Source organism: Mytilus californianus, unplaced genomic scaffold (genome assembly GCF_021869535.1).
Source record: "Mytilus californianus isolate M0D057914Y unplaced genomic scaffold, xbMytCali1.0.p SCAF_1, whole genome shotgun sequence".
NCBI lineage: Eukaryota > Metazoa > Mollusca > Bivalvia > Mytilida > Mytilidae > Mytilus > Mytilus californianus.
In genome coordinates, this window is record NW_026262581.1 from 10,206,790 (window position 1) to 10,278,878 (window position 72,089).

Genomic DNA, 72,089 nt, shown 5'->3' on the forward strand with positions numbered 1-72,089 from the left:
TCGAGACATTTCTGACATCTACCTTTGATATATGTCAAAATCCTACAAAGAAAAAGTTGGCTGTAGAGCGCTTACAATGCAATTTTCCATATAATTTATATTTCCTAGGGGCATAATCTTCTTTAAAAACTTTTAATCAGCACTTTTTTTTTGCATTCGTCTAAGACATTGCTATGTAAACCTCTTATGTAATTTACATAAACATATAGAAAAAGTTGTTCGCGTGAGAGCGCTTACAAGACCGGACGGGTGGAGGCTTGGTATTTCTATGTCCCCGCACCGCGTTGCTGCAAGGAATAATATGCATCGGGTGCTCCGTGTTTAAAACAGTATACATAATAGAGGCAAAGTACGGAAGCCGATAAGGGTCATTCGAAAAAAATAATTTATGTCGTAATTACGACAAAGCATGTCGTAATAACGACATAACTATGTCGTAATTTCGACATAGCATGTCGTAAATACGACATCACTGTGTCGTAATAACGACATCGCTATGTCGTAATAACGACATCCTTATGTCGTTATAACGACATAGCTATATATATAAACAAAGAGTATGTTTTATGATTGCCAAGAGACTAAATAACACAGAAATTAACAACTATAGGTCATTATAATGCCTTCATTAATGAGCAAAGCCCCCGCATAGTCAGCTATAAAAGGCCCCGAAATGACAAATGTTAAACAATTTAATTCAAACGAGAAAACTAACGGCTTTATTAATGTACAGCGTGAGAGCGCTTACAAGACCGGACGGGTGGAGGCTTGGTATTTCTATGTCCCGCACCGCGTTGCTGCAAGGGATAATATGCATCGGGTGCTCCGTGTTTAAAACAGTATACATTATAGAGGCAAAGTACGGAAGCCGATAAGGGTCATTCGAAAAAAATAATTAATGTCGTAATTACGACATAGCATGTCGTAATAACGACATAACTATGTCGTAATTTCGACATAGCATGTCGTAAAAACGACTTCACTGTGTCGTAATAACGACATCGCTATGTCATAATAACGACATCGCTATGTCGTAATAACGACATCCTTATGTCGTTATAACGACATAGCTATATATATAAACAAAGAGTATGTTTTATGATTACCAAGAGACTAAATGACACAGAAATTAACAACTATAGGTCATCATAATGCCTTCAATAATGAGCAAAGCCCCCGCATAGTCAGCTATAAAAGGCCCCGAAATGACAAATGTTAAACAATTTAATTCAAACGAGAAAACTAACGGCTTTATTAATGTACAAAAAATGAACAAAAAACAAATATGTAACACAGCAACAAACGTCAACCACTGAATTACAGGCTCCTGATCGCTATGTCATAATTACGACAACCTTAGCGTTGTCACTTTTTGAGGCGATAGAAAATTCAAAATGGTCGTCAGTGAGGGCAAAGTTTGTAGCGTAAACATATTCATCTTTTTTTTGGAGAATAATGAACACTAAATGCAATCAAGCTTAATTAAAGTTATTTACTTGCACATACTAGAACTTTATTTTATAATCAAGTCAAATGAGACCCAGTTGACCAGGGGAGCAATTCAGGCTCCTTGGAGCCTCTAGTTATGTTTGGCATGTACAGATTTGTGTAAAATATGACTGCATTTCCATTGCAGATTCTGAATAAAGATGAATATTAAGCTTTTCCAAATAAAGACTATGTTAAACTTTGTACTCCTAGTGCTCAGACCCATGAACCTATGTACCTTCATTTGTACACAATTGCATCTTAATAGCCTACTGATGCTTGATGCAAATTATAACTGCATTGCTACTGTTAGTTCTTAATGAGATTCTTACAGCGTCCTCTCCATTGAAGCCTGTATTAAACTTTGGACCCAAAGTTCTTTAAACCAATGTTCCCCAGGACAACTATTCCTACAAATTTCTGTATGTATGTGCCTGTCCCAAGTCAGGAGCCTGTAATTCAGTGGTTGTTGCTTGTTGATGTGTTACTTATTTGTTTTTCGTTTATTTTTTGTACATTTGTTATTTCGGAGCCTTTTATAGCTGACTATGTGGTATGGGCTTTGCTCATTGTTGAAGGCTGTACGGTGACCTATAGTTGTTAATTTCTGTGTCATTTTGGTTTCTTGTGGCAATCATACCACATCTTCTTTTTTTATATTTAATCCTCATCATATAAGGATCATCCATTCTCTAAGATTGATCCAATATGGCCTGGTAGTTTTTTAGGAGATTTTCAAAGCTTTTTCCATTGGGGCCTATGTTAAACTTTGGACCCCTAATAATCGAGCCTAATGGATCCCCTGACCTTCACCTATCACCTAAGGAAGTTTTGTCTCGTACTCGAAGTGGTATGCGAGCGATTGCCATCGTTTGTTGTCCGTCGTCGTCTGTCGTAAGCGTGTTTTAAAAATCTCCTTTGAAACTAATGTGCAAAATTCTTTAAAAGTTAGTTTGATTTTTCCTTGTTAAATGTTTCCTTCACAAAAGGCGTGCTTTGATTTTCGACTCCTTAAAAACACAGCCGCTGTTACTAACTTGAAAAAATAGGACATAATGGTCACACATTAGTTTTTTGATAATGTCTCGAATATCGTTACATTTATCTCAAATCTGTTGAGGGTTCATCATGACAAAATGGACCTATGCCGAAAATTTCAGAAAAAACAGTTTGACCCATACCTGAGTTGTGTCCTCTAAAACATGTTTTGGGATAGCTACATGTATTGTCATCACTTGAAGTCCGTCGATTTTGACCGGCAACCAACAGCATGGACACTGTTACTAATTAAAGGCAACAGTAGTATACCGGTGTTCAAAGGTCATAAATCGATTGAGAGAAAACAAATCCAGGTTACAAACTAAAACCGAGAGAAACATATAAACTGTAAAAGGAAAATAAACGAACAACAGGAACACTAAAATGAACAAAAATAAACCCTTAACATACATAGAACGAACTATTTGATAACAACTGTCATATTCCTGAATTGGTACAGGAAATTTTAAGAACAAATGGTGGGTTGAACTTGTTTAATGGCTAGCCAAACCTCCCGCTTTATGACAATGTTAAAAATGTCGCTGAAATGATAACACTACGTGACAGAAATACAGATCAAACACACGCAAGAACATTCATCACAGAGAAACGCACAAACAAATAATATACTACAGTGTAGTAATAGTCGCAAAACATGTAAACTGCAGAACAACAACGAACATATTTCATCAACGACAAACACCACAGGATATAAAAAACAGTTACGCGCTTACGTAACTCACATGCAATCTCGAACTTTATGCAATTATTTCCACAATACTATACAAATAGACCACATAGCGAAATAACAGATTTTTGCCTCGCCTGCGATGAACATCAAAAATAACAAAACAAAGGAATTGATTTTTCGGCGACGGCGGCTAAACTTTTATCAACATTTTGTGATTTTTGTAATCTTTAATAAAAGTTTAACGGTAACTACAGACGACGACGGACGACAAGCGATTGCAATAGCACACATAGACCTTCGGGTACTAAACACATCTTCTTGATGTGATCTACATACATGCAAAATATAAATAGAGGCTCCAAGGAGCCTGAATCGTTCACCATTTCAATGGGTTCCATTAGACTTGATCATGAAATAAAGTTCTATTATGTGCAGACATATGGAGTAACTAACTTTAATATTAATTAAGCTTGATTAAATTCAGTGGTTATCATTCTCAAAAATGAATATGTTTACGATAGGGTTTTGATACAAACTTTGCCCTCACTGGTGGCCATTTTTAACTTCGGATCAGCTCAAAACGTAAAAACTCTTTTTAAGGACCTGGATACTAGGTACACATTGTATATTTATACTAAGTTTAAAATCAGTCATTTCAGAGATCTTGAGAAGAAGATTTTGAACATTGATTTTTTTCAAAGTCCCTTGGCGGTCACGTGTTTTAACCAATGGGTAACTAAGAAGCAACACTTGAATAGGACCTTATAGTGCACACGTATATCAAGTTTGATTCAATTCTGATAAGTGATTCTTAAAATAAAGATGCAAATGTTGTTTCCCATAGTGTGTCGATGCTCACAAAGCAGCAATTCTAAGGTTGTCGTTATAGATGATATAGCGATGTCGTAATTACGATATAGATATCGTTATTTCCACATAATATGTCGTTATAACGACATAGCGATGTCGTTATTTTCACATAATATGTCGTTATTACGACATAGCGATGTCGTTATTTCCACATAATATGTCGTTATAACGACATAGCGATGTCGTTATTATCACATTATATGTCGTAATTACGACATAGCGATGTCGTTATTTCCACATAATATGTCGTTATTACGACATAGCCATGTCGTTATTACGACATACTATGTCGTAATTACGACATAAATTAATTTTTTTGAATGACCCTTATCGACTTCCGTAGCAAAGCATTTGTCATTGAAAGTATTATAAATAAATCTGCATGATCTTCAGAAGGAACATCTACAAACTATCTGGTTAAATGTATACATATATAGTAGAAAAGAAAGGATATGGGGTAAATTTCCATGACACAAAATCAGTACATGCACAGCAAAAAACACAAAAAGCAAAGGAAAATGTTTTTTTGTTGTTCTTTATCGCAAAGTCACAGTGAGGCCTTCAATACGGAGTAATACCTCTCCTCTCACTGCAAGTTTAAGACGCTCCTAGCACCGGTTTAGCGGAATTCTTTGCAAACTGAATATAGGTTTCTGTTTGTATCCCTTTTGGTCATATAGTTCCTTGCATATATAAGTTATACCTCAGGATCACACCGGTTATCCCGATCCGAAATCCCGGTGGAGGGATCTGATTAACGAGGACCAATTAATGAAATTGTTCCTCGGGATACCCGGTGTGAAGGTGTGATCGCTCGGGTCATGTAAAAAAATTCTCATTTTTTATACTAGTTTTAGATCTATAAAAATGTTTAAGCGATTTCTTATTTCATAACTCCGTTCACCAAATACTGAATACTTCCTGCATCCAACTAGTCTGACTAAAGCCATCCACCACCATCCATTTGCGTTTGTATGCAAGTGGATAGTAGGGGTTGGCTTTAGTCTGGCAGACATCCAACCTCCATAGTTTCACTTTTCACTTTTTACCTATTTTACTTTCCAAAACCAATAACTGCAGCTATTATAATAGTTTATCCAGAGCCTGTAATTCAGTAGTTGTCGTTTAATTCTGTACATCATATTTGTTTTTCGTTTATTTGTTGTTGTTTTTTTTTACATTTTAAAAATCATGGAAGTATTATATTGACGTAAATCAAGCCGTTATTTTTCTCGTTTGAATTGTTACATTTGTTATGTCGGGGCCTTTTATGCGGTTTTTTACTGATCGTTGTTGACCGTGCGGTGACCTCTAGTTACTTACTTCTACGTCATTTGGTCTCTAGTGGAGAGTTGTCTCCATGCTTATCATATCACATTTTCTTATTTCTATATTACTTTAAATATATTCATGTTAGGATTTATTAGTTTTGTATGTGCAGGCTCAATTTAATGTTATATTATTCATGAGAAGATTTTAAATAAAACTATCATTAAACTCACGTATTCAATTATTGTAGATCCTTGCTTTCAAAATTTTGGGTTTTCAATTTTGGGTTAAACTGATAAAGGTAAATACAGAAAAGCGTTTCGGACGGACAAAATTTATTAAGTGTTGTTTTCATTTTCAATATTATATATATGACATATATTATATGTATATGTATTTGGTCTGAAAATAAGCCTACAATGTTTGATCAGCAAATTTGTAATAACTAATATTTATTCTTCCCTAGGCAGGCTTTGGCATCGAAACACAACAACCTACAATATGTCCAGAGATAAAACTCTACCAGCTAGGCTACACCATAATAGCTTTCGTTAGTCGAGTGATGTATTTCAAGGTTGGCTTCATCTAGGATGTAACACAGTACATGATGAATAGTGGCATATAGATGGGATACTTTGCAGACCAGATATTTTTTTTTCTGTCGTAAAGGTTGATAATATATATACTTACATACAGTAGCTTCAATATGTTTTTATTTTGTTATGTATAAATATGAGACAACTCTACGACAGACATTCTCCATCGTATAACCTAGGATTATACATGGCTAATCACACATGATGTAAATATACTTCGACGGAAATTTGACCAAGCAATGTTAGGTCTACAAATTTTCAGTACTAGTCTATTAAGTATAATTTTATTCTTTCTTCAATGGGAGTTGAACCCATGCTTCTGTGACATCGTGGCAATTCTGCCTGCTCTGTGTCCTGCGCTCTAGAACCACTCGGCGTGACATCGTGGCAATTCCGCCTGCTCTGTGTCCTGCGCTCTAGAACCACTCGGCCATATATGTATTAAAGGAGGATATAAAATGGATTGGTAGAATAGATAAAATGGGCTAAGAAAAGAGAAAAATTGTAAAAATTAAAGAAACAGATATGAAGATACTGTTACAGACACTCGTATATCTTTCGTTAGTCAAGTAATGTCTTTATCCTCATCTATAGGATTGTAAACACAGTAAAGATGAATGGTGGTATGTAGATGGAATAAGTGCAGATCAGCCTTTTCTTTTCTTTTTTATTTCGTATAGGATAAAATAAACTGAGACGATAATTGACTGAGGTAGCAGCACGGTCAAGTACTTCTACATGGCTAGTTCACCTTTTTATAAAAAGAAATTGTATATGGTTTGAAATTTAGAAAATATAATAACAAAAAAAAACATTGGGTACTTGATATACTTTCGGAGTTGCAGCCATTAGAAAAGGTAAGGAAAACACCGTATAAAGTACATATAAAAATACCGTTTGGGTAAGAAAGGTCCAATTAAGATTTAGCGTCAATATGGCTAGTGGTTTAAAAGACAATAAAAACTGAACTTTTAGTATGGTGAATTAAATAACATATAGCTGAGAGAATGAAAGAGCAGCAATCTGATTAAAATAAATTCAGATCTATCACAACCGATCAAAGCTTGCGTGCTCGAATTTTCATGTGAGGATAGCGAAATCAGAGATTTCAGAATACATTAAAACCCCTCGGTAACAATCTGCTCTATCACCCTAGCTCAGCTATGTGTTTTTTATGAACAATGCAGTTTCATCAATATTTTTTTTATATCATACATCTTGTAATATGTGACAACTCAGTATATTACAAAACTGTGTCCATCTTATAACCTAGGGTTATAGACAGGGCTAAAAAAGTGGCACAAATTCCATGACATGAGTTCGTTTGAAAATTAGACCAAAACTGTTAGATCTGCAAATTTGCAATAGTATTTTTTTTATTCTCCCCTCAGCAGTATTTGAACCCATGCTTCTGTGATGTTATGGTAACCACCCCCTCCCCCCCCCCCCTGTGCTGTCACTGTCCGGCGCCTTTAACCACTCGGACAACTAGGCTATAAAATATAAGAGGATCTGCATGTGTTTACAGAATAAAGAAAATGGTCCAAAATATAAATAATAGATAATAAGGATGTGTAAAATATAAAGAATAGATAAATGGCCTAAAACATTACAGAAATGAAGACCCTTCCCACAACCTCGCATGTAGCTTTCGCCAGTCGAGAAATGCCTTTATCCTCGTCGGCTTCATATTGGGTTGTAATACAGTCTATGGCGATGGTGGCATGTAGATGGTAGATGGAATACCTTGCACATTATATGTTGTTTGTCTACCGTATTGGATGATAATAGTAACCATGCAGTCCTGCAGGCGCTTGGGGGCATGTATACCTATTTTCTTTTCATTTTTTTTTTAGGTTTTAGGGTTTTATTTTTTGTAAATATTCTTTTTTTTTTAACTTATTGAATGTGTTTTTGCTTTCATTCATACGATATTACAATAACAGTGGTTTATATATGCTCTCCTTTATCATTCTTATTTTCCAAGACTGATTCGTTGATTAATAGTATTGTATTTATATTTGACAGACGGATATTGACACCTAGAAGAAGGCTATTTTTCAGCTGAAATATTTGTCCATCCTCTTCGTATATTACCATCTTAAATTAGAATCGTTGCGCAAATCTTAAGACTTTTACATATGTATATATCTAACCAGATCCTGAGACTTTAGTCGTTCCAATCGGAACCAGTCATCAACATCGTCGGGCTAGATATTTCAATATTTTTTTTTACCAACATAGATCATATATCCATTCTTTAATCTTTTATTCTATGCGTGTTACCAGATTTCTAACCATTTCTTGTCACGGTCGGTTAAAAGTTCTATAAAGCTTTGTTTTAAAAACCATGCTAACTCTAAATAAAGCTTTGTTAGTACATTATAGTCATGCTTACTTTACTTTTTTATTTGCTTTTTTGTTTTTATACATATAGCTTGCATGCTTATAAATTCTGCTTACTGTTACCTTGCTAATTTATAGTATTTCATTTGTGGTCTACTTTCACTTATCGTAGTGCTTTCTCGCTGGGACATAGCATATGTCGGTCAAAAGCTTAACAGGGCTTATGTTCTGCTTTGTTTGGTAAACTAAACCGACTCTAAATAAAGCTTTCTTTCTTATTTTATTTATTATTGTTGAGACTTCTATGACACAGTTTAATAATGAGGGTCTAATTTGGGGGTCCTTCATTTCTTTATTCTTAAACGTTTTAGATCATATTTCTCTATGCATTACTTTTTTTTACCCTTATTCATTTCTGCACCCGCAATATTATTTTTATTTTTTTACCTATTTTTCCTCTTTTTTATATAAATTTTTTTATCATTATTCTACATTCTGTAAACCCCATCCACACCGACTCAATTATAGCTGGGACATAGCCTATATTGTTATTATACTATTTTCAGGTTATAGCAAATCTTGTTAGAATCAAATCCTTTAATTGCTCCCGTTCTGATATGTTGCGCATCACCTTGGTACGCGACATATGGTCACATATATCAGAACGGGAGCCACATTGGATTGGAAGAACAATAAATATCGATCGTTCATACGTTAAATGATTATTGAAGAACCACAAAGATCGAAAAGAAAATATTGCTTATTGTTATTTGCAAAATATGCTCTACTTCAGACTGAAAATCGTCGTGTGTAAACCGATTTTGTGTCATATTTACTTATCGCTTTCGCGCCAGATAGAGTTACTGTTCCTTATTTTGACCTTCAACTCTATTGTGACCACATGACATATTTGACCAATCAGAAGATTATGTCAATTGCCGCCATCTTATTCTGTCTGGAAAAGTGGCATGGTGTTTCATTCAAATTAAATCTATACATAACTTACAATAATACACTTTCCTTCTGAAGACATCTAAAAATGTCTGAGGAAGCTGGTGGAAAGATAAAAAGTAAACGCCATCATGGTTCTAACAAACCGTATGAACGTAGAAAAGTAAGTAACAAGTGGTACTAAATATCGCAGAAAATAAAAAATTTGGTCGCAGTTTCATTTTCAAATTTTTCGCAGGTAATGTCGGTTGAAAGGGTCTGATAGATTTTGAATATCTTACTTAATAATATTTTATATTAAAACCTTTAAATTTGAATGGTCTATTCCGTGTCGGTCCTATCTTGTCACTTGATCACAAAGTTAATTGTGTAACCGTGTAAAATAAATGCAACATTTTGTAACCATTTCACTATTCATGTTTACTCGTATATAATCTAGACTTGTTGTATATACTGTACACTTCCAACACGAACAGTTGGAGCTGATTTAGATCAAGCAGTGGTGTCCTGGAATTAATAAATTTTCCAAGGGAGGGAACTCAATTTTTTTTTTACCTCAGAGGTCCAAACTCGTGTAGATACACCTTATAGCTATTTATTCTAATCTGGATAAGTTCTGAACTATCACAACTGTTTCATGAGGTCACAAACCAGGTGAAGCTATCTTGGGCCCTGTTGAAACCATGCATTGTTCTTGAAACTTTCAGACATTTTTAAATGATCGTAAACTTCAAACAAAGCATTTATATGACTAAATTTGTGTTTCAAAAAATAAGATAAAAAACTCAAAATGTTCACTGTGTAAACATTTTCCTCCCTCAGCTCATTACTGTCAGACCCTTTGTATTTGCAACACAACCCAAACAGGAAGTTGTCTGTCTGTTTTTAACAGATTGGACTAAATAGTGATAAGGTGCATACAGATGTGGATTAAGGGAAAGGCCAAGTGCATCACCCTTATGGAGCTACATCCATGGTTAATTTATAGACGTTAAATTTTGACATGTGCCGCACCTTATGTTGCCTAGCCTGGGACCACCCTTTTTCAAAATCCTGGATTGGCATCTGGCATATTACTTAAAACAAACCTTAAACTGAGCTCTTAATCTAAAGTTTGTGGATCTTCTAAATAGATAAAGATACACTAAAAAAATTGTTGTCTGAGAATGCCCTGACAGCTGACAGCCTTTTTCAGGACTTGCTGGGGCTATGGAACATACAGAAAACATGGAAATTGTCTCAAAATCATAAATATATCAGCTTTCAAGCAGATAGATTGTAAATTCATTTGATTCCTTATTCATGTTACTCCAAAAATATGTAATTATTATTCAATCAACCCTGAGTAGCACTATGAAAACATTTACCTTTCAACTCTTAAATTTTTTGGCAGTTGTCATGTGACTGTTATACTGTGCACATAGAATGTTGGGAGTTAGTTTATGCCTTGAAATGGATCTTTAAAGATTTGGAGACAAAAAATTGTTGAACAAAGTCTGCTACAACAATTTCCATGTTTTCTGATGTGGACTACTCTCTGACATCCAAGGCCCCAGCAAGTCCAAAATAACGAGAGCAATGATATCTCAGTGATGTTTGAGGAAGATCCTCATAAATGCTAAAATGGGTATTACATGTTTCCCATTAATTAGTATTATACCCCTAAATAGGTATCAATTTACAGTGAAAAAAATGAACTTTGGAATTAAGGATATTTGCTGTCATGTTGCGAACATTCATGTAAAAGGAAAATTTTGCCCAAAGACACCATGACTGAAATATTTGTATTAAAGTTAACTGCCCTTTAAAAAAAAGCAATTTGTTTTTGATTGTGGTTCTGTTTACATATTTTAATTGCATCAATGATTTTGTACAAAATGTAACTGAAACACTGATTTCATAGAAATACAAATACAGTCGATTCCGGTTATTTGCATAGCCTATTTGTCAGACAAAATTATGCAATTAAGCGGAGTATGCTTATATCCGAAATGCCAAATTACGGAGTCAAATAACATCGATAGTACAGATCAGTAAAGGAAATCCCTGAAGAAAGATGAACGTCCATAATCCACTTACAACATATTGAATGCTTATTTATTCTAATAAAAGTTATGTGTCTAGTGTTGTACATGTTATTTTATTTTGTATTCTTTCAATAAAGTTTATAAACACATTTTGTTTTAGTTTATTTGCGTACCGACTTTTCCTTTACCTGAGATACGAAAATAAAACTAATTGTTCTAAAAATAGATTTGTTTCTATGACCCGGATGTACAATGTACATTGTTACGCTTTGATTAAATTAACTGTTTAACAATACTACACAGTTTATAATCATTTTAAACAATAAATGTGTACTAAACTGCCTTTGATATGCAGTATTTACCGCTTGCACAGTGATGTAACACTGTTTCTTTAACCTCGTTAGTTTCGTATATGCAAAGCAGTTAACAGGTAATGGGGCCCTGTACGGGTTATTTGCAGGACACGAGTGTTGAAAGAGAGAAAATATAATAATTAGAAGTTGATTTTCTTTTCAAAAAATATTAAAAATAAAAGATTGATGAATAAAATTCTTCAACCATATATAAATGCCCTGTAATATTTAACATAAGTGTAGATCACCCCAAGCCACAATTACGAGAGTACACATTGGATAATGATCGATATTTAACAGGGGTTATTGTTTTTAAAATTCACCCCAAATGTAATCTATGAACAATGTTTGAAATCCAATCAATAATTAACACCTTTTGAGATAGATTGGACGTGTTTTTACAACAATCACCTGTTTGACATTTTTATGACCTCGAGGCTTAAAATAGAACATGGGAAACTTTACCTGTGTACACATCGAGGCTTATTTTATAATCATATAAACACGAAAGAAACTGTTTTAAAACTTTATTTAGATAACACAAAAGTAAATATGAAATAATAACGAAAATTATGATGCATTCATGAAAAATATACTTACCAAATTGCCGTTTCCGGTCAAAAATCTCGTCAGTTTTAACTAAGCATATCTAGCTGGCGAATATTTTCTATGCAATTAACCGAAAGGCCACTTGTAAGGCTATGCATATAACCGGACAATTTAACATTAGATGAATGGGAAATGGTTTTGTGCAGGAGAAAAGTATGCAATTAACCGAATTATGCTATTAAGCGGTATGCAATTAAGTGGAATCGACTGTATAAACCATCATAACCCATAATATTTTAGCTATTAGTATAAAGCATAGATTTGGCAATTTAATCTGTTAGATATGAGCACACTTTATATTTCTTATCAAAGGATGATAAAAAATAGAGAGAACAATGGACTCTTATTTACTAATTTATGATCCTTTTACAGCTCTATTAACAGTGTAATTTGCACCTTTCGCTTGTATAAATACTTTCACACCTATAGTGAAAACAGTTCTTTGTCACTTTATTAGGGTTTAGCAATGGATTATATAGGCTTGTCAATCAATACTGCCCTTATATTCATTATTTTGCAATGTGGAATGCATTTTTTAAATTTTATCTTATGTTATGTTATTTTATTTTAAATACAAGTACAAGTAGTAAGCAATTAAAACATGACAAAAAAATGTTTGTTTTATTGTAGTCTCTATTAGGTAAAGTGAAAGACCTGATAACACCATCATGGTTGTCAAGCTTTGTCAACAATAAGAAATCTGATGAAACAACTGAGAAGGATGACACAAATTCCAAGGTAAAAAATATTTGAGCATACAACGGAGCGAGATCATGTATGGTCTTATCATTTTATAATTTATCCACTTTATTTTACACTACTATAGTTAATCAGACATGTAACATTTAGGTATTCTATTGTTGATTGATATTGTGATGCGGACTTTTACCTTATATTTGCATAAGTATTATTTGGGTCTGAAATCAAAAGAAAAGAAATCTAGAATCTGCTTAAATTTTGGTAAATGACCTTTTATGAGCTATTGAAGTCTTATATGAAAAGAAGAATGGGTGTTATGGGGCAAAATATTTTACCCTGTATTGTAGGAAAGGAGTCCGAACATTTGACACATATTCCTAAACATGGCCTAAGTACATCCTTAAGAAATTTTAGCCTGTAACACTAGTTGTAATGTTACCGCAAAATAAGCTATAATTGAATGTAATGTAATGAAATTAGTTGAGGCACTGAGGAGAGTAAGCTGTTGCAATTTTTTTTTAAAGTTATAGAAAATTTATATCCTTGAAACTCTTTTTAACTTGTATAAGTGTCCAATTTTTAATTCTCCAAGACAATTAGGGCATTGCTTTTTCATGCTAGCAGGGTAATACCAGCTGACTACAACACACATGGCATTTTTCATGTTTACAATTTAGCTACCCCTTATTCCACACAGAAAAATTTACATGTCTATAATGCCTATGTTGTACATGTATTTCTTGTAGGTTCCTGCATCCTCACCTATACATGGGAGAACTAAACAACAAAATGATACAAAGCCTGCTCCAGTTTTTGTCCCACTTGATAAAAGAAATGGTACACCTAGCCAACTTATGGCTCCTCCGCAATCTACAGTCATAGCACATACCAGGTCAGGGGAAGTTGGTCCTAGTTTTAAAGCTGACCAGTTTCCTCTGCAGGCAGGATTTACATCATCACAACTTCCTTTGATACCAGAGAAAATGTATGAACATCATTATCATCATGTGGACAATGGTATGACTAGAGAATTTTTATTACATTTATGCAGTTCATACTTTTGGGGTTGTGAAATTTTTCAATGTTTTAATTCTTTTTGAAAGGATTTAATGATATTGAAAAACTAGTGATAATTCATCGAACTTGATATAAGTAAGTTGTAGGAGATCAAAATATCTTTTGGGGTTCTTCAATCTAATATCTGACTTAAACAATCTTTAAAAAAAATTACGAATAAACAAAAAAAATCAAGATACTCTTTAAGTGGCGATGACAAAATTAGATCAAATAATAAAATAACTAGAAGAAAAATTTTACTCATACTTTTTTCACAAATTACTTTTTATTGTACATGTTGGTAAAAACAATGTATGTCTATTTCCAAAACTCATTAATGTTTTTTTATTAAGATAAGAAGATGTGGTATGATTGTCAATGAGACAACTGTCCACTAGAGACCAAATGGCATAGCAGTGAACAACTATAGGTCATTGTTCAGTCTTCAACAATGAGCATACTAGTATTTTGTAGAATTGAGTGCATTTATTTAGATATAAATCAAATGAAATATTTATTAAATATTCTAATCAAGAACCCTCAGGGGGCATTCCAAGCAACCATTATAATTAGAAACATTCACAATATAAGAAACCTATGTTTTCAGATGACAACATATCAGACAGGAGTGATCACTCTAAGTCTACCAGTGGATGTTCATCAATGATTCCACATCCACCAAGTACAGTGCTGAAAGATAGAGTTACCTTAGAATTAAATGAAAGTGATATTGACAATATCAAGGACAAACTTCTAGTGGATTCCAATGACAAACTTCCTCCCAGTATGTTTATAGTATAATATTCATATTTTACACCCGTGTTGTAACTGAAAAAAAAGACAAATATCTAATAAACATCTCAAGTTATTTAAGCTAAAATGAATCTTGCTTTGACAAATATAAAAGATTCCAAGGACGTCCATGATTTTATGTAATGGAAGTGACCTTCAATTTTAGCTCACCTGGCTGAAAGGCCAAGTGAGCTTTCTCATCACTTGGCATCTGTCGTTTTTGTCCGTAAACTTTTACAAAAATCTTCTCCTGAAACTACTGGGCCAAATTTTACCAAACTTTGCCACAGTCATAATTGGGGTATCTAGTTTAAAAATTTGTCTGATGACCCTGCCTGCAGGGGTTCAAATTTACTTTAGGCAATGGAAGGTCCAGGACCTTTGACCCAAAATACTGAAAGGTATTACTTTACTATTAGCAAGACAAGATCTACAAATAATTCAACATGGCTCAAATCGTCAGATAACTCCTTATTGGAGTTTTTTATCCTTAATTGACGATTTTTATACGACCGCAAAAAAATTTTGTGGTCGTATATTGGTATGACGTTGGCGTCGGCGTCGTCGACGTCGTCCGAATACACATTGGTTTTCGCACTCTAACTTTAGTTTAAGTGAATGGATCTCTATGAAATTTTACCATAAGGTTCAATACCTCAAAAGGAAGGTGGGGATTGATTTTGGGGGTTATGGTACCAACAGTTAAGGAATTAGGGGCCAAAAAGGGGCCAAAAAAAGGCATTTTTGTAACTTCCAGACATAACTTGTGTGTTAGTGTATGGATCTCTCTGACATTGTACCACAAGGTTCCATATCACAAAGGGAATGCTGGGATAGATTTCGGGGGTAATTGCCTCCAAATTTTAGGAATTAGGGGCCAAAAAGGGGCAAAAAACAAGCATTTTTCTAGTTTCATGACAATAACTTGTGTGTAAGTGTATGGATCTCTCTGACATTGTTCCACAAGGTTCCATATCACAAAGGGAATGCTGGGATTGATTTCGGGGGTAATTGCCTCCAAATTTTAGGAATTAGGGGCCAAAAAGGGGCAAAAAACAAGCATTTTTCTAGTTTCATGACAATAACTTGTGTGTAAGTATATGGATCTTTATGAAATTGTACTACAAGGTTCCATATCACAAAGGGAAAGCTGGAATTGATTTTGGGGGTAATTTCCCACAACGTTCAGGAATAAGGGGCCAAAAAGGGGCCAACAATAAGCATTTTTATACGACCGCAAAAATTAAAAATTTTTTGGTCGTATATTGGTATGACGTTGGCGTCGTCGTCGTCGTCGTTGTCGTCGTCGTCGTCGTCGTCCGGCGTCGTCCGAAGACACATTGGTTTTCGCACTCTAACTTTAGTTTAAGTGAATGGATCTCCATGAAATTTCACCATAAGGTTCAATACCACAAAAGGAAGGTTGGGATTGATTTTGGGGGTTATGGTACCAACAGTTAAGGAATTAGGGGCCAAAAAGGGGCCAAAAATAAGCATTTTTGTAACTTTCAGACAATAACTTGTGTGTAAGTGTATGGATCTCTCTGACATTGCACCACAAGGTTCCATATCACAAAGGGAAGGCTGTAATTGATTTTGGGGGTAATTGCCTCAAAATTTTAGGAATTAGGGGCCAAAAAAGGGGCAAAAAACAAGCATTTTTCTAGTTTCATGACAATAACTTGTGTGTAAGTGTTTGGATATTTCTGAAATTGTACTACAAGGTTACATATCACAAAGGGAAAGCTGGAATTGAGTTTGGGGGTAATTCCCCGAAACGTTTAGGAATTGGGGGCCAAAAAGGGGCCAAAAATAAGCATTTTTCTAGTTTCCAGACAATAACTTGTGTTCAAGTGTATGGATCTCTCTGAAATTGTACTGCAAGGTACCATACCACAAAGGGAAGGCTGGGATTGAGTTTGGGGGTGATGAATCATAAGGGGGTTCAAAAAATTTGGGGGGGGGGATTTTTTTTTTTTTTTTTTTCTTTTTTTCCTTTTTTTTTTCTTTTAAAATTTTCCATTTTAAGTTGGTTATTTCTGATTTATATTTAAAAGCAAATAATAATGATATGGTAGGAGATACACACCAAACAGGATGTGTAAATTATTATATAATAAGTATTGTGCAATAGCAAGAAATTTTCAATTGCACAGTATTGCACAATAGCAAGAAATCTTCAATTGCACAGTATTGCGCAATAGCAAGAAATCTTCAATTTAACAGTATTGCGCAATAGCAAGAAATATCCAATAGCACAATATTGCGCAATAGCAAGAAATTGTCAATTGTACAGTATTGCGCAATAGCAAGAAATATTCAATTGCACAGTATTGTGCAAAAGAAGATACTTCGTATAAATTGCTTATTTCTTGATCAATTTCAATGGGGTTTTATTCTTGAATTCTTGGGGTTCTTTAATATGCTGAATCTAACCGTGTATTAATTTTTTAGATTTTGGGCCCCGTTTTTAAATTGGTCCACATTGAGGTCCAAAGGGTCCAAAATTAAACTTTGTTTGATTTCATCAAAAATTGAATTATTGGGGTTCTTTGATATGCCGAATCTAACCGTGTATTTAGATTTTTAATTTTGGGTCCCTTTTTTAAATTTGTCTACATTAAGGTCCAAAGGGTCCAAAATTAAACTTAGTTTGATTTTAACAAAAATTGAATTCTTAGGGTTCTTTGATATGCTGAATCTAAACATGTGTTTAGATTTTTGATTATGGGCCCAGTTTTCAAGTTGGTCCAAGTTGGGGTCCAAAATTAAACTTTGTTTGATTTCAACAAAAATTGAATATATGGGGTTCTTTGATATGCTGAATCTAAACATGTATTTAGATTTTAGATTTTTGGCCCAGTTTTCAAGTTGGTCCAAATTGGGGTCCAAAATTAAACTTTGTTTGATTTCAACAAAAATTGAATATATGGGGTTCTTTGATATGCTGAATCTTACCATGTATTTAGATTTTTTATTTGTGGGCCCGCTATCAAATTGGTTCATATTGAGGTCAAAAGGGTCCAAAATTAAACTTTGTTTGATTTCATCAAAAATTGAATTATTGGGGTTCTTTGATATGCCAAATCTAACCGTGTATTTAGATTTTTAATTTTGGGTCCTGTTTTTTAAATTGGTCTACATTAAGGTCCAAAGGGTCCAAAATTAAACTTAGTTTGATTTTAACAAAAATAGAAATTTTGGGGTTCTTTGATATGCTGAATCTAAACATGTGTTTAGATTTTTGATTATGGGACCAGTTTTCAAGTTGGTCCAAGTTGGGGTCCAAAATTAAACTTTGTTTGATTTCAACAAAAATTGAATATATGGGGTTCTTTGATATGCTGAATCTAAACATGTATTGAGATTTTAGATTTTTGGCCCAGTTTTCAAGATGGTCCAAATTGGGGTCCAAAATTAAACTTTGTTTGATTTCAACAAAAATTGAATATATGGGGTTCTTTGATATGCTGAATCTTACCATGTATTTAGATTTTTTATTTGTGGGCCCGCTATCAAATTGGTTCATATTGAGGTCAAAAGGGTCCAAAATTAAACTTTGTTTGATTTCATCAAAAATTGAATTATTGGGGTTCTTTGATATGCCAAATCTAACTGTGTTTTTAGATTTTTAATTTAGGGTCCCGTTTTTTAAATTTGTCTACATTAAGGTCCAAAGGGTCCAAAATTAAACTTAGTTTGATTTTAACAAAAATTGAATTCTTCGGGTACTTTGATATGCTGAATCTAAACATGTGTTTAGATTTTTGATTATGGGACCAGTTTTCAAGTTGGTCCAAGTTGGGGTCCAAAATTAAACTTTGTTTGATTTCAACAAAAATTGAATGTATGGGGTTCTTTGATATGCTGATTCTAACCATGTATTTTGATTTTGGACATTGGACCATAATAGGTAAATTAAAAAAATTCAAGTTCTTAGACCACATTCTTTCTGTGTCAGAAACCTATGCTGTGTCAAATATTTAATCACAATCCAAATTCAGAGCTGTATCAAGCTTGAATGTTGTGTCCATACTTGCCCCAACTGTTCAGGGTTCGACCTCTGCGGTCGTATCAAGCTGCGCCCAGCGAAGCATTTTATTCTAGTTTCCAGACAATAACTTGTTCAAGTGTATGGATCTCTCTGAAATTGTACTGCAAGGTACCATACCACAAAGGAAAGGCTGGGATTGATTTTGGGGTTAAATCCCTAGAAATTTGAGGACTTAGGGGCCATAAAGGGGCAAAAAACAAGCAATTTTCTAGTTTCAGGACAATAACTTGTGTGCAAGTGTATGGATCTTTATGAAATTGTACTGCAAGGTTCCATATCACAAAGGGAAAGCTGGGTTTGAGTTTGGGGGTAATTGCCGTAAATGTTTAGGAATTTTGGGCCAAAAAGGGGCCAAAAAATAAGCATTTTTGTCGAGCCTTCGACTTTTGTCGAAAAAGCGAGACATAGCGATCCTACATTCCGTCGTCGGCGGCGGTGTCCACAAATATTCACTCTGTGGTTAAAGTTTTTGAAATTTTAATAACTTTCTTAAACTATCCTGGATTTCTACCAAACTTGGACAGAAGCTTGTTTATGATCATAAGATAATATTCAAAAGTAAATTTTGTAAAAAAAAAATTCCATTTTTTCCGTATTTTACTTATAAATGGACTTAGTTTTTCTGCCAAGAAACATTACATTCACTCTGTGGTTAAAGTTTTTGAAATTTTAATAACTTTCTTAAACTATCCTGGATTTCTACCAAACTTGGAAAGAAGCTTGTTTATGATCATAAGATAGTATCTAGAAGGAAATTTTGTAAAAAAAAAAATCCATTTTTTCCGTATTTTACTTATAAATGGACTTAGTTTTTCTGCCAGTTAACGTTACATTCACTCTGTGGTTAAAGTTTTTAAAATTTTAACAATATTCTTAAGCTATCCTGGATTTGTACCAAACTTGGACAGAAGCTTGTTTATGATTAAAAGCTAGTATCTAGAAGGAATTTTTTTAAAAATTTTGTTCCATTTTTTCCGTATTTTACTTATAAATGGACTTAGTTTTTCTGCCAATTAACGTTACATTCACTCTGTGGTTAAAGTTTTTAAAATTTTAACAACATTCTTAAGCTATCCTGGATTTGTACCAAACTTGGACAGAAGCTTGTTTATGATTAAAAGCTAGTATCTAGAAGGAATTTTTTTAAAAATTTTGTTCCATTTTTTCCGTATTTTACTTATAAATGGACTTAGTTTTTCTTCCAGTTAACATAACATACAGTCTGCATTTTTAGTTTTTAAAACATTTATTAGATTCATAAACTATCCTGGATTTTTACAAAACTTGGACAGAAGCTACTTACAATCAAAAGATAGTATAGAGAGGAATATTTTTATTAATTTTTTTCCTCATTTTTGTTGAGCCTGCGATTAACAGCAAAAGTAGGCGAGACACTGGGTTCTGCGGAACCCTTACGAATTTTTCTAGTTTCCAGACAATAACTTTTGTTCAAGTGTATTGATCTCCCTGAAATTGTACAGTAATCATACATGTGAACCTCCCGAAGGGAATACAATAATCCCGTTTTCAGGGGTCTCCTCCCGACCTCCCGTTGAAGACAAAAAAATCCTGTGTATGAAATATTTCATGAATGAAAAATTTCAGCCCAACATATCTGGTGTAACTGACATTACCTGAAGTTATATTTTACCTGTAAATCAATTAACATGATAATTATATGGCTTCACTTGTCACCTTGGGTGTCAAACATACTGGTAATCAACGATTTTTACATCAGGCTAACTGCCGTTGTGTAATAAAACTTTGTATATTTATAAATGAATGTTGGGTTACTTCCCTTGATTTATCCTGTTTTAAGTTACTTTCCTTTAAATAATGTAAATTTTTAAAAGAATATAAATAAAATATAAATTGAACAAATAATCATAAAAGGATGGTAATTAAATGATTTTAAATGTCTTAGGACAAATAAAAAAATAATAATTTGAAAATTATTTGAGGGTTCTATACTTCCTTTCAAGGCTTAAATTGAAATTTATATATTAACTATGACCCATGTATACAGTTTGAATGTGTTACTTATCATGCATTAAAAATCTACTTGCATAAAGATTAAAATAAAAGAACTACTTGCAGATAGATAAGCAAATATTCTGATTGCAATGAATAATGGAAAAAAAGATATGACCTAAAAAATTTAAAGAACATACTTAAAAAGAAGAATGTTAGATTGAACAAGTTGAAAGTTTAAAAAGATAGAGAAAATTTATAAGTACAAGGGTACTATAAACATAATACATTCGGATGGAAAGTTGAAGAAAGCACACTTTAACAGACAATTTCTACAGCACACGGTTACATTTACGACAGAATTTATGTCGATTAAAAACCTCCTGATCTGAGTCCTAATCTCCTGACCAAAATTTCCCAAACTCCTGATCTTAGTTTCACAGTCCATCATATGTACTGCAAGGTACCATACCACAAAGGAAAGGCTGGGATTGTGTTTGAGGGTGATGAATCATAAGGGGGTTCAAAAAATTTTGGGGGGAGGGGGATTTTTTTTTCCTTTTTTTTCTTTGAAATTTTCCATTTTAAATTGGTTATTTCTGATTTATATATAAAAGCAAATAATAATGATATGGTTTGAATAGATAAATTAAAAATTTTTAAGTTCTTAGACCACATTCATTCTGTGTCAGAAACCTATGCTGTGTCAAATATTTAATTACAATCCAAATTCAGTGCTGTATCAAGCTTGAATGTTGTGTCCATACTTGCCCCAACTGTTCAGGGTTCGACCTCTGCGGTCGTATCAAGCTGCGCCCCAGCGAAGCATTTTATTACCAGTTGAATGCGTTTTGCCTCATATCTTAAAAACTATAATACATGTATATAGAAAGAAACTTTTACAAGACAAAATTTCGCAAGCCAAAATGATCAAGTCATGATTTACAAATAAGTCAACATGACAGAAATCGTCATTTGACTCCTTATTGAAGTTATTGCCCTCTAATGACGATTTTTTCCCACCTTTTTGCATTTTGCATATTATTTTGAAAACTATTATAGATAAAGAAAAACTTTTAATAGCAAAAATTATCAGCAAGACTAGATCTACAAAGAAGCCATCATGGCTGAAATCTTTAGTTGACTCATTATTGGAGTTATTTCCCTTTAAAGATGTTTTTGACTATTTTATTTTGTCTATTACCTTGATAAGTGTAACAGATACAAATATAAAATAAAAACATTAAAAAGCAAAAATGATCAGCAGGACAAGATTCCAAATATGTCAACATGACTGAAATTGTCAGTTAACTCTATAGAGTAATTGCCCTTTCATGACGATTTTTACCAAAAAATGGCTATTGTTGAAGCCTAGGGCTCTCAAGCCTTATGTTAAACAAGTCTGCAGTTCATCTATTGTGACAGCTTATTTACACAAGTGTGCACATGGGGAACATACATAAAAACTATGTTTGCTTGTTCATTAAGTTGACTTTTCGAATAACTTGTTAACAATCTTATTAAAAATGTTAACAATTTTCATTATTTTTGTATTTCTGAAAATGTTTTACAGGATTAGGAAAGTATCTTACTTGGACTGCACAGTACAATACTAAGAGGCCTAAGAAGCCAGCACTTATAGGAAAACCTAGCTTTGATGTTTCCTTGTTTGGGTCCCCAGTACCTGTAAGTATATCTGTATATATTGCTTCATATCTTGTACTACATTTGTACTTGTTTAATATAAGTCTGACCCAAATATGAAAAATAATTGTGATAACCAGTTGTAAAATGCAGACATTGCACTCCAAGATTTGCATATAGCTAGAACACTGATAAGGTTCATTGCTTGGGTAAATGTTTGGTCAATTTGATAATAAATAAACTTTTTACTCTTGAAAAATCATTTTCCATTTGTCTGCAATCTACATATACACTGTATTTAAAAACTTGTTTTTTTCTAATATCTAATTTCCTTTATTTAATTTTTCAGGGAAACAGATCTGCATTATCACATGATAGATTAAATGAATCTGCATTTTATCCTGGAAGAACAACTTTTGGTGGCGCTTCATCACAAAGACGACAAAGTTTAAACACAACTGCTCCTTATGTGGTATGTTTTATTGGTGTTATAACTTGTAATCTGCAAGACGATATGTATAGCTGACCTACTTCTCATTAGTTTTTAAAGCTAGCCAGTTCGTAACAGCCAGTTTTAGCTATTGCTATTACATGGTTAACTTCTATTTTTTAGCTCACATGACTAGGGCCAATGTGAGATGTTCTCATTACTTGGCATCTGTTATCTTTTTACTAGCCTAATTCTTATCCTCTGAAACTACTGGGCCCATTTCAACCAAACTGGGATTGGGTCTTAAACATGTTAATGGCAGCAAGGTATTTACATAAGTTTCCATTGAACCATATGTGAAATCTCAGAAACCTCCCCTAACATTTCTGAACTGAATTTTGCAGAAATAAAGTATTGTATTGAGAGTCCTATTTAAAAAATAGTTTTGCTCTAGTCTACAATTACAGGGTACTCCCAACAACAGCTCTTATAGTTCTGTATTATGATAGATGCATAGATCTTGTTTGGCTATACATATTTTTCTGGCTTGAAGATATTGTCAGAAGAAGGAAAAAATGTTTTTAATGTGTTTTATGAAAAAACATTGGAAAGAAAAACATGTAAATCATTATAAACAGGTGGAGTGGTTTTCTATTGAAAGGTTAGAAGAATGAGTCTACTTTGCCTTGACATTTTTTTTGAGAGTCAGGCAATTTAATTAATTCATTAAGCTTTTTATACGACCGCAAAAATTGAAAATTTTTTGGTCGTATATTGGTATGACGTTGGCGTCGTCGTCGTCGTCGTCGTCGTCGTCGTCTGGCGTCGTCCGGCGTCGTCCGAAGACACATTGGTTTTCGCACTCTAACTTTAGTTTAAGTGAATGGATCTCCATGAAATTTTACCATAAGGTTCAATACCATGAAAGGAAGGTTGGGATTGATTTTGGGGGTTATGGTACCAACAGTTAAGGAATTAGGGGCCCAAAAGGGGCCAAAAATAAGCATTTTTGTAACTTCCAGACAATAACTTGTGTGTAAGTGTATGGATCTCTCTGACATTGTACCACAAGGTTCCATATCACAAAGGGAAGGCTGTAATTGATTTTGGGGGTAATTGCCTCAAAATGTTAGGAATTAGGGGCCAAAAAAGGGGCAAAAAACAAGCATTTTTCTAGTTCCATGACAATAACTTGTGTGTAAGTGTTTGGATATTTCTGAAATTGTACTACAAGGTTCCATATCACAAAGGGAAAGCTGGAATTGAGTTTGTGGGTAATTGCCCGAAACGTTTAGGAATTGGGGGCCAAAAAGGGGCCAAAAATAAGCATTTTTCTAGTTTCCAGACAATAACTTGTGTTCAAGTGTATGGATCTCTCTGAAATTGTACTGCAAGGTACCATACCACAAAGGGAAGGCTGGGATTGAGTTTGGGGGTGATGAATCATAAGGGGGTTCAAAAAATTTGGGGGGGGGGGGATTTTTTTTTTTTCTTTTTTTTTCTTTTTTTCATTTTTTGTTTCTTTTAAAATTTTCCATTTTAAGTTGGTTATCATGGTTATTTCTGATTAATATTTAAAAGCAAATAATAATGATATGGTAGGAGATACACACCAAACAGGATGTGTAAATTATTATATAATAAGTATTGTGCAATAGCAAGAAATTTTCAATTGCACAGTATTGCACAATTGCAAGAAATCTTCAATTGCACAGTATTGCGCAATAGCAAGAAATCTTCAATTGCACAGTATTGCGCAATAGCAAGAAATATCCAATAGCACAATATTGCGCAATAGCAAGAAATTGTCAATTGTACAGTATTGCACAATAGCAAGAAATATTCAATTGCACAGTATTGTGCAAAAGAAGATACTTCGTATAAATTGCTAATTTCTTGATCAATTTCAATGGGGTTTTATTCTTGAATTCTTGGGGTTCTTTAATATGCTGAATCTAACCGTGTATTAAGTTTTTGGATTTTGGGCCCCGTTTTTAAATTGGTCCACATTGAGGTCCAAAGGGTCCAAAATTTAACTTTGTTTGATTTCATCAAAAATTGAATTATTGGGGTTCTTTGATATGCTGAATCTAACCGTGTATTTAGATTCTTAATTTTTGGTTCCGTTTTCAAATTGGTCTACATTAAGGTCAAAAGGGTACAAAATTAAACTTAGTTTGATTTTAACAAAAATTGAATTTTTAGGGTTCTTTGATATGCTGAATCTAAACATGTATTTAGATTTTTGATTATGGGACCAGTTTTCAAGTTGGTCCAAATCGGGGTCCAAAATTAAACTTTGTTTGATTTCAACAAAAATTGAATATATGGGGTTCTTTGATATGCTGAATCTAACCATGTATTTAGATTTTTGATTTTTGGGCCACGTTATCAACTTTGTCCACATTGAGGTCAAAAGGGTCCAAAATTAAACTTTGTTTGATTTCATCAAAAATTGAATTCTTGGGGTTCTTTGATATGCTGAATCTAACCATGTATTTAGATTTTTTATTTGTGGACCCGCTATCAAATTGGTTCATATTGAGGTCAAAAGGGTCCAAAATTAAACTTTGTTTGATTTCATCAAAAATTGAATTATTGGGGTTCTTTGATATGCCAAATCTAACCGTGTATTTAGATTTTTAATTTTGGGTCCCGTTTTTAAATTGGTCTACATTAAGGTCCAAAGGGTCCAAAATTAAACTTAGTTTGATTTTAACAAAAATTGAATTCTTGGGGTTCTTTGATATGCTGAATCTAAACATGTGTTTAGATTTTTGATTATGGGCCCAGTTTTCAAGTTGGTCCAAGTTGGGGTCCAAAATTAAACTTTGTTTGATTTCAACAAAAATTGAATATATGGGGTTCTTTGATATGCTGAATCTAAACATGTATTTAGATTTTAGATTTTTGGCCCAGTTTTCAAGTTGGTCCAAATTGGGGTCCAAAATTAAACTTTGTTTGATTTCAACAAAAATTGAATATATGGGGTTCTTTGATATGCTGAATCTTACCATGTATTTAGATTTTTTATTTGTGGGATCGCTATCAAATTGGTTCATATTGAGGTCAAAAGGGTCCAAAATTAAACTTTATTTGATTTCATCAAAAATTTAATTATTCGGGTTCTTTGATATGCCAAATCTAACCGTGTATTTAGATTTTTAATTTTGGGTCCCGTTTTTTAAATTGGTCTACATTAAGGTCCAAAGGGTCCAAAATTAAACTTAGTTTGATTTTAACAAAAAATGAATTCTTGGGGTACTTTGATATGCTGAATCTAAACATGTGTTTAGATTTTTGATTATGGGACCAGTTTTCAAGTTTGTCCAAGTTGGGGTCCAAAATTAAACTTTGTTCGATTTCAACAAAAATTGAATATATGGGGTTCTTTGATATGCTGAATCTAACCATGTATTTTGATTTTGAACATTGGACCATAATAGGTAAATTAAAAAAATTGAAGTTCTTAGACCACATTCTTTCTGTGTCAGAAACCTATGCTGTGTCAAATATTTAATCACAATCCAAATTCAGAGCTGTATCAAGCTTGAATGTTGTGTCCATACTTGCCCCAACTGTTCAGGATTCGACCTCTGCGGTCGTATCAAGCTGCGCCCAGCGAAGCATTTTATTCAAATTCAAAAGGAGTGAGATGTATCCAGCAATATTTAAAAAGATTTCTTTTTTCTTTACTAAGTCATCACCATTTCCAGTACGCCAGAAAATGAAAGCCAAACCTTTGAACAATTCATTCGCTGGTACTGCTACTACCAGTGGAACAGCTAGAAAGATATTAGAAACATTGGAAAAGATGACAACACCTCTTGGAGTGAGTATTTTTTTAAAAGGCAGCATTTAACATTCTAGTTACTATATTTAAATCTATAGGAATTGGTTTTTATACGCCCGTTTACAGGACGTATTATGGTATACTGTTGACCTTCTGTCCGTCCGTCCGTCGTCAACATGTCGGACATTAATTCAAAAGGGCTTTAACCAATATGCAAGAAATTTTGGTGAATTGTTTATATCTATTGACGTGAGCTCCCTTTCGTTTTTTATAAATTTCAGATTTACCATTTCCGAGTTTTGGGGTTTTATTCATTAAACAAGGGTGATTTTCCAGTTTTCGGACAATAACTCAAAAACAATTTCACCAATTTGCATGAAACTTTTGTGAATTGTTCATATCTATTGACATGAGCTCCCTTTCGTTTTTTATAAATTTCGGATTTACCGTTTCTGAATTTTGGGGTTTTATTCATTAAAAAAGGGGGGATTTTCCAGTTTTCAGACAATAACTCAAAAACAATTTCATCAATTTGCAAGAAACTTTGGTGAATTGTTTATTTCTATCAACATGAGCTCCCTTTGGATTTTTATAAATTTCAGACTATACACTTTTTGATTTATGGGGTTTTATTCATTACAAAAAGGGGGATTTTCCAGTTTTCGGACAATAACTCAAAAATGCTTTCAGCATTTTTTATGAAACTTTGGCGAAGCAGTTTATTAATAAATGAGAACTGAATTTGATAATTTTGATTTACAAAGGTTTGTCAGGTAGCCTATTTAATTTTGAATAGATGATAATTTTCTTCTTTCATTTAGCCCTATAGTAAACTCACATAGGCATGGTGATTTGTTATGGCAAACTTCAGACTAAAACAAAATCAGTGTATAAAATTCAGTCATGTGTCAATATTTCATAAGACTAATACTTGCACTTGTTTACCTTTGTTGTCTGTGCACTACTGATACTTCTTGAATAGTCCTGAACATGCATGAAATATTTGCTACTGGATGTTAAGCAACCTACAATCAATCAATCAATCAATCACATCTTGAAATTTAAAGTTATGTCAATTACATGTCTGGTTTTAATGTTCTACCAAATCACAATGGTATTCTTCATATTTATGTCCATTAGGGTTATTAACCCTATTGAATTTTTTGAAATACAAATATATGGTTTCTTTTCTTGATAGGATGCGAGGAAAATACCAGTTGATGATACAGTAATGCAGAGCTTGAGTTCATCATTTTCCTTTACTGTAAGTTTAAAGAGAATCGCTTATGGCAAACTTTCCATATCAGAAAGTAAGGATATGTTAAAAAAACCAGTATGGGATAGAAACTGACGTATTTTATCTCACAACTATAAAATAAGGAGAAGTGGAATGATTGTCAATGAGATAACTGTCCAGGGTGGTCATAAGAACTGATAGGATGGCCAATAGGCCAGTTGGAATGAATATCTTGTGGTCCTAAGATTTGCCTGCTCCTCTTTATGGAATACTACAAAACTTTTCAAAATGTTAACTAGAAAAAAAACATCCTTTTTTAAAACGACACATGTTCATGATATATATGATTGTTGGTGGGAACTGAGAACATCATAGACCTTTTAACCAGTAATTGAAATAAGAAATATACCTATTGTTGCCTCACAAGACATGAGGGATCAAATTATACATCTTCAGTTGAAACCAGAGGAGAAAAAAGATTTTTTTATATACTCAATTTTGAGATTAACTGATTGAAATTTAAAATTTGTAAGGAATACTACTGGGAGAGAGCATTCTTAATTTTTAAAATCACTTTATTGTTATTTATAAAAAAAATCAGGATATGCCTCATTATCAAAGCTTGTCATTAGTCTTTAGAAATGAGGTAAGGCCCTGTTCAAAAGATAATTTATTTTGCTACAAAATGTATTATACAAAAAGTTAAATGTGAGTCAAATATCTTTTTTGGTAAGGTGTAAAATGGTCATTTCAGGTCAGATATGTCAATTTCAACATGTTTGAAGACTGCACTTAAAAGAACCCTTGCATCAGCTCTCAGTCAGGTGTCCTTTTGCAAGGCCAAATAACTGTCCATATCCAATATATCCTCATTGTTCAAGGGCATTCAAATGTCCTGCCCAGTCTGAAACACCCTTATTGCAGGCCCTACTAATTGTATTAGCTGTTATTTTGTTCTTGTCCTGAACATGCGTGATATATCTTCCAAGCCAAGCATGTTTGCAAACAACACCAATCTATCACAGTGATTACTGACATTTTTGTACCAAAAAGTTGAAGATATATTCATTTTATAAACTGATATTGATAAAACATTATTTTAAAAGAATACAAGAATTTTCCTATTTTTAGAATAGTGTCCGGATATTAACTCTTAACCCTCCTCATCTTCTGTCAAATGAAGGATTCTTCGTTGGGATAAATTATGGGTTGTTTGGATAATATAATGAACTTAAAATTGTTTATCCATAAAATAATGATATACATAATATGCATATTACAGCAGTTATTATGCCCCACCTAGGGGCATTATGTTTTTCGGTCTGTGCATCCATTCGTTCGTCTGTCTGTCCTGCTTCAGGTTAAAGTTTTTGGTCAAGGTAGTTTTTGATGAAGTTGAAGTCCAATCAACACATGTTCCCTATGATATGATCTTTCTAATTTTAATGCCAAATTAGAGTTTTGACCCCAATTTCACAGTCCACTGAACATAGAAAATAATAGTGCGAGTAGGGCATCCGTGTACTATGGACACATTCTTATTTTATAAATGATTTTATATAAGGTTTAAAATTTCAGCCATCAGTATATAGAAGGCCAACAAGACATAGTATAGGAGCTTACATGAATTCATCTAGAGAATTGCAGGTGAATATAGAATATATTTTAATTATAAGGATTTTAAGTTTAAAAATAAACAAATTTATTGAATTGAATATTTTTGCATAGCGTATGTTAAAATGAGAAAGCTTTGACACATTTTAAAATGAAGACTGAATGATGTAGCTTTGTTCAAATAACCCACATTGTTTATAGTATTGAGAAAATATCATAAACTTGCTGTGATGTTGTATAATTCGTAGACACCAAATAGAGGTCCACCATTACAAAGAGTCAGTACTCCAGGATCAGCTTCTATTGCTGCCAATCTCCAGAGATTTGTACCAAACAGAGAAAGCACGGAAACTACAGGCAGTTATCAGTTACCTGGGTAGGTTTAATTTGAATGCTTAGTACCCTTATATTTTAATTTAGAGAAAGCACTGAAACTACAGACAGTTATCAGTTACCTGGGTAGGTTTAATTTAAATGCTTAGTACCCTTACATTTCAATTAGGAGAAAGCACTGAAAATACAGGCAGTTATCAGTTACCTGGGTAGGTTTTATTTAAATGCTTAGTACTCTTACATTTTAATTAGGAGATTTGTGTTAAAAACCAAACAAGAATTATCAATAAATGAAAGACTTTAAAACTGGTAGTTATTTTGATGCATTCAGGGTTTAACAATATCAGTGGTCCTTCGAGTCTGTGTAAATACAATGTAGCTTTCCTGAAAAAACAACAGAATTTTCAAAAAGCTTATCTGTTAATGACCTTTGATAGGTCCAAAGTGAGCAAATTAAATGACTGCTTCAAGAATTTTTTTGCACACAATGTCCAGTAACAAGACCCAGACTACTTACTGAGTTACTAAAAAATCCTGATAGTGTTTCACAAGTCAGTCTAGAGAAGGGATCAATCAGAGATTTAGCATTTTGTGAAAAGAAATTTGGTACAGTGCAAAATAGGATTATATCAGTTTAATACATTCTTGTGTAGAACATGGTTAAAAGATAACTAACAGGCAGATTTTTTACATCAGAGTTTTTAATGCAAGCCTGTCTGATGATCTCTATAGACAAGTAATTTTTTGGCAGGACAGGCTTATTTAGGAATTTTTTATACGACCGCAAAAATTAAAAAATTTTTGGTCGTATATTGATATGACGTTGGCGTCGGCGTCGTCGTCCGAAGACACATTGGTTTTCGCACTCTAACTTTAGTTTAAGTGAATGGATCTCCCTGAAATTTTACCATAAGATTCAATACCACAAAAGGAAGGTTGGGATTGATTTTGGGGGTTATGGTACCAACAGTTAAGGAATTAGGGGCCAAAAATAAGCATTTTTGTAACTTCCATACATAACTTGTGTGTTAGTGTATGGATCTCTCTGACATTGTACCACAAGGTTCCATATCACAAAGGGAATGCTGGGATTGATTTTGGGGGTAATTGCCTCAAAATTTTAGGAATTAGGGGCCAAAAAAGGGGCAAAAAACAAGCATTTTTCTAGTTTCATGATAATAACTTGCGTGTAAGTGTATGGATCTTTCTGAAATTGAACTACAAGGTTCCATATCACAAAGGGAAAGCTGGAATTGATTTTGGGGGTAATTGCCTCAAAATTTTAGGAATTAGGGGCCAAAAAGGGGAAAAAAAACCAGCATTTTTCTAGTTTCAGGACAATAACTTGTGTTCAAGTGTATGGATCTCTCTGAAATTGTACTGCAAGGTTCCATACCACAAAGGGAAGGCTGGGATTGAGTTTGGGGGTGATGAATCATAAGGGGTTTCCAAAAATTTGGGGGGGGGGGGGGGATTTTTTTTTTTTCCTTTTTTTTTTCTTTTAAAATTTTCCATTTTAAGTTGGTTATTTCTGATTTATATTTAAAAGCAAATAATAATGATATGGTAGGAGATACACACCAAACAGGATGTGTAAATTATTATATAATAAGTATTGTGCAATAGCAAGAAATTTTCAATTGCACAGTATTGCATAATAGCAAGAAATCTTCCATTGCACAGTATTGCGCAATAGCAAGAAATCTTCAATTGCACAGTATTGTGCAATAGCAAGAAATATCCAATAGCACAATATTGCGCAATAACAAGAAATTGTCAATTGTACAGTATTGCGCAATAGCAAGAAATATTCAATTGCACAGTATTGTGCAAAAGAAGATACTTCGTATAAATTGCTTATTTCTTGACCAATTTCAATGGGGTTTTATTCTTGAATTCTTGGGGTTCTTTGATATGCTGAATCTAACCATGTATTTAGATTTTTGATTTTTGGGCCCCGTTATCAACTTTGTCCACATTGAGGTCAAAAGGGTCCTAAATTAAACTTTGTTTAATTTCATCAAAAATTGAATTCTTGGGGTTCTTTGATATGCTGAATCTAACCATGTATTTAGATTTTGGATATTGGACCATAATAGGTGAATGTCCAATTTAAAATTTTTAAGTTCTTAGACCACATTCATTCTGTGTCAGTAACCTATGCTGTGTCAAATATTTAATCACAATCCAAATTCAGAGCTGTATCAAGCTTGAATGTTGTGTCCATACTTGCCCCATCTGTTCAGGGTTCGACCTCTGCGGTCGTATCAAGCTGCGCCCTGCGGAGCATTTTATTTTATTAAAGATTTATCATAATTATATATGAAAATCAAAGTTTAGGATAGGCAGACAATCAGCCACATGTTTATACCTCAGGAGAGGAAAAAATGATTATATTGAATTGTTTGAATAACTCAATTTTTATGTAAAAACTTGCAGGAAAATAGTTCTTTTTCTGTTGTCTTTCAGTATAATATTTGTTCTACACTAATTTATGCATAATTTATTTGAAAGTAAATTGTTTATAACATAGATCTTCTCAAAAAGATCCCGGAATGTCCTCAATTAATACTCAGGGAGGTAAAATGAAGAGCAAAAAGTTTACAACACATCATGTTGCCTCTAGAAAAGATGACGAGGAAGATGAGCCTTACGAAATGCCACAATTAAGGACAGAGTTCACACTGCCAGTCAAAGACATGCCTACATTTAATTTCAATATGCCAAAGTCTACACCTCAGCGTACAACAAAAGATTTGTCTAGTCAACAGTACACCTTCTCGTCACCTATACAGAAAATGGCTGTTACACCCACTGATACACCTACAGGTCCACCTAAAATGGTTTGTATAACTCTAAACACACAAGCCTTGTTATTCATGCCAAAATATATTACATTGTATGTGGAAGAAATTCACATTAGATTTATGATTCACTGCTGTTTATTACAATATGAATATCTACCTGAATTCAATTTAAAAATTTCAATGGCATAGTTTTACTTCAAAACATGTGTACATTTTTTTCAATTCAAAATTTGACAATTGTGCAATCTAATCTATCAATATTCTTAAAACACCTTTTTTATTGCATAGACATACAAACTTAACAGACTTTTGTTGAAAATACTGTTATAGAAAAAATCTTTGAATTGCCTTATTGGATCTTGTCCATCAAAATTTAATGTAATCTAATACGCTACCTAAAATGACAACATGACATGGAAAGTTTGATAAATTTAGTTGAAGTTAGTAGGAATGAATCATTAAGTACAAGCTGATATGAATTGTTTTTTTCAAGTTAAGATTTAATTGGTGTTTGCAGTTGTCATTCTTTGAATTTTAAAAGACAGTGATTTAAGGTTGTTGATATTTTTGCATGCACAGTTATTACATGCTACTTTCTGTTTTAAAGGACTTCAAGTTCAGCTCACCAATCCAACAAGGAGATGGATCAGCATCGCCAAGCAAATCAAAAAGTGTAACATTTAATCTTGGTGATGACAATGACATACAGATGAAATACAACTATAAAAGTTCAACTGTCTCAACCAGTAGTCTCACAGCTTCTCCAGTATCACAAGGTACACATTATTTGTTGACAGAGAAGGTTATAAAAATCAGATCAGCTAAGTAAAATGTATTTTGAGTACACAGCCTTTATGACTAGGTATGAACTGAATTTTTTTTTTTAAAGAATCACATTCATAATAATGCGACAGACATGTTTTTCTTAAGAGACTAATATCAATAGCAATATGTATGGTGTTAATTGAAATCATGGTTTGAAAAGATCAATTTCGAGTGATGATATATTAAATTTCCTACATGGGTCCTAATTACTGCCTTTTAATCTTGTTTTAAGGTTTTTCAAAGCCTGTTTCTCAGACAAGTTCAAACAACAGTTCACCTTCCAGTGGTGGCTTCAAAGTGGCATCAGAATTAAAAAGTGGAAGTGTTATGGATATCTTAGGAAAAAGTGGCACGGCACAGAAAAAGTCCCCAGAAGGTAAAAAATGTATATATGCTATTAAACACAGATTACAATCTTTATTCATGGACACTTATAGATGCTACATTGAAATAATATAGTTTCATTCTGTTGCCACATTGATGGAAGGTTTTTTGATGCAATTAAATAAGGAAAAAAATTGAAGTAAAAATTATTTATATTAGACCAGAACTTATGTTATTTTTTTTCTGTGGAAGGTCTAGAAATAGATGTATATAAGTTAGGAGACAAAAGACTATGATAGAATTATGCAAAATGTTCATCAACTATAATTTTCCATTCTCCCGGAAAATTTAGCACTCACATATCCAGAGAAGTTTATGAGCATGTCTGCATTTGATCAAGAAATACTTAATTAGAATTTGAATGCCTTGATGTTTTGTTTAAAAGTTGCATCCACTTAAGACAAAATAAATAAATTGTATGTTTCTGGTTTCCCGACCCTACCTCTATTTACAATGCTGACCCTAAACATTTTATTGACGATTATTAAAAAAAATACAGATTTTTTTTTTGTATTTCCGGATAGTTTTGTTTGATTGAATATTATTGATCTGCAAAGCGTTGATAATTACAACTAAATACGAATAAGAAAAGCGTATCAGGAACCATATTTCAAATAAACAAGCAGCTGCGGATCTGTGACTCATAGGTCCTTGTGATATTTTTTGCCAATTTTGGGACCATAAATCAATGGTCCTCAAATTGTCAAAAACAATTATAAGAACCTAAGAGGTACGGTTCTGCAGCTAGGCTTGTTTGACAACCATGGCAGCATATTAGCTGTCATATATGCGAAATGTGATCACATGAATGCAACAATTATAATGGAAATTAAAAAATGGAATCTGGATAATTAAGGTATGATGAACCTTTTTAAAGAACATCATGATGGACCTATAGACAAAAAAATATATGAAGTTGACATAATTTGCTCAACTTCTTTGGACCTCAGTATCTGTCAGTGAATTGACAAACAGTTTTAAAGTTAGATTTCTTCAATTTATGTCTAAAATAAATCCAGCTTTTGTTGATAGATGCATCAAAAACAGTTTCAATGCCTTTTAAGTTAATGATGGCCTGGGGCAGACAATGTGTAACAAGACAGAGAAAAAGAAGCTTCCCCCCAGCAGGCAGACATGGTGTATGATTCATGTTCATTTAAAAATGAATCTGCCCCGGCACCATGTCAACTTTTATTCTTTTATATTTTCTCTTGCTGGTCCCATAACAATTTATACACGAAAAGGATAACAAATTCATGTCATATTTTATATAACTGCAATTTATTTGAATAGTATATTAACACAAATATTTCACATTTACTCTTCTTGAAACCTGGAATTTTAATATTGTAAGGACCACTCACTCTTCAAGATGACATTTTGTCTTAACATAAAAACTCTCATATTAGATAAAGAGGGTGCAAGGACAGAGTATCACCCTTCTAAATATCATAATCAACCTCTACTTAATAGCACCAGTTTTCAATGTTTTCAAGGAGTAATAATCTGCTCCCACACATATCTGTGTGTCATTTACATTGTAAGGTTGGCTAGGCCTTGCATAATAACATACCATGATTTTTCATTGCCATTTTTGGTTAAAGATAATTCATTTGCAAGAAAATATTCCTATATTAACCCATGAAATGCATAAAATTTGCATTAAAGTTTATTTTCATATTTCTGACTCAGAACTAAAACAGATAATTAAAAAAGCTGTAGATTTAAGTACTATTTTGAATATAAAAGAATCGGGCAGACAAAGGGTGGGACATCAATGATTTGATTTGGAACCTTTTTCTGCTGTCAACAATAAAAAAAAAAAAAAATGTTTTACTAACTACCCTATCTATTTTTTTGAGGGTTGAAATAGGGAACACACAATTTATTTATTTTGGCCTTAATAGTAAAATGTACTTTGCAAGGTGCTGGGGAAGATTATTTTCAGTTTGTTTCAATTCACTTAGTAAATTTTGTTTACTTTTCAGTAGCACCAAAGAATGATAGTCTAGCCAAGTTTGCTGTGAAAGGATGGACATGTGATATATGCCTTTTAAGCAACAAAGATGATTCAGATAAATGTGTAGCCTGCACATCACCTCGACCAGGAGCTAAGCCATGTAAATAATTCTTGTCATTATAAGTAGCAACATGTACCTTAATCGGCTTGTATAGTTCGCACTTGTATATTCTCCGCACCCCCCTTCTCGCCACGAGAATTTTATGAAAAAATAAATACAGTGAGAGTGTATGGAAAATCTGTACCTAATAGATATCACTAGAAAATGACTTTGAAAGTAAAACAGTTCCATCTTTGAGTAAAATAATGTTTAACATATCTATCACATTAGTGTTTGAAGGGTCTTAAGCTAAAACAAACAACATGCGTCAGTATGAAACATCAAAACGAAAAGAATAATCAATTACGTTTTGTAGTTTACACATTGTTATGCATAAGCTGGTTCCCGGTTGACTTATACACTTTTTTCCTTCTGATAAATTCAAGCTGATTCCAGTTTATTTTAAGCAATGCAGTGAAAAGAAATGAGAAATTTGTAGTGAAGCATTTAATTTTGCAATTTAACAGTTTATATTTGATATTGAATAAAAATTACATATTAATATGGATTAGGTAAAATTATTAGTTTTGAAAATGATAAGAGCGCCCTCTACAATATCAATAACGAACATGGCGGAACGTAAACAAACCTCGCGAAATCAAATTTTTTCTCTTATATTTTGCTGATCGTACTCTATAGTCGGCACCCCTGTCTGGCATGTTCAATTTTGGAGCATAAAACCGCTGATTATACAAGCCTGAATTCATTATTATAAGTGTTGCCATCATTTTGAATCTGAATTTTCAATCTCTCGAATTACCTCCTTGATAAAGTGGTATGTGTATAGGGGCATGAAACAAGCCACTTACAGGCCCCTTAATTTTATATGACCGCAAAAATCACATTTTTTTTGGTCGTATATTGGTATCACGTTGTCGTCAGCGTTGTCCAAAGACAGATGGTTTCCGAATAATAACTTTAGTATATAAAGTAAATAGAAATAAAAAAAAATTTAACACAAGGTTTATAACCACTAAAGGAAGGTTGGGATTGATTTAGGGGGTTATGGTCCCAACTGTTTAGGAATTAGGGGTCAAAAAAGGGGCCCAAATAAGCATTTTTGTAGTTTCCAGACAATAACTTGTGTTAAAGTGTATGAATCTCTCTCAAATTATACCACAAGTTTCCATACTACAAAGGGATGGTTAGGATTGACTTTGGGGGGTTATGGCTCAAACCATCTAGGAATTAGGGAAAAAAAAGGGGAAAAACAAGGGTTTTTCTGGTTAAAGGACAATTGAGACAATTTAAAAGCAGTGTAAGGGAGGTAATCCAAATCAAAATCAATTTAAATAACAATGTTTTATTACCTCCCTTACACTGCTTGTAAATTATGTATTAAGAAATGATGAGTGTCTGAGATACTGACCATAACTTGAGGGAAAGAATTATTTTTTGGAATAAGGAAAAGGGGGGAGGTGAAAAAAATTGGAGGGGGACAATTTTTCTCGTTTCAGATTTCAGAAATTTAAAGAAAATTTCTTCAAATATTTTTTTTGGGGGGGTTAATATTCAACAGCATAGTGTATTGCACAAACGCATAAAAACGGGGTAAAATTTTTTTGGGGGGGGGGGGGCAATTCGCATAGTGTATTGCACAAAAGCAAGAAATTGAATATAAATTCAAATCAAATAACCAATTTGAAGTTCTTTGACTACAGTTATTCTGTGTCAGAAACCTATTATGTGTCAAAAATTTAATTACAATCCAAATTCAGACCTGTATCAAGCGTGAATATTGTGTCCATTTTGGCCCCAACTTTTCAGGGTTGGACATCTGCGGTCGTATCCAGCTGCGCTCAGTGAAGCAATTTATTTTTATATAAATAGATTGGCACTTTTCCTACACTAGGCAATCTATCTGGATCAGTAGGGTATATTCACCTCTAACACAATCAAAAGAACCCTTGTCTGGTGAGTCTGGCCACTCAGAAAGGGAAATTGAAACCCAATTTCTATACCCATGTGTACCCTTAAAAGCTCTTGATTTAAGATAGTTTACAAAAATATTACTTAATTAGGTCATTAAACTAATTTTTCAGTAGCATCAAAGAATGATAGTCTAGCCAAGTTTGCTGTGAAAGGATGGACATGTGATATATGCCTTGTTAGCAACAAAGATGATTCAGATAAATGTGTAGCCTGCACATCACCTCGACCAGGAGCTAAGCCATGTAAATAATGCTTATTATAAGTAAAAACATATATTATAAGTGTTGCCATAATTTTGAATCTGCAATTTTTAATTACCTCTGGATAATGTGGTATAATGAAAAGGGCAGAAACTCAGGCTTGCAACAAGTCACCTACAGACCCCTCGAAGAGTTTTTTAATGTGGAGAGAGAGGGGCACTTTTCCTACACAAGGCAATCTGACTGAATCATTCTGTGTATAAAAACATCTAACATAGTCATAAGGATACCCATTACTGGGGAGGCTGGCCCCTCAAAATGGGAAACCAATGTCTATACCTAGGTGTACCCTTGTTGGGTCTTACAAGATTGTTTACAAAAAAAGACATCTCATTTGTCCTTAAAAAGTCGAAAATTAAGAAATGCAAGCTATGCAATACCGTTTAGGTAATATTCTTTATTGATAAAGTTTTTTTGGAAAATGCCTGGATCATTGAAAATATATTTATTTGATGTTTTCCTAGACCTATTTGTAGACTCTTTGACCCAAAAATAAAAAACCTTGTGTTCCAATTTCCAGAATTTTATTTCATTTTGTTTCTTCTTGACTGGTTCATGTTGAAAAAAAAACAGTTGCTCTTGTCAGACTGGTTTAAGTATCTATGTAGCCTATCCTTAGGATTTCATTATCTACCAACTAAGGTAGCTTCTATCATAAAATCCAATAATGATTCAGAATGCTTAGTTATGAAGAACCCTTGCTACAACTCTTCTTGTGAGTCTGTTAAAGGCTTTTTGAAAAGAAGATTTACTAGTATATCTTCAATTTAAGTTTTGACTTACATGTTAAACATTGAAAATATTTAGTTTCCTAGAAAAATAACAAATAATACCTTAATGATAGGCAGAAGACTTTTTAAATTTATAATAGAATAAATATGAAATCAAGTATATACAACTGGACATTTTAAACCAATGAACAGTCAGTATATTGATTTTCTCTTTTCAAATAGTGTCGTATTCATTATACACCTAACAAGGTTTTCACCATCATCAAAAACCAACATTGAAAACACAAGTAATTTATTGCAAACTTAAAAGTTCATGTCAGATTTCTTGAGGCTTGCAGTTTATGCAATGTTTTTCAGTCCATACTATAACAGTTCTTTTTTTGCAGCTGTACCAAAGAATGATAGTCTGGCAAAGTTTGCAGGTAAAGGATGGACTTGTAATGTGTGTTTGGTATCCAATAAAGATGATGCAGAAAAATGTGTTGCTTGTGCTGAACCTAAGCCTGGGTTGAAGAAAAGTAAGTATCTTATTAAGTGTTGAAAGTTTTATTTGGGATCACTAGACTTAAAAATGTGATTGTGACCTTGTGGAAAAATATTCTCGTTAATTGAACAATTAAAGATACACAATATAGACTGCATGTATTATGATTATAGGTATATTTTGTTGTACAATTTTTGCTGCATAAGTCTGATTGTGATAGTAGATATCTGTATTTTTTAAAAACAAGTATTTCTACTGGAAATGAAAGGTACTTATAATTTTTATTGTACAATTTAGGTACATCAAAATCTGCAGGTGGTGATAGTTTACAGTCAATTTTCAAGAAGCCTTCAGGTAACTGGGATTGTGATGTATGTTTAGTCCCTAACAAAGGAGATGTCACAAAGTGTATAGCATGTGAAACACCAAGACCTGGTACACAGCCATCATCATCAGGTAAAACTGATCATGTACTATTTATTGTTATATCTAATAAATGTCCATTTTATGCCCTACCTAGGGGCATTACGTTCTTAGGTCTGTGTGTCTGTTCGTCCGTCTGTCCCGCTTCAGGTTAAAGTTTTTGGTCAAAGTAGTTTTTGATGAAGTTAAAGTCCAATCAACTTGAAACTTAGTACATATGTTCCCTATGATATGATCTTTCTCGTTTTAATGCCAAATCAGAGTTTTGACCCGAACAAACCTATGAACAGAAAATAGAAAATGATAGTGCAAGTGGGGCATCCATGTACTATGGACACATTCTTGTTTTAGACTTAAGAAAACAATATTTCTTGTGTCTGGACTGTTCTAAAAAAACTTGCAACAAAACCCAAGAATTTAATGGTTATTATAATTTTGTAATTAGCAACTATCCAATGCAGATTGTGCAAATACTTTTAACAGATTTTGTCAACAGTAAATACATATTGGGCAACATCCATAAAACATGCATTTGCAGTCATGTATTAAAAGTCATTCCAAAATTCATTTGCACATTATTGACCTGCATATTAGCTACAGAACCCATTTTCACGTAACTTAAACTTAATGTAGTCTTCAATCGTGTAAGATATACAACTTACACATCCTTATGTAATGTTAATACAATGTTCCTTAGCCCAAAACAAAAAGGTGCTGCCAATTTTGTAAATTGAGGCCCAACCATTTAAGTAACGACCAAATTGAACCAGATCTGTTTTCACTTTATAATATAAGAGCCTTATAATGAATCAATCCCCAAAAATTTTTATCTTTTATTTTTAATCTGAATTTTAATTATGGATATAATGAAAATTCATTCCTTTCCTTTTACAATTTCCAAATTATAAATAGTTTAAAAGGGACAAACAATTGGACTTAACAGGAATTGGATTGAAGCTGGTCTTTCAAAGGCCAGGAGAACAAGTATATGCTCAATGGAGTTTAATTTTGATCTTTTATGATGGTAGAAAGCTTATGTATGAAATTGTTAGTGACCATGGTGACCATCAGTGAGATTTAGATTAATCGTGTAACTTTCTGCTCTTTACAGGTGGATTGAAGATAGCCCCAGGAGCTTTTTCTGGACAGTCAGGATTTATTCTTCCTGTAGGATCTAATTCTAATTCAAACATGTCAAACAGTGGGTTCAGTCTTGGTGGAGATTCTAAATCAGCAAGTGGTTCTGGATTTAAATTTAGTGGTGAAATTACTTCAGCGGGAAGTGGATTCAAATTTGGGGATAGTTCAGTAAAATTGTCAGATGACTCTGACAAACAAAGTTCAAATGTCAAATCAGATAATAAGGAAAAAGGAGGATTTGTGTTTGGAAAATCTAATTCCTTCTCTCCCCAAAAGTCTGCACTGACAGGAACAGGTTTCAAGTTTGGGGAAAATAAACCTGACGAAATTAACAAATCAGGTTTTCTGAGTCAGAACTCTTTATCAGGTACCAAAGACAAATCTTCTGCTAGTGGATTTATGTTAGAAAAGACATCATCAGAATGTTCAGATAAAACAGACGGTGTTAGTAAACTGAACTCGGATAGTACTGTTATATTAGACAGTACTAAGATATCTGTTACCACATCAACAGTAGCAACAACAGGACTAGCTTTTAATTCTAAGTCTGACTCAGAAACAAAGACATTAACTACTCCCGGTGGTATTAACTTTGGACAGTCAGTTTCTGCAACAGGACAAAAACCTGCAAATGGTGGTTTTGTCTTTGGTCAGTCATCTAATAATGACATAAAGACAACTAGTGTAAATTCTATATTTGGGACTTCAAGTAGTAATAAATCTGACAGTAGTAATAGTATATTTGGAAGTGATCCAAAAACATCAATAAATAGTTTTACAGGAACAAACAATTCAGGTAAGATCAAATAAAAGTAAGACATATGATATAGTATTTAATTACTTTGTAAGTAATTTGGCTTCAGATAAATAGATTGTGCAAAATGTATATAGATAGTTTCTGACGATTGTGCAAAATGTATATAGATAGTTTCTGACGATTGTGCAAAATGTATATAGATAGTTTCTGACGATTGTGCAAAATGTATATAGATAGTTTCTGACGATTGTGCAAAATGTATATAGATAGTTTCTGACGATTGTGCAAAATGTATATAGATAGTTTCTGACGATTGTGCAAAATGTATATAGATAGTTTCTGACGATTGTGCAAAATGTATATAGATAGTTTCTGACGATTGTGCAAAATGTATATAGATAGTTTCTGACAAGAGGACTAATGTATTTGTGATTGAGCAACTATAAATGATTATTGAAGACATAAACTGAAACAACTGACTTTAATTGTCTACTCGTATATGAATTGAACAATATGAAAAAAATAGAATACATATGGCCCTTTATATTATAGTAAAAACCAAACATTGTAGCGCCGCAAGCAAACGAGGACTTCTGTTTCAAATTAACCACTTCTACCTATCAGCTTCAAAAAAGAGAAGTCACTTCTCCCTATGATTGTTTCAGCAGAAAAAAAGGTTATTTTTGTTGATGGAAAAAAAAACATGCTATAATAATTGAATATTTTTATCTCTTATGAACTTGAGTGAAAAGTGTTTAAGAATGCCTGTGTAAAGATAATGAAAAGCAAAAAAAAAAGAGAAAAAAAAGTGACTTATTAAGTGGGGTTTTCTGAAATGGTCTGTATATCAAAGGTATCAAGCTTATTCTATGCACCTTTCCTGTGAAAGTCTCTGATTTCTGACATTAGTATGGTGATTGTACCAAGTAAAATATTTCAATTAAAAGACTTAATGATGTTTTGCAGAACTTGTCGCCTAAAAAATTGAGAATTTGATGATCTTTATCAAAGTAGAATACTTTGTGCACATTTTATTTAATAATCCTTACTTTTTCAGGGTTTTCATTTAACAAGACAGAAGATAAAAAGTCAGAGCCTTCATTTAATAATCAGTCTACTAAAGTATCTCCTAATTTGAAAAGAAGCAGAGATGATGGTAGGTCCTTGTATAGTATTCACAAACTGGAATTTTTGATAATATTCATTTAACTGGTATTAGAGCTCAATATTATCAAAAACTCACATTGGTATGATAAATCCTGATGGTTGGAATCAAATGTTAATTCCCACTGATTGTAAACAAGTTTTATCTAATTTTTCATAAGAACACCTTCAGTTTTATCTATTAGCCAGCCAAATAGCCTGTGACAATATGATTTTGGTTTTCTAATTTTCTGTCAATGAATAAATGATCAGTAATACAAGATCAACAAAACAGATTTTTGTCATGAATTCTACTCTCGTCTACAATGTTGGAGAGTGTCCTTTGTTAAATATGCACATAGACCAAGGTGAGCGACACAGGCTCTTTAGAGCCTCTAGTTTTAATTCCTTTAAAATTCATTTGATGAATAGACAAAATTCTATAAAAAGGATATATATTGTACTACATGTATTTAAATTTTAATTTTGAGTTTGTAAAATTTTGCTTCACTCTTAACAGAGACAGGACCAGGAGAAAAGAAGAAGCCCTTTGCTGCACCATCAACAGCATCTTCAGGATTGTTTCAGTTTGGTGTCAAATCTACTGGTAAGTATGTTATAGCATGCTTCTGTGACTTTGTAGTAGTTATTGTCCGTAACTTTTGTGTTCAGATACCCTCTGAATGATCTTCCTGGTAATACTTGCTGATGGACTTTTATAGTCTTGACTTGGAATAGGCACAAAAGTAAAATTTAAATTGTTTGAAGTTGCCTACCAATCCTCTTAAAAAGCAGCCTGCCTAAAAAAAATTATGACACAAATTTTTTTAAAGATTTTTTCCTGCTTTAACATGGTTTTCTTGTCTAAAACATGTAATATGTTGCAAGGCATGGGTAGGCAACATCAAACAAAGAATTTCTTGAGGGTGGCCTTACCTATATTTCTGTTAAGCAGCCAATTGTCAATTTTTTTTTTTTCAGTCTGGTATGTTTTTACTTGGTTTTACAATAGACTTCTTGAAGATTTACGCTGGCTGTTGAAATGAAGTTAAATCAGTTTCAAACAACAAAAGACATATTAAGGAAAATAAATGTATGCCATTCATCATATATCAAGCCAATTAAACAAAGTAACAGTTTCTTGATCTGTCATAAAGTGATGATGAGATACATTAATATAATTGTGAATACAATATATGTTGTGTAAATGTTGTTTTATATATTTTTTTGCAGCCAGTACAAATGCTGCCCCCTCTAGTGCATTTGGACAGAATAAAGATAGTAAACCAACAGCGTTTGCTGCTCCATCTTTTAACTTTGGAGGTAATAATGCTGTTTCACAGCAGTGGAGAAGAATTTAAGTTGTAATTTTTGTTGAAAAAAGACTTTTATTTGAAAAAAGTAAATGAGGACTTGAATGATGTGGTAGCTAACGTATCCATATATAATACATTATTTGTGGTGTAAATTAATGACTTGGGAAGTAACTGGCAGTTTTGCTTATTATTTTTTAGACCACTAAAGATAGAGAAATTCTGACGGGACCAAAAATGTTAGAATGTTGAGCTCTAACTATTGTCCATATACGTCAAAACTGTCAGACGACTTCTTGTAGGAGTTACTGCCGTTAAATGATGAATTTTACCATTTTAAAATTTGTTTCCTTATTACCTCAAAAATTATAATAGATACACAGAAACTTTAAATCGAAAAAACGATCACCAAGACAAGATCTACAAATAAGTCAACATAACCAAAATTGTCAGACGACTCCTTATTAGAGTTATTGCCCTTTAATGATGATGTTTACTTAATTTTTGTGTTTTTTCCTAATATTTTAAAAAACTATAATAGATAAATAAAAACTTAAAATAGCACAAATGACCAGCAAGACAAGATCTACAAATAAACCGTATGGTTGAAATCTTAAGTCAACTTGTTATTGGAGTTATTGTCCTTTAATGATAAATTTTACATTTTTCTGATAAAAAAAATAAATAAATAGAAACTTTAGAAATGAAAAATCATCAGCAGGATAAGATCTACAAATATTTCAACGACTGAAATTGTCAGTTAACTCTTAATAGAGTTGTTCCCATTTAATGAAGATTTTTACCATAAAGTGGCCATTGTTGAAGACGCAGGTGAGCGACACAGGCTCTTTAGAGCCTCTAGTTTATCGTTTCAAAATCTTTTTCACATCACAATTTTGGCAAAAATATAAACATTGTAAAAATTTATGCAAAACCTTTACAATACTTGTTAATATTGATATATAGATAGATATTTAATTGGAAATGACCACAGCACTAACACTTCATATACTGGTGACTAAAGTGATCTATACAGGTCAGGTGGCACAAAAGCCCATTTATAAGGCTGTAGAGAAAGGACGTTTTTAAAGTTTAGTCAATATCATTGTTAGACTGTTATTCACATAAATATTTTGCATCTAAAATCTCAAACAAACCTGTACTTATGTTTTATAGGAGCAGCACCAACAAATTCTACAACAGGATTTAATGCCGTCCCTCAGACAACGACTAGCTCAATATTTAATTCTACTGGATCAAGTATATCATCTGGTACAGTGTTTGGGAGTGCTGCAACAGTAACGTCAAGTTCAACTGGTTCTTCCTTTGTATTTGGAGCCAGCTCAGCTAACCCAGCTACAAGTTCTGTCACATTTGGGTCAACTCCACAGACATCAAGTTTATTTAGTAATTCAAAAAGCTCAACACCAACATTTGGTACTTCCACTAGTATTCCAAGTTTTGGTAGTCCAATCAGTACAGTTGGTGGATTTGGCTCTACAGCTACTGGATTTGGTTCCTCTTCAACTAATCCACAATTTGGAGCATCTCAGCCATCATCCACTCCAGCATTTGGTACACAACAAACTTCAACACCAACATTTGGAACACCCCAGACAACAGCACCAGCATTTGGAACCCCTCACACCTCCGTCCCAGCCTTTGGTGCACCCCAGTCATCTATTCCCTCATTTGGAACACCTCAAAAGCCTTCAGGACCAGTCTTTGGTGCAACTCAAAATGCTTCATTTGGACCTACTCCTGTTACGTCATCAACTCCAGGTAAAAATGTGATATTCTGAAGATAGAATGAAAAATTGTGTTGAAATATTGTTTGGATATTGATATTTCTGGATTCATTATAATGTCTTTAATTATTTTACCATTTTTATACGACCGCAAAAATTGAAAATTTTTTGGTCGTATATTGGTATGACGTTGGCGTCGTCGTCTGGCGTCGTCCGGCGTCGTCCGAAGACACATTGGTTTTCGCACTCTAACTTGAGTTTAAGTGAATGGATCTCCATGAAATTTTACCATAAGGTTCAATACCACGAAAGGAAGGTGGGGATTGATTTTGGGGGTTATGGTACCAACAGTTAAGGAATTAGGGGCCAAAAAGGGGCCAAAAATAAGCATTTTTGTAACTTCCAGACAATAACTTGTGTGTAAGTGTATGGATCTCTCTGACATTGTACCACAAGGTTCCATATCACAAAGAGAAGGCTGTAATTGATTTTGGGGGTAATTGCCTTCAAATTTTAGGAATTAGGGGCCAAAAAAGGGGCAAAAAACAAGCATTTTTCTAGTTTCATGACAATAACTTGTGTGTAAGTGTTTGGATATTTCTGAAATTGTACTACAAGGTTCCATATCACAAAGGGAAAGCTGGAATTGAGTTTGGGGGTAATTGCCCGAAACGTTTAGGAATTGGGGGCCAAAAAGGGGCCAAAAATAAGCATTTTTCTAGTTTCCAGACAATAACTTGTGTTCAAGTGTATGGATCTCTCTGAAATTGTACTGCAAGGTACCATACCACAAAGGGAAGGCTGGGATTGAGTTTGGGGGTGATGAATCATAAGGGGGTTCAAAAAATTTGGGGGGGGGGGGGATTTTTTTTTTTCTTTTTTTTTCTTTTTTACTTTTTTTTTTCTTTTAAAATTTTCCATTTTAAGTTGGTTATTTCTGATTAATATTTAAAAGCAAATAATAATGATATGGTAGGAGATACACACCAAACAGGATGTGTAAATTATTATATAATAAGTATTGTGCAATAGCAAGAATATTTCAATTGCACAGTATTGCACAATTGCAAGAAATCTTCAATTGCACAGTATTGCGCAATAGCAAGAAATCTTCAATTGCACAGTATTGCGCAATAGCAAGAAATATCCAATAGCACAATATTGCGCAATAGCAAGAAATTGTCAATTGTACAGTATTGCACAATAGCAAGAAATATTCAATTGCACAGTATTGTGCAAAAGAAGATACTTCGTATAAATTGCTTATTTCTTGATCAATTTCAATGGGGTTTTATTCTTGAATTCTTGGGGTTCTTTAATATGCTGAATTTAACCGTGTATTAAGTTTTTGGATTTTGGGCCCCGTTTTTAAATTGGTCCACATTGAGGTCCAAAGGGTCCAAAATTTAACTTTGTTTGATTTCATTAAAAATTGAATTATTGGGGTTCTTTGATATGCCGAATCTAACCGTGTATTTAGATTCTTAATTTTTGGTTCCGTTTTCAAATTGGTCTACATTAAGGTCAAAAGGGTCCAAAATTAAACTTAGTTTGATTTTAACAAAAATTGAATTTTTAGGGTACTTTGATATGCTGAATCTAAACATGTATTTAGATTTTTGATTATGGGCCCAGTTTTCAAGTTGGTCCAAATCGGGGTCCAAAATTAAACGTTGTTTGATTTCAACAAAAATTGAATATATGGGGTTCTTTGATATGCTGAATCTAACCATGTATTTAGATTTTTGATTTTTGGGCCCCGTTATCAACTTTGTCCACATTGAGGTCAAAAGGGTCCAAAATTAAACTTTGTTTGATTTCATCAAAAATTGAATTCTTGGGGTTCTTTGATATGCTGAATCTAACCATGTATTTAGATTTTTTATTTGTGGACCCGCTATCAAATTGGTTCATATTGAGGTCAAAAGGGTCCAAAATTAAACTTTGTTTGATTTCATCAAAAATTGAATTATTGGGGTTCTTTGATATGCCAAATCTAACCGTGTATTTAGATTTTTAATTTTGGGTCCCGTTTTTTAAATTGGTCTACATTAAGGTCCAAAGGGTCCAAAATTAAACTTAGTTTGATTTTAACAAAAATTGAATTTTTGGGGTTCTTTGATATGCTGAATCTAAACATGTGTTTAGATTTTTGATTATGGGACCAGTTTTCAAGTTGGTCCAAGTTGGGGTCCCAAATTAAACTTTGTTTGATTTCAACAAAAATTGAATATATGGGGTTCTTTGATATGCTGAATCTAAACATGTATTTAGATTTTAGATTTTTGGCCCAGTTTTCAAGTTGGTCCAAATTGGGGTCCAAAATTAAACTTTGTTTGATTTGAACAAAAATTGAATATATGGGGTTCTTTGATATGCTGAATCTTACCATGTATTTAGATTTTTTATTTTGTGGGATTGCTATCAAATTGGTTCATATTGAGGTCAAAAGGATCCAAAATTAAACTTTGTTTGATTTCATCAAAAATTGAATTATTGGGGTTCTTTGATATGCCAAATCTAACCGTGTTTTTAGATTTTTAATTTTGGGTCCCGTTTTTTAAATTGGTCTACATTAAGGTCCAAAGGGTCCAAAATTAAACTTAGTTTGATTTTAACAAAAATTGAATTCTTGGGGTACTTTGATATGCTGAATCTAAACATGTGTTTAGATTTTTGATTATGGGACCAGTTTTCAAGTTTGTCCAAGTTGGGGTCCAAAATTAAACTTTGTTTGATTTCAACAAAAATTGAATATATGGGGTTCTTTGATATGCTGAATCTAACCATGTATTTTGATTTTGGACATTGGACCATAATAGGTAAATTAAAAAAAATCAAGTTCTTAGACCACATTCTTTCTGTGTCAGAAACCTATGCTGTGTCAAATATTTAATCACAATCCAAATTCAGAGCTGTATCAAGCTTGAATGTTGTGTCCATACTTGCCCCAACTGTTCAGGGTTCGACCTCTGCGGTCGTATCAAGCTGCGCCCAGCGAAGCATTTTATTCCTATCTGGTTTATATTTCCTGCTGATGGACCTGGAAATCTGGAGTCCTTTCTTTTTTTCCCCCAAATGATAATGAAAGAAGCACCTATGGTAGGTTAACAAAATAAAGTAGATTTTATGATTATTTTAAGTTTGAGCAATTTTGGTTTTAAAATATGAAAGAAGTGGATGTCAATATAGTAAGTAAACAATTTCCTTTCTTAAAAGTTAATTTCCTGCAAGAAAAAGTTCAGAATGTTGTCAGTAATGAATGATCATTTCATATTTCTCTTTGGTGACAAACTTAAGATTGTTAAGACTTTCAGTTCTTTAACTTCTTTGTGTATTTACTAAAATTGATAAAAATACTGAAAATACCCAAATCCTATCATTTTTGTCGAGTCTGCTAAATTTATTTCGCGAAAGCAAGACATAGCGATCATAGATTCTGGTGTCGGCCGCGTCAACATTTAGGTTCAGTCTGTGGTTAAAGTTTTTTTGGACATCAATAACTTTGTCAAACCTACATGGAATTAGATGAAATTTGGACAGAAGCCTGTTTATTACCAAAATACAATATCCAGAGCAAAATTTTGAAAATAAATTTTCTGTATTTTACTGATAAATGGACTTAGTTTTTTTTACATTTAACAAATAGATACAGTCTGGGGTTAATGTTTGTTACACATCAAATACTTTGTCAAACCTTCATAGAATTTTATGCAACTTTTTTATGATTAAGAGATAATGTCTGAAGCACACTTTTGAAAATATATTTTCATTTTGAGTATTTTTCTGATAGATGGACTTTTTTTACTGTTAACATTTACTGACAGTCTGGGATTAAAATTTTTTGACATGATAAAGTTTGTTAACCTTCACGGATTGTTATGAAACTTGGACAGAAGCTAATCTTCAAGACCAAGAAATAGCATCTAAAGAGATTATTTAAATCTTTTTTAACATTCTGTATTTTACTGATAAGTGGACTCACTTTTTAAGTCAACATTACACATTTACACTGACAGCAGCAATCGTAGGCGAGACACAGGGTTCCGCAGAACCCCTTACAAATTTTTCATAAAAATAATACTATCTCAAGTCATGACAGTGATAAAGAAAGAAATACAGCTGTAGTCACACTAAAAATTAAATAATAAATACTGTCTGTTGTATACCAATTGTCAGGGAACCTGTTTCACAGTATTTGAGATTTAAAATAATGGATAAAACATAAAAATGACTATACATCAATCACATTTACTGCAACAATATGATGTTTGTTAAATATGCATTTATTTTGAACATTTTCAGGCGGTTTTAATTTTAGTGCTGCACCAAGCTTTAATTTTGGGCAGAGTTCCAATACACCACAACAGCCAGCTGCCCCTTCTGCTGCTGTATTCCAGTTTGGTGGACCAAAACAGGTATGTTTTTGCCCCCGCTGCCAGGTATTAAGGTTTACCATTGTCCATTTATTTTGTTCATCCATACATTCAATCCGTAATTGGTTTCTGTTCTCTAACTTTAGTTTGCATCAACCAAACGTTATGAAACTCATACACAATGTTTATTACCACCAAACAAAGATCAAGTTCAAATTTGTTTGAATTAGTACATTGACTCTTGCAAATTAACAAGAGGGGAGGGGCATCTGTGTCACATGGACACATTCTTCTTTTATTTATGATGGATTTTGGCAATAATTTTTTTTATAAGCCTGCCAGCCACAACATATATATGCGTTTTAGTTTTTGTGAAAAAATACAATCGCCCTTCAAATTCAATTTGATCACATTTTACTTTGAAAATAAACTGACTGATATTAGAGACTTATATAGTACTTTTATTTAACGATAACTTGCTTGTTATCATTTTATATAAACAAAGAGGCTGTGGTATGATTGCCAATGAGACAACTCTTCACTAGAGATCAAATGACACAGAAATTAACAACTATAGGTCACTGTATGGCCTTCAACAATGAGCAAAGCCCATACCGCATAGTCAGCTATAAGCTGTTTTGAGGAAAAAATTGTAATTTGCATTATGATATTTTCTTCAGGCTGAAGCTCCACAGCAGCCAACAGTGCCTGCAGGTGGGTTTAATTTTGGACAGGCTGCTAGCACTCCTGCAGGGACGCCTTATAACTTTAGTGCCGCACCTACCCCAGCTGCAACACCATCTTTTGGAGCTGGAGGGTTTGGACAACCTTCAACACCACAACAGTCTGGCACAGGAATGTTTAATATAGGGTAGGTCTTACTATTATAATTGTTGCCCCAAACAGGGGTTGGGTATTTTTTCCCTGTTATTAATATTATGTCACCCTGATGGAATGTATTCCTCTTTTGCTTTGGCTGAAGTAAAAATTTTGAACTATGAAATTTCAATGTCATTTATTTATGAATAATAGCCATACTTAAAGTTGACATTTTATAATTAAAGTAGAATTTGCAGTAAATCTTAAGAATTATTGAGTTGAAAAGTTTACTGATGTGTTTCTTTAAGATTTTGTCAAAATGAACCTGTATTGTGTTGCAGTACACACATTCATAACTGCCCAGACTTTTAAAATCTCTTTTGGATAGCAAGAAGGAAAGAAAACTCTATAACAAAATTCCCCAAAACATTGATTTGGCCTGTTAGCCAAAAAGCTTATGGTAAAGACTGATTACAGACTAATGTCAGAGATGATCAGTCGAACAGGTGCCAGACAAGCAATGAACTCCCCTTGGAGCTGATTTAAGGAGTCAATAATGATATTTAACTGACTGAAAATGAATTTTATTTATATTTTACAGAGCTGGAAGCACAGATAACAGAAAAATTAAGAAAGCGGTTAGGAAAATCAGAAGATGAGTTACAAGAACTTAATGGCCGGTGTACTGGACTTGTGAATTTTTATTTAACATTCCATGCATATTTGTGACAACATAGGAAATGTCAAGAAAATATTGTTGTATCATATTGTCCATTGTCTAGTGTATACATAAATGTTAAAATTTTTAAAGTTTACCATAAAGTATTGAAGCCCAATCTCTTTTCAGTGGCTTTTCAAAAATATCATTATATCTCTGAATAAACATATTTTACATGGGAGGGACTGCATCAAGCATTTTTAGATTCTCATGTTTTGAATCTTTTAATTATTAATATGTCATGAAATCTTTTAAACCTCTTTAATACAAAAATGTAGTGTCATTTATACACAAAGAAATTAATATAAAACTTTAAAGCACTTTCATGTGGAATCTTTAAAAAGAAAAAGCCACCTTGGCTATAGTTAGTTTCAGTCTGAAAGGTTTGGGAAATAAAATGTTTCTATTGAAAAGCCTTAACATGATATTAGTGTTGTCAATGGTGTAGCAATGAGTTGTGAAGTATCAGTACTATGTAGTTAAGCAGTCATATCATAAAGATTTCCAACACATTTTTTTTTTAAACAAAAACTGCCGACATATGTACTCAAACTGATATAGTGAACTTACTATTTAAAACAACAAGAAATATATAGCTACAAAATCTAGGTGTCTTCAAGTTTTTTTTCCATGTTCAGTGTTTAATGAAGATAGACTTAAATATATCAACTTGAAGTAAATGATAATCTCTTTCTAGATTTGAACTGATTATATTGCTGTTATGCTTATTTTTATGTTGAAAGCCAAAAACAAAATATATCATGAAATGTGATGTATTTGTAGTTACTTTTTAATTGAAAAACTATCTAAATAGACATAAATTAGTATGTCATTTGTACATATGTATTTCATTATATTGAGTTGCCACCTACAATCTGTCGTAAGAATAACATCTGGGCATTGAAATTGTTGGCATTGTCAATAGTCATTGTGTAATACTTATTCTAACTTTTTTTCTCTATATTCAATATGTATATTGTAGATATATGTCTGTTAGCATCATGTTCTTATTTTTCATTGATCATGATTTGACACCTTTTGTAAGATTTCACTGGACCCGAAAAGATATTTCGATGCATAAATGAAAATAACGACTTTCTGTTGTGTTCAGTGAATCTTTCAGGGTAATAGTAAATTTGTATATACAATAAAAAGACAATTTTGCAGGAGTTTGTGCTGTGTTTTGAAAATCTGTCTTTCGTCTGCTTTTTAAAGTAGTTAGATGTTCAAAGGGCAAATTTTACAGGACCAGTGCTGTTTATAAAATGTTTTCTAATTGGTGCTATATTTTCATGTCATGAATTTTTAATGACAAATTTTTATCATTCCTAATTTGCATAATGTTTAGTATGCATATATGTTATCCTGCAGAATCTGTCAACTTTGGGTACCAGAAGTGTCTTATTTTTTGTTGAATATTTGTGTCTGTATATGGTATCCAAAGTATTGTATCATTTTGTGTCAGTTTACCTCTTTATCATATACCATGTTCTGCTTTATCTGCATGTTATCATCTCATTTAAACAGAAAAGTGGATAATTGACAATATGTAAATACATAAATTGTATTGTAAATACTGTTTAAAAAAAGTGCAAAAACTAATATCGTAGTATTATAAAAGTTCAAATATTTTCAGAGTTTGAAGGAAAAATGGTTTATACAGAAGTCTCTTTTTCACCCAAATTCAATTGATTTATTGAGAAGGGAAATTCTAAGTGATTGTATGGGACTTTTGTATAAGGGTCAAAACATAGGAAGACTTGTTTATGATTTAATTAAGAGACTCAGAAAATATTACATAAATGTGTTCCCATTGTCTTTCTGTAGCTGACCATCAGTGAATGGCAGTACTTAAACTAACTTTAAAGATTATATGATTGTGTATGTGTTTATTTTTTACATATTCTTTATTCTTGTGAAAATGATTTCTATAGGGGGCTCTACTTTTATTGCTGTAATGCAACAGTTTTTTTCTTCCTCCTCTTTTTAATTTTTTTCTTCCTTTTGTTTTCTTCCAATTTGATTTTAACTCCTATTATTCTTTTGGAAAAATCTGAATCTGATTACATTTACATTCTGATGGAAGAAGCTCCAATATTAAAGATTCACATCATTTCACATTTGATATTAAAAAAAATCATATAAGTAAATCATATACACTTTAAAGTTAGATAATTGATTTGAAAATACTATTTTTTTACATTCAGATTGTAGCCCTGCTGTTGTGTGGTAAAGTCAAATTTTTAAAACCGGTTTTGTTGTATAGAAAAGTTAGTGAAGCTTAAAATGTCAATATCCTGAAACTAGAAAAAGTCATTGAATATTTTAGTAATTTCTAAGACCTCAGTAGTTACAAGCTGTTGAAAACTTAAAATAAAACATAGTACTCAAAAAATGGTGGTCAGAAGATTTTGACCACCAAAATTTTGCAAAAGATGGACAGTATAAGTATTTTGCAATAGAAATAATAGTGAGGACTAGCAGATTTTCTTCAAGGACCACCAGAGAAAAAAAGATTTTAGAAATCTGATCAAATACATTTTTTAAAAAGAAATTTAGATTTTATGATTTTTGATGTATAGTTAGTGCAAACATTTTAAGTTCATTGGTTGTGTGTAATGTGTGAACTTGTAGTAAAGGAATAGAAACTTCCGTTAAGATTTATTGTAAGATGACTGAAGCAGAACAGCAGGGTATAACGAGTCATCAATCTGTGATGCATTTTTGATTCCTATTGTGCTCATGTTATTGTTGTTATGCAGGATTTCACAGATGTTAAATAGAGACAAAGGTCTCGAAAAAATCCTGGCTCCGTGATCAAGTGAAGGATTTTAATGTCAAATGTAATTTATTTGAAGTAAGAACATAACATTTAGGGATCATAGATTTATTCTTACGAGGAAGCTCCGAGCATGCTCGGAGGATGCTCGGAGCTTTTTAAGTAGGCTCTTCTCAGCAGTTTATTTGACAATAATTATCCTGATCCATTAAGATGCCAATCAAATCTACACCACTTCTATAATAAGGAAAGAAGAGCATTATAGAGGAAGCTCAATAAACACCTGTGTAAACATCTGGTCGATTCAAATACATCTTGCATGAAGTTTTACAAAACTATAAAATAGATTAGAAATTCTTCAGCAGTACTGTGTAATGCTTGGAAAGAAATCTCAAGTCTCCACAAAAAGTAATAGTTATTAAATTTTTTTCTTATTATATTTAATAATCATTCCTTTTTTTTAATAAAATTTTTTTCAAATTTTATAATTAGATGATATGATTTAAATATAGTTTATATTATATAATATGCTACATAAAAGTTATCAAGACTTAAACAACAGTCAGGGGGTGATACTAAACAAGTTATTTTTTTTTTGTTTCTAATATAGGTATTTTTTGTTTTTAAAAATTATTTTATAACTCAATAGTTATTTTAAATGTCAAAAGAAGCATGGACTAAATGTAATTTATTAAAGAATTTTTATATCATTTCATTAAATAAAATTAAGTATTTATCCAATTTGCAATGAGTATACAGAGGTTAACTTTAAAAATAATGACCAAAAAAATGAGTATAGAGAGGTTAACTTTTAAAATAATGACACAAAAATTCCTTTTATAAATTATTTTATACATCTTTGAAAAAACTTAGTACTTACAATTATTTAAGGAACATATTTAAGATTACAAATTATAAATAACTTCAAGTCTTAATTAAATCACAAGGTTCCATCTATTTATATCTGTCTATCTCTAAGATTTTAAGGGAAAATTATATTTTAATAGCCCCAAGAGACTAATCTTTGACCAAGAAGTGTGGCATCAGAAAGGTAATTAGTGTTTCAGGAGGATTTAAATAGTTTTATATTTCATGGGGAAATAACTAGATGCCTGTGAAAATTTGTTAAAGCTAATAAAACCTGTATGAATGGACACCTATAAAAATATGTTAACAAAAGTTACTTATACATGATATAGAAGTGATATTTGAAACAGCCTCGTTTTCAACATAACTTGTATAGGTAATTTTGAAAATTACTTGTTTAACATGTTTTAGTAGAATGCCTCTAACTTAACAATGGTAATATGTTTTTTTTTAAATAGCAAACTTAGTTCTTTTATAGAAAATTATGGCTACTTTAGGAAAAGTTGTAATTCATTATTGGAAGGCTGGTTTGAGGAGGTAATACATGTACCACCATTGTTTTCCCTCTAGTTCGTCTCTCTTTAATTGACTTTTTTTTTAAATTGCGTGGATTTTATCTTTGTTTTAAGAAATACTTGGCATGAGTAAAGATTTATCCTGTCCTGTACTACAGTAAAAATACAACATAACTTTTCAGCGCATATAAGAAAGTAAACATCACCAGAAGTTATCAAATTCTCTCCCCCTTTTTTCCCTATTTACAAGCTTTAGTAGCCATGTCTCCTTAAATTTCCAAAATATTTTATAGAACACCAAATAGAATTTTTTTATTGCTTTGAAACACCCAAGATACATGTTTAATTTACAACTCAAAAAAACTTTTCTGCAATGAAATGAAGGGTAAAATTCCAACAACTGTCAAATTAAATGGAATATAAAAAAAAATCAACCCTTAGCATGAAACTGAATGTACAATGTTTTGGAAGTATTACACCTTGAAAGAATTTTGACAATATAATGGAGTAAAATAAATGGATTTTAGTTCAGCAATCCTCTATTTCTATTTCTTGAATGACTTTTTGATATATAAATAACTTCTATCAAAAGAAAGTAAAGCAATGTAGAGGAAGCTCAGTTAACGCCTGTATGTAGAAAGTCTTTTTATATAAACCTATATCAGTACATACTATCAATATAAAACAGATCCTAAAAATACAAATATATATACTGAATTTTTTTTCTATAAGATTCAAATAAGTGATTTTTTTTTCTTTTTAGCTTCATGAGTATAATTATAAAAAAACAACATAAAACAAAGTTAGATAGAATTTTAGGCATAATTATATATGATCATTAGTATAGGACATTGTGGCAGTAATTTTGAGTTGAAACAATTATTGTTTGCTTGTTTTGTGTTATCTAATATTCAATTTATACAAGTAAAATATGATCACACAATTTTAAAAGTAAATATTGATAAAAGTCTCTCTGCATAATTTCTGTCCAATAATACTGTTTAGAAATCTGTGTAGAGGCAAACATTATTATCAAAGGTTTATATCACACTGTGATACATTATATAAACATTATAGATTGAGGGAATAACCCCATACAGTTTCAGTAGGAATAATTATCTTAGAGCATCCTCTTTTATGCAGCATGATGCTCCATATGAAATATTTTGTTAATATTGAAATGCTGTGTGCTGTTAGATAAAAACATCTCTAACAATAATAAATAATTTAATTTTGGATGTAACACGTCTTCTGATTGGCTGACATTGTTTTGTTTATCAGCTCATAGAACCAAATATAAGATATAAACTGAAGATATTAGATTATTTGATAGATATATGGTAGATTCATTATAATTAAACCCCTTTTAGCATACCAATTGAACTATAACTATACATTTTTAAATACTTGTAAGTGAGGGACCTAGCATATATAAGTCAAGTCTGCATTATTCAAGAAAATTGCCTGTTCTCTAGGCCTCAAACATTAAAACTTTTAAATTACCATATTCCTATCTTAAAGCAGATTATTACAAAATTGTTTAATTGTAGTTATAATATATAATATAAAAAATTAATAAACGGTATGTTTTAAACTGGTATTCAACTGACTTGAGGCATTAGGGTAATAAATAAAAATTCTCAATTTTAAGCAGACAGCAGAATAGATTGTATAAATGACTTCTCAATTTGATGATGATTTGCTCTTCTAATCACATTTATAAATAGAAATCTTGCAATAATCATTCAGGGATATCAAATATAATTATGACTTTCTGCATTTTGATTAAGCTTAAAAAGAGATATTTGGGGAAAAAAATGTGTAATGAAGAACTAGAATTTAAAATAAAACTAAGAGCTAAGAGCTAATTGAGCTTAGAAAAAGATGCTCCAATACTTTGTACATTTAATAGTATGGTATAAATGGTGGTTATGGTAATTTTTCTTGGCAGTTGAATTATTTTAATGCGCTTTTCTAAGTTATTTTGTAGCTATGAAAAAGAAAAGTAAGGTCATAAAAAGATTAATAAGAAATATATTGGAGCCTATTCATGTTATTATAAAGCTCATAATTTCTTATTAGTTCCATTTAATCTGTGTATAATTTTTGAAACATAAACAGTAACAATAAAACATCTTCTCAATACTTTCCTGTGGATATCATATATAAAATATTTTGAGAAAAGAAATTGCATTGCATAGACAAAAGGGATTCCAGTAAAAAGTTTAAATTTTTGTTATAAAGTTTTTGCTCCACTGAATCTTTTTAATTATCATAAAAACAAAATCAAAAAAGTTATTCAAGACAAAGATTTCGAGGATTTCTGAACTAAAATCAATTTATCATAACTTTTGTGACAAGTCTTTCAACCTAGCCTATGAAATACAACTTTTCCCATAGTAGCCATCATTTTCTATTAAAGAACTAAGTTTGCTATGACATATAAAGTTCAACAAATGATTATAAATCAATAACCATAGTTTGTGTCTTTCATGACTTTTATATTTCATTTTATATAGTATAAATTTAAGCTATATTTATATTTTAAATATAAAATTTGAGTATTTTTTTTTTGTATTGAAAAAGAATGATAATTATTAAGAAAATGTTTTAAAAAGTTTTTAAAAACATTTTCTTTCTGTGAATACTTGTTATTTCTTTCCAAGCATTGTACAGTACTATTGAAGAATTTCTAATCTATTTTATAGTTTTGTAAAACTTCATGCAAGATGTATTTGAATCGACCAGATGTTTACACAGGTGTTAATTGAGCTTCCTCTATAATGCTCTACTTTCCTTATTATAGAAGTGGTGTAGATTTGATTGACATCTTAATGGATCATGATAATTATTGTCACATAAACTGCTGAGAAGAGCCTACTTAAAAAGCTCCGAGCATCCTCCAAGCATGCTCGGAGCTTCCTTGTAAGAATAAATCTATGATCCCTTAGTCCCATAAAAATACAAGAATTGAAAGTATTTCAAGATATTTGTCATATTGGATTATAGTTCTCTCAATTAGATGTTGTTTTGACCACTGCCAGCTTCTACTTAGACTTCAGAAATTTTAATGAAAAACTTTATGTAGATAATTTACAATAACTGCATTTTCAAACAACAGAGTACATCTTTAAAAAAAAAAGTTTTTCTCATTTTCATTTGATAAGTTTAGCTGTTAAAAGAATTAAAATGGAAAAATATGCAATATCAATCATAGAATATAGTTTATATTTTGCATTGCTTATATTGAAAACCTTCACATTGTTTATTAAGCCAGGATAATATTTTTGTGGTTAAAAATAGGCCACTTTTGTTATTTGGTATCTAAAATTTTTGTATTTTTGAAAATGATTCGGACAAAGAGAGTAAGTTAGGGAGAGAGTGAGAGTGATTTATTTATTAGACAATCTGTGAAGTTCTGTAAAGTCTTATGACTTATTTGCTTGTGTGAGCATGTCCACTGTGAGGGTGAAAATAGCAAATTCAATATTAAATATTGAAGTACATGATGTTTTCTTATTTTGTATGCAGCCATATAATTCACACAAAGCATTACTTTGCCAACCCTAAATAATTTGATCTTTCCTCACAAATGATTACGTCATGTTAATACTTGAATAGGAAGTTCAGAACTTTTGATCCTTCCAAAATAATGCTGTAAATCAATCCGACAATAACTGGGAGAGGAGGTCTCTAATGTTGTTATACTTTACATCTTATGCTCTTCTTGCAAATAAAATATAATTAAACTAAACAAATTTTTCTAAAAACACAATTTGCATAAAATCCTTCTGATATTTTTGTTGTTTCGGGACAATCATTTGTGTGTCAGTGTATGTATCTGTCTGAAATTGTACCACAAGGTTTCATGTTACAAAGGGAAGGCTGGGATTGAGTTTGGAGGTAATAACTCCAAGGGGGTTCCAAAAATAATTTGAGGGGGATTCTTTATGCCCCACTGCAGCGGAGAGGGCATTAAGTTTTACCCTTGTCTGTGGTAGCACTACACAGAAGTTAAGTTTCACATTATAGCCATGGTGAATTTTTTAAATATGAAAGTTTTTGTACAATAAAATTGATTTTTAGATAGTTGAAGAATAATATAGCCTTCCAAGTGGGTTTATATGAACATTTAGATTGTTTTTAGCATGTTTTATGGGTCATTTTTCTGGTTGACAGTCCGTATTTTCACATCCCATAGGTCCAGAAATTATTGTAGTGTATTTCAACAGAGATTTGACCCTCGATCTTTTCAATTCAATTTTATGGAAAAATGAGCAGAAATGCATATAATTTTTTTTTGGACCTCTTGATAGATAAATGTCTATGGTTTCAGGAAAGGTATCACCCTAATGGATTGAAATTTTCCTTTGGACCAAGATTTTGAGACTTTTGTGACATTATCATAACTATTGGAAATAATATCTATAGAAGATGCTCTTTCCATAAATATACACATGCATAACACAAATATAAAACCTTATTTGTTAGAAAGGAAGGGAAAGAGGGTGGTTAAAATTATGAGTGTCAATTTTAAGTTTTTTTCCTAACTGTGTACTGCTACCTGTATGGACGGACGTACATACGTCCCAAAGTTGGTTTCTGTTCTCCAACTTTAGATTGCATTAACCAAATGTTATGAAACTGATACACAATGATAATACCACAAAATACAGATCAAGTTTGAATTTTGGTGACGTCACTATAACTGTTCTAGAGTTATACCCCTTTTACAAATGGAAAAATTGCTGATTTTTTGTTTCCGTTCTCTAACTTTAGTTTGCCTCAACCGAATGTTATGAAACTGATACACAATGCTTATTTCCAAAAAATACAGATCATGTTTGAATTTTGGGGGTGTCTCTATTATTGTTCTAGAGTTATGCCACTTTACAAATGGAAAAATTTCTGAAATTTTCTATTCCTTTCTCTAACTTAAGTTAGCCTTAACCAAATGTTATGAAACTTATACACTTCTTATAACTACATAATACAGATCAAGTTTGTTTTTTTTGGGGTGGGGGTGTCACTCTTATTATTCTAGAGCTATGCCCTTTTAAAATGGAAAAATTGCTGAATTCGTTTCCCTTCTCTAACTGAAGTTAACCTCAACCAAATGTTATGAAACTTATACACAATTGTTATTACCACAAAACTCAGATTAAGTACAAATTTTGGTAGCATCACTTTTGCCGTTTTTGGGTAAAGATTGCATCTGTAAGTAATAATCATCACTACCTTTTTGATGCACAACATATAGTGCATTGGTCACAAAATTCTATACATCCTATCCATGAACATTTCCAGAAATTTATCTAGTATTATATACCCAGATATTCAAGTCACAGTATGATGTTACACCTGTCGAGATCATTGCATAACTTTTGCAAGTTGCAGTAATCTAATATCTGTTCTAAAAATATAAATGATGTCATTGTTAAAGTCATCTTTAAAAATAGAAGTTATCTCCCATTATTCAGAATTGTAGTTCAATGCTTTATACAATGCAATATTTAATTTTACTTCCCATTGATAAATTAAAGCAATCTTTACCATTCAGTGCTTACAAGCACTTTGATTCAGTTATGTCCCTTTATAACTTATATGATAGATATTTTTTCATAATTAGAGCTCCGCCGAATGGCGTCCGCCCTATAGTGATCAGTCTGTCCGTCCGTCCATCCGTCCGTAACAAATCATGTCCGCTCTATATCTAGAGAACCGTTATGATTTCAAAGTTTATACTTGACATGTATATTAACCAACAGCAGAGGGTGTGTCATAATGTATGTTCAACTTCCTAGGTCAAAGGTCAAGGTCAAAAACTGGTTTTAGTTGACAACCCCATGTCCTATGGTAAAGATCGTGTCTGCTCTATATCTTGAGAACTGATATGATTTCAAAGTTTATACTTGACATGTATATTAACCAACACCAGAGGGTGTGTCATAATGTATGTACAACTTCCTAGGTCAAAGGTCAAGGTGAAAAACTTTGGTTTTAGTTGACAACCCCATGTCCTATGGTAAAGACCGTGTCCGCTCTATATCTTGAGAACTGTTATGATTTCAAAGTTTATACTTGTTATGTATATAAACCAACACCAGAGGGTTTGTCATAATTTATGTACAACTTCCTAGGTCAAAGGTCAAGGTCAAAAACTTTGGTTTCATTTGACAACCCCATGTCCAATGATAAAGATAAAAAAAATTTACCACACATTATTTACAGTGGGGCCCACAGAGATGGCTCCCATCTCAATGATATCTAGTTTTTTGGGTTTTTGTCCTTAAAATTTCCATTTTTAACCGAATTTTCGAAGGAAATATAGGTTATTAAAATGGTGATATACGGCGGGCGGCTGGGCGGTTTGGCGGCTGCCAAACAGTGTCCGCACAATAACATGAAAACGCTTTAACAAATTTTTTTCAAATTTAAATATGTTGTTTCCTGGGACTTATTGAAGGTCTCTATTAATTTTCAAGATTTTAGTATATCTCCTTTGTGAGTTATCGCCATTTTTAATATCCAAAAGTAGAATTTTTAAATATTTTACTGTTGTTTTTATGTTATGATTTGTCTTATCTCAGAATAAAAATTGGAGTGACAGATTTATTTAAAAATTATCTATTTCCTAAGTGGTAATGATTATAAGCTATATCATTAGACATTTTGAAGATTATTACATTATTAATTATGTTAGAGTACTATGTTAAACAACCATAGTTCTGTTCAATTAGATATTATAAATATTTCAGCCTATGATAATGATTTATTTTCATTATTAATTAGATCTTGGAAATATTTTAGCATATGATAATCATTGGAGTGACAGATTTATTTGAAAATTTTCTGTTTTCTGATAAGATCTGTAGGACTGTATATATACAGTTTGAAACTTACTAGTATTTCTGTATAAATGAAGTTTGGAATTTACTGTTCATTATTAGACATTTTGTAGATAATTAAGTGTCCGTTAATCATATATATTCTTACCCCTACCCCCTTCAATTTGATAATGTGCTTTTATCTTGTAAACGGTTGAGATCCCTACTCCTAAACCATATATATTCTTGTATGGGACAATAAAACAAATCAAATGAAATATTGGGATAGTCCTCGGGTTCACAGCTACCCTCCTTTTTTTTGAAAACTTGTAAATGTGCAAGCTCCCCACCCTGAAACCATATATATTCTTGTATGTTACAAATCAAATGAAATAAAAGGTGAGTCCCCTGGGGTCACCCCCAGCGTGTCTGTTTGAGAACTTGTAAACGGTCGAGATCCCCACCCCTAAACCATATATATTTTTGTATGGGACAATAAAAGAAATCAATTGAAATATAGGGGAAGTCCATTGTGGTAACCCCCCCACCCCCTTCTGTTTGAGAAATTGTAAACGGTTGAGACCCCCACCCCTAAACCATATTTATTCTTGTATTTGACAATAAAACAAATCAAATAAAATTTAGGGGAAGTCCAAGAGGGTAAACCCCACACCCTTCTTTTTGAAAACTTGTAAACAGTCAAGATCCCCACTCTGAAACCATTTTTCTTCTTGTATATTACAATAAAACAAATCAAATGAAATAAAAGTCGAGTCCCCTGGGGTCACCCCACCTTTTTCCTGTTTAAGAACTAGTAAACGGTTAAGATCCCTCACCCCTAAACCATATATATTCTTGTATGGGACAATAAAACAAATCAAATGTAATATAGGGGAACCCCCACCCCCTTCTTTTTGATAGCTTGTAAACGGTCAAAATTCCCACCCAGAAACCAAATATATTCTTGTATGGGACAATATATCAAATCAAATGAAATATAGATGAAGTCCATGGGGGGTAAATCCCAACTCCTTCTTTTTGAAAACTTGTAAACGGTTGAGATCCCCACCCCTAAACCATATATATTCTTGTATGGGACAATAAAACAAATCAAATGAAATTTAACGGAAGTCCACGGTGTTAAACCCCACCCCCTTCTTTTTGAAAACTTGTAAACAGTCAAGATCCCCACCCTGAAACCATATATATTCTTGTATGTTACAATAAAACAAATCAAATGAAATAAAAGTCAAGTCCCCTGGGTTCATCCCCACCTTCTTTCCGTTTAAGAACTTGTAAAAGGTCGAGATCCCCACCCCTAAACCATATATATTCTTGTATGGGACAATAAAACTAATCAAAGGAAATATAGTGGAAGTCCATGGGGGTAATCCCTACCCCCCTTTTTTTTGATAACTTGTAAACGGTCAAGATTCCCACCCAGAAACCATATATATTCTTGTATGGGACAATATATCAAATCAAATGAAATATAGTGGAAGACCACGGGGGTAAACACTACCCCCTTCTTTTTGAAAACTTGTAAACGGTTAAGATCCCCACCCCTTAACCATATATATTCTTGTATGGGACAATAAGATAAAGCAAATTAAATTGAGGGGAAGTCCCCTGGAGTAACCCCTACTCTCCTTTTTTTTTGAAAACTTGTAAACGGTCAAGATCCCCACAGCGAAACCATATATATTCTTGTATGTTACAATAAAACAAATGAAATGAAATAAAAGGTGAGTTCCTTGGGGTCATTCCCACCTTCTTCCTGTTTAAGAACTTGTAAATGGTCAAGATCCCCGCCCCTAAACCATATATATCCTTGTATGGGACAAAAAAACAAATCATATGAAATAAAGGGCAGGTCCCGTGGGAAAATTAATCAGTTTGTGTGTGTTATATTTGAACATAAATTAAATATATATCAGTATATAGGGTTCTTTCAAGTGCTGAATCTGAACTTGTTTTTAATTAGATAATAATCTATTTTTATTATGAGATAAAGTTTTTGACATTGATAGATAAGTTGCAGATCTGTATTATTTTTATACGACCGCAAAAATTAAAAATTTTTTGGTCGTATATTGGTATGACGTTAGCGTCGTCGTCGTCGTCCGAAGACACATTAGTTTTCGCACTGTAACTTTAGTTTAAGTGAATGGATCTCCATGAAATTTTACCATAAGGTTCAATACCATGAAAGGAAGGTTGGGATTGATTTTGGGGGTTATGGTACCAACAGTTAAGGAATTAGGGGCCAAAAAGGGGCCAAAAATAAGCATTTTTGTAATTTCCAGACAATAACTTGTGTGTAAGTGTATGGATCTCTCTGACATTGTACCACAAGGTTCCATATCACAAAGGGAAGGCTGTAATTGATTTTGGGGGTAATTGCCTCAAAATTTTAGGAATTAGGGGCCAAAAAAGGGGCAAAAAACAAGCATTTTCTAGTTTCATGACAATAACTTGTGTGTAAGTGTTTGGATATTTCTGAAATTGTACTACAAGGTTCCATATCACAAAGGGAAAGCTGGAATTGAGTTTGGGGGTAATTGCCCGAAACGTTTAGGAATTGGGGGCCAAAAAGGGGCCAAAATAAGCATTTTTCTAGTTTCCAGACAATAACTTGTGTTCAAGTGTATGGATCTCTCTGAAATTGTACTGCAAGGTACCATACCACAAAGGGAAGGCTGGGATTGAGTTTGGGGGTGATGAATCATAAGGGGGTTCAAAGAATTTGGGGGGGGGGGGGGGGATTTTTTTTTTCTTTTAAAATTTTCCATTTTAAGTTGGTTATTTCTGATTTATATTTAAAAGCAAATAATAATGATATGGTAGGAGATACACACCAAACAGGATGTGTAAATAATTATATAATAAGTATTGTGCAATAGCAAGAAATTTTCAATTGCACAGTATTGCACAATAGCAAGAAATCTTCAATTGCACAGTATTGCGCAATAGCAAGAAATCTTCAATTGCACAGTATTGTGCAATAGCAAGAAATATCCAATAGCACAATATTGCTCAATAGCAAGAAATTGTCAATTGTACAGTATTGCGCAATAGCAAGAAATATTCAATTGCACAGTATTGTGCAAAAGAAGATACTTCGTATAAATTGCTTATTTCTTGATCAATTTCAATGGGGTTTTATTCTTGAATTCTTGGGGTTCTTTAATATGCTGAATCTAACCGTGTATTAAGTTTTTGGATTTTGGGCCCCGTTTTTAAATTGGTCCACATTGAGGTCCAAAGGGTCCAAAATTTAACTTTGTTTGATTTCGTCAAAAATTGAATTATTGGGGTTCTTTGATATGCCGAATCTAACCGTGTATTTAGATTCTTAATTTTTGGTTCCGTTTTCAAATTGGTCTACATTAAGGTCCAAAGGGTCCAAAATTAAACTTAGTTTGATTTTAACAAAAATTGAATTTTTAGGGTTCTTTGATATGCTGAATCTAAACATGTATTTAGCTTTTTGATTATGGGCCCAGTTTTCAAGTTGGTCCGAATCGGGGTCCAAAATTAAACTTTGTTTGATTTCAACAAAAATTGAATATATGGGGTTCTTTGATATGCTGAATCTAACCATGTATTTAGATTTTTGATTTTTGGGCCCCGTTATCAACTTTGTCCACATTGAGTTCAAAAGGGTCCAAAATTAAACTTTGTTTGATTTCATCAAAAATTGAATGCTTAGGGTTCTTTGATATGCTGAATCTAACCATGTATTTAGATTTTGGATATTGGACCATAATAGGTGAATGTCCAATTCAAAACTTTTAAGTTCTCAGACCACATTCATTCTGTGTCAGAAACCTATGCTGTGTCAAATATTTAATCACAATCCAAATTCAGAGCTGTATCAAGCTTGAATGTTGTGTCCATACTTGCCCCAACTGTTCAGGGTTCGACCTCTGCGGTCGTATCAAGCTGCGCCCTGCGGAGCATTTTATTTGACACATGAAAGAAACAATATTAGCAACTATTAATTAAATTTGATTATAATATGGAAATAGATATAACATCATATCTGATTTTAGAGAAGTATTTTGCTGGTTTTTTACTGGTTTATGGAAATAAGTTTGAGTTATTTGTTTTGAAAAGTGATGTGTTTAATTGATAGATATAAAATCATATCTAATTTTAGAGATTTATGAGTGGTTAAGTCATATCTAATTTTAGAGAATTATTTTGGTGTTTTGTTACTGGTTCATGGAAATAAATTTGAGTTTTATCTTATAAACGGTCGAGATCCCCACCCCTAAACCATATATATTCTTGTATGGGACAATAAAACAAATCAAACGAAATATTGGGGGAGTCCCCGGGACCACCCCCACCCCTCTTCTGTTTGAAAACTTGTAAACCGTCAAGATCCCCACCCTGAAACCATGTATATTCTTGTATGGGACAATAAAACAAACCAAATGAAATATAAGGCGAGTCCCCTGGGGTCACCCCCGCCCCATCCTGTTTAAGAACTTGTAAACGGTCGAGATTCCCACCCCTAAACCATATATATTCTTGTATGGGACAATAACACAAATCAAATGAAAATATAGGGAAAGTCCATGGGGGTCACCCCCACCCCCTTCTTTTTGAGAACTTGTTAACAGCCAAGATCCCCACCCCGAAACCATATATATTCTTGTATTGGACAATAACACAAATCAAATGAAAATATAGGGGAAGTCCATGGGGGTCACCCCCACCCCCTTCTTTTTGAGAACTTGTAAACAGTCAAGATCCCACCCCGAAACCATATATATTCTTGTATGGGACAATAAATCAAATCAAATGAAATATAGAAGAAGTCCATGGGGGTAACCCCCACCCCCCTCCTTTTTGATAACTTGTAAACGGTCGAGATCCCCACCCCTAAACCATATATATTCTTGAATGGGACAATAAAACAAATCAAATGTAATTGAGGGGAAGTCCCCTGGGGAAACCCCCACCCTCTTTTTTTTTTTAAACTTGTTAACGGTCAAGATCCTTACCCCGAAACCATATATTTTCTTGTAATGGACAATAAAACAAATCAAATGAAATATAAGGCGAGTCCCCTTGGGTCACCCCCACCCCCCATCCTGTTTGAGAACTTGTAAACGGTCGAGATCCTTACCCCTAAACCATATATATTCTTGTATCGGACAATAAAACAAATCAAATGAAATATAGAGGAAGTCCAGGGGGTAACCCCCACCACCCTTCTTTTTGATAACTTGTAAACGGTCGAGATCCGCACCGCTAAACCATATATATTCTTGAATGGGACAATAAAACAAATCAAATGAAATTGAGGGAAAGTCCCCTGGGGTAACCCCACCCCCCTTCTTTTTGAAAACTTGTAAATGGTCAAGATCCCCACCCCGAAACCATATATATTCTTGTATGGGACAATAAAACAAATCAAATGAAATATTAGGTGAGTCCCCTTGGGTCACCCCACCCCCCTCCTGTTTAAGAACTTGTAAACGGTTGAGCTTTTCATTATTAATAAGATAATACCACATTGAGGTCCAAAGGGTCCTAAATTAAACTTTTGTTTAATTTCATCAAATATTGAATACTTTGGTTCTTTGATATGCTGATTCTAACAATGTTTGAGTGTTAAATCATATCTAATTTTAGAGAACTTAGTCATCAATGGTTGTTGTTATTATATTATTGATTATAATTTGAAAAATTGCATCATATCTTATTTTAGAGAACTATTTATCCAGTTTGAGTTATTTCCATTTGCACAAAAAATATTATGGATAAAACCGTTCATTTCAACATAAATTAAATATAGATATAGGGTTCTTTCAAATGCTGAATCTAAACTCTATTTAAATATTAGATTTTTAGGCCCAGTTACAAGTTGGTCCAAATCAGGGTCCAAAATTAAACTTTGTTTGATTCAACAAAAATTGAATTTATGGGGTTCTTTGAAATGCTGAATCTAACCATGTATTGAGAGATTTTGGATTGTGGGCTCCTTTATCAAATTGGTCCACATTGAGGTCCAAAGGGTCCTAGATAAAACTTTTGTCTGATTTCATAAAAAATTGAATTCTTGGGGTTCTTGGATATGCTGATTCTAATATGTACTTAGATTTTGGATATTGGACCATAATAGGTATTTTTTCAAATATATCAGTTCTTTGACTACATTCATTTTGTGTCATAAACCTATGATGTGTCAAATATTCAATCACAATCCAAATTCAGAGCTGTTTTAAGTTTAAATGTAGTGTCCATACTTGCTCAACTGTTCAGGGTTCGACCTCTGCAGGAAAATCCGGTTTGCTGTCTCTCTGACAGCCTCTTGTTCCATTGATTATTTATGATTTATAGATATAACAGCAAATAATACTGATATGGCAGGAGATGTACACCAAACAGGATGTGTAAATTATATTAGTATTGTGCAATAGCAAGAAATCTTCAATTGCACAATATTAAGCAATAGCAAGAAATCTTCAATTGCACAATATTAAGCAATAGCAAGAAATCTTCAATTGCACAATATTAAGCAATAGCAAGAAATCTTCAATTGCCCAAAGCAAGAAATACTAAATTGCACAATATTGGGCAATAGCAAGAAATCTTCAATTGCACAGTATTGTGCAATAGCAAGAAATATCTAATTGCACAGTATTGTGCAATAGCAAGAAATCTTCTATTGCGCAATTGCTCCAGTGATTCCCTATATAATCAACCAAATTTTTCCCACGAAAGGACCCTCTGAAACTACTAGTCAAAATTTTACCAAACTTGGCCACAATCATCACTAGAGTATCTAGTTTAAAAAAATGTGTCCGATGACCCGGCCCGCAAACCAAGATGGCCACCATGACTAAAAATAGAACATAGGGGTAAAATGTAGATTTTGGCTTATATCTCTGAAACCAAAGCATTTAGAGCAAATCTGACATGGTGTAAAATTGTTCATCAGGTCAAGATCTATCTGCCCTGAAATTTTCAGACAGAGCAGACAACCTGTTGTTGGGTTGCTGCCCCATGATTGGTAATTTTAAGGAAATTTTGCAGTTTTTGCAATATTGCTTCTAAGTCTAAGCCTAAAAGGCCAAGTGAGCTTTTCTCATCACTTGGCGTCCGTCGTCCGTCGTCGTTAACTTTTACAAATTCTTCTCCTCTGAAACTACTGGAACAAATTTAACCAAACTTGGCCACAAACATCATTGGGGTATCTAGTTTAAAAAATGTGTCTTATGACCCGGCCCGCCAACCAAGATGGCCGCCATGGCTAAAAATAGAACATAGGGGTAAAATGTAGATTTCGGCTTATATCTCTGAAACCAAAGCATTAAGAGCAAATCTGACTGGAGGTAAAAATGTTCATCAGGTCAAGATCTATCTGCCTTAAAATTTTCAGACAAATCAGACAACCCATTGTTGGGTTGCTGCCCATGAATTGGTAATTTTAAGAAAATTTTGCAGGTTTTGGTTATCTTGAATATTATTATAGACAGAGATAAACTGTAAACAGCAATAATGTTTAGCAAAGTAAAATCTAAAAATAAGTCAACATGACCAAAATTGTCAATTGACCCTTTAAGTAGTTGTTGCCCTTTAAAGTCAATTTTTAACAATTTTTCAAAAATTTTTGTTATCTTTTACAAAAATCTTCTCCTCTGAAACTACTGTGCCAAATTTAACCAAACTTGGCCAAAATCATCATTAGGGTATAAAGTTTTAAAAAATGTGTCTGATAAGCCCGCCTGCCAACCAAGATGGCCACCATGGCTAAAAATAGAACATAGGGGTAAAATGCAGTTTTTGGCTTATATCTCTGAAACTAACGCATTTAGAGCAAATCTGACAATGGGTAAAATTTATAGCAGGTTAAGATCTATCTGCCGTTTTTGGCTTATATCTCTGAAACTAGAGCAAAAGTATAACAGTTGCATTATTCCATGCATCAATTGTAAACAAAAATATCAGGTGAGCGACACAGGCTCCTTGGAACCTCTAGTTGGTTATTATCTTGAATATTATTATATATAGAGATAAACTGTAAGCAGCAATAATGTTCAGCAAAGTAAGATCTACAAATAAGTCAACATGACCAAAATTGTCAATTGACCCTTTAAGGAGTTATTGTCCTTATAGTCGATTTTTAACAATTTTTCGTAAATTTTTGTAATCTTTTACAAAAATCTTCTCCTCTGAAACTACATAGACAAATTTAACCAAACTTGGCCACACTTATCATCAGGGTATTTATTTTTAAAAATATGTCCGATGACCCCGCCTGCCAACCAACATGGCCTCCATGGCTAAAAATAGAACTGATGGGTAAAATGCATTTTTTGGCTTATATGTTTGAAACTAAAGCATTTAGAGCACATTTGATATAATTGTTCAGCAGGTCAATATCTATCTGCCCTGAAATTTTCAGAACGAATCAGAAAACCTGTTGTTAGGTTGCTGCCCCTGAATTGGTAATTTTAAGGAAATTTTTGCAGTTTTTGGTTATCATCTTTAATATTTTTATAGATAGAGAAAAACTGTAAACAGCAATAATGTTCAGCTAAGAAAGATCTACAAATAAGTCAAGTGACCAAAATTGTCAATCCACCCTTTAAGGAGTTATTGCCCTTTAAAGTCAATTTTTAACAAATTTTCGTAAATTTTTGTAATCTTTTACAAAAATCTTCTAAACTACTGAGACAAAGGCCACACTAATCATAAGGGGATCGAGTTTGAAAAATGTGTCTGATGACTCCGCCTGGCAACCATGGCTAAGATGGCTAAACATAGAACATAGGGGTAAAATGCAGTTTTTGGCTTTTATCTCTGAAACTAAAGCAAAAGTATAATGGTTGGATTATTGCATGCATCAATTGTAAACAAAAATATCAGGTGAGCGACACAGGCTCCTTGGAGCCTCTAGTTATTGTTCTGATTGTTCTGATAACATTTTACAAAGATCTAATGGACTCAATTCTTATTAAAACTCACAAAATTGCAGCTCAGTGTGTCTGTCTGTACTTATAGGTTTTAAGAACATCATTAGCAAATCTGGTCACATTTTGCATCTGTTCTCCATCTGATTTAGATAGACATATAAAATTTTCATCATCTCCTCTGAAACTTGAGACTTATTGGTATCAAACTTTGCAGGAATAATTTACTGTTGTTCTTTTATGTAACTTCCATATTCCGTTCTGAATTGCTGGAATCATGGCTGATGTTCGTTGATTTTGAAAAAGTCATTGACTGATACTAAAAGG

At 32.8% G+C, this 72,089-nt stretch overlaps 1 protein-coding gene across 3 annotated transcripts; it reads left to right on the top strand.

Moving 5' to 3' along the window:
* The first annotated feature begins 9,234 nt into the window (after window positions 1–9,234).
* Window positions 9,235–54,711, top strand: LOC127699130 (nuclear pore complex protein Nup153-like). 3 transcript variants are annotated; one of them, XM_052202876.1, is made up of 25 exons: window positions 9,235–9,412; window positions 12,869–12,976; window positions 13,684–13,954; window positions 14,601–14,777; window positions 22,384–22,496; window positions 22,804–22,926; window positions 26,585–26,716; window positions 27,876–27,941; window positions 29,493–29,561; window positions 29,777–29,904; window positions 32,395–32,704; window positions 33,276–33,444; window positions 33,726–33,869; window positions 35,866–35,997; window positions 38,040–38,171; window positions 39,307–39,438; window positions 39,702–39,860; window positions 40,939–41,763; window positions 42,782–42,880; window positions 43,388–43,474; window positions 44,101–44,190; window positions 45,357–45,962; window positions 50,234–50,346; window positions 50,985–51,175; window positions 51,725–54,711. In XM_052202876.1, the coding sequence occupies exons 1-25, from the start codon at window positions 9,338–9,340 to the stop codon at window positions 51,780–51,782; spliced, it is 4,509 nt and encodes a 1,502-aa protein (XP_052058836.1). In that variant the 5' UTR covers window positions 9,235–9,337; the 3' UTR covers window positions 51,783–54,711. The 3 variants fall into 3 exon arrangements, with proteins under 3 accessions (XP_052058836.1, XP_052058844.1, XP_052058853.1); XM_052202884.1 differs by having other exon boundaries at window positions 38,043–38,171; XM_052202893.1 differs by lacking the exon at window positions 38,040–38,171.
* Window positions 54,712–72,089: the final 17,378 nt, after the last annotated feature.

Excerpts from the sequence above, each read along its gene's own strand:
- LOC127699130 (XM_052202876.1), top strand. The coding sequence starts at position 9,338 with ATGTCTGAGGAAGCTGGTGGAAAGATAAAAAGTAAACGCCATCATGGT. Across the intron at positions 26,717-27,875 it reads AGATGACAACACCTCTTGGA|GATGCGAGGAAAATACCAGT; the intron begins GTGAGTATTTTT and ends TTTTCTTGATAG. Across the intron at positions 43,475-44,100 it reads GTTTGGTGTCAAATCTACTG|CCAGTACAAATGCTGCCCCC; the intron begins GTAAGTATGTTA and ends ATTTTTTTGCAG.